This window comes from Cupressus sempervirens, chromosome 5 (assembly GCF_028749045.1).
Source record: "Cupressus sempervirens isolate cs-2001-9-10 chromosome 5, ASM2874904v1, whole genome shotgun sequence".
Lineage (NCBI taxonomy): Eukaryota > Viridiplantae > Streptophyta > Pinopsida > Cupressales > Cupressaceae > Cupressus > Cupressus sempervirens.
This window is the reverse complement of record NC_143122.1, coordinates 470,633,755-470,705,843: the sequence shown is the minus strand read 5'-3', so window position 1 is coordinate 470,705,843 and position 72,089 is coordinate 470,633,755. Positions and strand designations below refer to the sequence as shown.

Here is a 72,089-nt window from a genome sequence, read left to right as displayed (position 1 = left end):
TCATGAAGATTAGAATATCATCAGAATTTTGTTTTCAATAATTTTACAAATTAGAACTTAATTTGGGAAGGGTTTGAACTTAGAAATAGAAATTTTAGATTGAAGGTTTGAATGGTTGATTGTAGTTTTCCTATCAGACTAAAATTACAAATGATTATAAAAAATATATATTAAAATTAATTTTAAAGGAAGAGGGTTTTGTTTTGTTTTTTTTAAACTCATATAAAAAAAAATTTATTAAACAATTTTTTAAAAATAAAATTAATATCCCCCCCCCCCCAAACCTCACCTGACGATGGCTTTTAAAGCCGTTGTTGCTGCTCGTAGCAGTGCTACAACAGTAACAGTTAAAGACTACAACGGCCATAGCACGGCTATGGTAGCAGCCACAGAGTTACAACCTCAGCTGTTTAATGAGTGGTTGGTGGGACTTAAATGCTTAATAATATTTAAGAATTCTTTTTAATATTTACTTTTAAATTTCTTTTAAAATTATTTAATATATTTTTAATAATTTTTATAAATATTTTTATTAATAAGTTTTAATTAATTACTGGTTTAATTATTTAATGAATTTATAGTATAGTTTATTTTTAATTAGTAATTAATAAATTTTATTAATAGTTTTGTTAATTATTTTAATTAATAAGATACTATTTTAATTATTAATTAATTTAATTAAAGTTAGTTTGATTAAATTTATCAATTAATGAATATTGTTGAAATGAAGTTATAATTTATTTTTATTTTATTATTATTAATATTGGTTTTAATAAAGTTGTTATCATTTTATTTACAAACCAATAATTATTATTATTATAATTTAAATAAATAATTACCCTTAAATCATTTTAGGAATTTGACTTAAAATCAAATAGGGGTAATTTTGTATTCTATTCGAACATAAGAATTTGTTAATTGTAAGGGTGAACTATGAAAACTACTTACTTAAAAATATATGTTAAACTGGAAACTGAAACATTACAGTTAACTTAACTGCATGTTTTCAAATCAAACCTAAACTTTAATACCTACACTTTGTTATTTGTATGATTTCTATGTTTTGGGTTTGGGTTGACCTAGCTTTGAACGGTCTTAGGTTGTTACTAGAGGCTCGAGGGTTATGTGTTTGTGATGTCATGCTGATGTTTTGATCTCAATTTTTTTAAAACCCAACCATGGTAATGTGATGGTATGCTTTATGATATGTTTGTATTTACAGTTCGTTATTGCTTTCCGGTGTTCTTGTGTGAAGTTGAGGTGATTGTTATGAGATATTTGACTTAACCATTTTGAGTCTTCAATTAGTATTTTTGGGATGCTTTCCAGTTGCTCGTAGAGAACTGATGTGTTATATGAGTTATCTTTTGATACTTTCTAGTCACTTATATAGGGCTAAGGTGATTTTATATGATTATTTGATTTGTGATTTTATGAGCCTAGGGTAGGTTATCTATATGTAATGTCAGGAAGTAGCTTGCAATGGGGGCCAAGGCCCTAAGTGGCTGCCAGGGTAACCCATTGTAATTTTTTTAATAAGTGAAAACACTACACTAAATGGGAATAAAATGAACCTAATAAGAGTCTTGTATGTTCTTGCCCATGCCTCAAGTGCTAGTACAGACTACGATGGGAGTAGGGAGAACACTTGGTTGTGACCTTGCATTCATAGTATGCCTTGTCAGTACGAGAGGATACTAGTGGCTACATAGGGATCACTAGGGGGTCAAGGTCCTGAGAGACTGCCAAGGTAACTCTAGCATGATTCATGTGATGACACTTGCCCACTTACATAGTAGGTTTCCTACATGTCTTTTGTGCCTCTAGGATTAGATGTTGATTTATATTGAAACCCTTGAGATAGAATACTCTTAGGATTTCCTGGACTTAGAGAGTATTTTTGATGTTTGGATTGATATCTTGTTTGGGACTTGAGACTATCTCCTCAACGCAGTGGGAGTGGGCCATTTAGGTTCCGCGTGGTTGGGTGGTAGTGCTTTTTACTCTTACCATTGAGATTTTTTCATAGTCATCGTGGCTAGAGCTTCTTTGTCTGCATTTCCTTTCACTCTATCAATGTATCATTATGATGGATGGTTATATTTTATGATGAATGTTTATATCTTTTATGATGGATGGATATATCATGTATGGTGGATGGTTTCATTTATTTAATTGTACTTGTATCATGGATCTAAGGAGGATGATGTATTTCTATTTCTACATATGTATATTCTTTTAGCCTTTCATACCCTATGACATGTACAATGGATGATCGAGCATTCCTAATTCCATTTGCCAAGAGGAATTCGAAACAAATGTATATCATTTAAATGGACATTGGACTTTTTTATTATTCTTTCATATGGATGTGTTTTTTGATGGATTTAGTATTAATTAAATGTAAATGTGCTTCAACGTCATGGGATCATTAAGGAATGCAACCTGTTATGTATGCTTTTAGTTGATTGTATGTTATTGCTTCAGCTACTATGTGTTTGATGTGTATGTTTTATCTTTCTAGTTTTTAAAAAAAAATGTTGGCAAACTTACTAAAAATTTAGTTCATTTCTATTGGATCCCTTGGTGGGGTGTTACATCTTCCAAGAAAAATTAAGGACTTCAAATGGGGACATAAGAAAGTTTGTTAGAGGGAAGTTTCACAATGACATGCGGAACAATAATATGAGCAGAAAAAAGCCTATTTTATTAAAGAATTAAATTCAACCAAGAAACTTAGAGAAAAAGCTTACCTTAGGGTTGCTATTAAAGGAAAGGCAAGGTTATTAGTGGCACAACTGAGGACAGGATCTCATCACCTCAAGCACAAGATGGGAAGATAGAAGAGGCCCAAAGAGACTTGGAAGCAGAGAATTTTGATATTTTGCAGGTCTGGAACGATTGAAATTGAATGACATTTTTCTCAGAATGCACACAATACGACAATGTCTGATCTCTCTATGATGTCGAAGGCGGACAACATGCATATCTTATTTGAAGGGGATAGGATAAAGCAGAATACTAGTTTTTTGGTTAAGATACATATCAAAATATTAGAAATGGAAAGGAATTCAAAAAAATTCTTAGTATGGTTGTTCTTCAGTCCCTTAAACTGCTCTGGTCTTGTGGACATCATTAAAAAGCATTCATTCATTCATTAAATGAATTTGAATTATGGAGGGTATACTTAGTTTGATTAAAATATTGAAAATTCTTCTTCTTCCATAAGGGGCCTTCAGTCGAGTCACCCTTCACCCTATCTATCAAGAGGAACCTTGTCAACAAAGAGGGTAGAGAAGGAGAAATAAGTCAGTAGGCCCATGTATGTAATGTTGTCACATTAATTGTTACCCCAATACATCCATACGAACATGCCAAAACAAAACACCATGAACACCAAGAGTCATTCGCTTTTGTTCATTTTTTAGTTTTTTTGGTTGTCAATTAGTCCATTTGTACAAAAAGTACTATTTTTTGGGTGAGCGGCATTTCGGGGGTTCTTAATGGTGGGTTTTGGGAAAACGTTTTAAAATGGCACTTTTAGAGAACCTTGTACTCTACAAGTTCTACAAAGAGCTCTCTGTAAATGTGGGAAAGTTGAAAGGTTAGCTCTATGCTCTTCACTCACCTACAAAGGTTCATCGAAAAAATTAAGCAAATTTCGACATATGGATTAGGAACTGTAGATGAGTGAAGTTAGCCTGGATGACTACTGGATCATTTCCCCTTTATGAGAAATCATGATTTTGTAATTTATGTGAGTATGTGAGCCATCAATTTATATATATTGTAGATTAATTTTGAACTAATATATAATATTTAATTTAATATTATTTTATATACAAAACTATACCTAAAAGTTATTTTATTTCTTAGTTTTTACAACATTTTAAAATATGAAATGTTATATTTCATAATTATAAATTTGAAATATATATTTTTATTAAATTATAAAAATAACTTTTAAAATAATTTTAGTATCTTTTCACCAAAAACATAAGATATAGAGAGATTTTTCATATATTATACCTTCATCTCCAATAGTATTATTGGAATAATCTCTCCAAGAAGCAATTTAGTTAAGGAGTTAGTAAATGAACAAACACTATATATTTCTACATATTTAAACTATTTATATATAACCCAATTCATTTTTATTAAATTATTTATAAATTTTAAATTATTTACAAATTTGAAGCATCCTTGTCACCATTTTGGAAGAAACTCCTTTACTATGCAACCTTGTTAATAATATATATAAAGTAAACATTTTTATCAAAATGATAAATTTTCAAATATAGTTAAAATTTAAAAGTAAAATGCAAAGCAAAGCTAGAAGTGGTGCTCCACACTAAGAACAAAAAATGTATTGCTAAAAGAGGAAAAACAATAGCAAAATTGCTAAAAGAAAACATGATGAGCGGGATTTATCTATTTCAATGTCAAAAAAGTTTACCAGCATGAATCAACTTTTCTGGTTGCGAGCAATCACACAAAGGCATTTAGTTGTGTTTTTTTATTCCTCTAATTACTTTTTTATAATGTGCCTTCTTCTAGAGCATGCCTCACTCTACTTAACCTTGAGTTTATACATTTGATCACTTCTCATGTTGACAATACATACACATGTGAGTAAAAATTGGCAAGATTTTATACTTAATCAAGTGGTATTGCCAATTGAAACTTACATTAAAACATGTAGTTTACACTCACAATTTTTTGAACTTTCCACGTGAAGAGTGATGGCACATGTTCACTAAAATGTTATAATACATCTTGATTTCTACAAGCCATCATGCTATTCTAATCCTTAGTGCAATACTAACAAGAACTTCAATTTTGAAAGGTACTAAAATTGTATATAAAATTCAACTCAATGATAGTTACAAAGTTGGATAATGTTAAGATTGTTACTCTATAGTCCATAGTCAAAGTTAAGCTATGTGCCTTCTAATTCAATAATTCAATACATACATACTTGTGCAAGCTCAAAGTTCTCAATGTTTGAAGTTTTGATACCAAATATCATGCCTTGAGCTTTAACTTCTACTAAAACACTTGACATTTTTAATAGTATAATATTCAATGGCCTACCATGCTTGATACAATAGCACAACAGGGGAACTTAATGACATTGTAGGTGCAACATTAATATTCACACATTACTCAAGGGTGGGAGAAAAAGAATAAATATGGAGAATGTAACTTCCACCTCATGCATCCTACAAGGGTTAAACATCTATTTGTGACATACCTCAAGGATAACATCTTCTAGCATTATTCCCTATTGAGTATATTAAATGAAGTTGAAGTGGATGCCTCATCGAGACGTGACCACTAAATTAAAACCAACCATTTTAAAAATATATATATATTTGATATTAAATTTCACTTTAACACTTTGAAATGGACCAACTTATTCTTTTGTCTCTGATATTGTGTGAAGGGTGTTAATCATTCTAAGGTTGCAACTATGAGAACATCAACAACATGGCACGAAAGTTGGAATTGTCAAAAAAAATCAAGAAGAACAAGGGCAGAGAGTTGCCCAAAAAACCACTCTCATCAACTTATCAATTAATAAGATCCAACATACCAGAATAATTATAACTTGTGAAATTGAATGCAGTTCTGTTACCCATAAATATAATGTTCATAGAAATCAAACTCGAGATTCTAATCAATCAAACTTTCAACAAGGTTTTTTTAATTTTTTAAGACCCTTAGCCTTTTTCTTTTCAATTTCGCCAAGTCTTTATTGCCATAACAATATTCTCTATTGGTAAAGTTGATTCAAAAGAAAGAGCACCCATGAATACCCAAAAGCAATGACTATTCACTAAAAATAAATTCATCACCTCTTCTAATTAATTAGATACAAATTTTATTCTCACAGAAGTAGCAAAACACTCAAAGTGTATGCACCAAGCTTACAATGTTGCAAATCTAACATTTTTAACAATCACCATAACACCCCTCACCATTTTGCATCTTGCATAAAAAAAGACTACATACAAACTTGCATTTATTAGTTTTCTCACAGATTAAAAATTCTTGTTACTTTAACATATCATTAATCATTTTTATTTTGTTGTGAGGAAATGTGACTCTAATTTTACCATAGCCAAGAATATTAAATGAGAATCATTACCCAAGTACATCTTACATCAATCAATATCTATTAGAGGTTGTATGAAAATATGCACCCGAGTCAATTAAACATACATTATTACCAACACAAGTGGCTAAAGTTGCAATGAACATATCACCATTTTTTTTTCTCACACTTAGAATTAGAATCAAATTTATTATTTTTTTTCTTTTGCTAGTAGCAACTCCTTACAAAAGTGTCTAGGCTTATCACAATTCAACCAAACAACTTGAATTTACATAAGATTTGGATCTCCCCTTGGACTTGGACTTACCATGCTTTTCAATTATCTAGAAAAATCCCTTCAGCCTTCCACCAACATTTGGAGCATTTTTATCGCTGATAGATTTTTTCCTCCTCGTCTCTTTAGAAAGAAAAGACTCGCATGTTTAGTCTTCAAAATAACATAAGCACTATCACCATATCAATACAAATTTCATGAATTGGAAAAAACAAAGCAAGATTATGCACACATCTAACCACCATTGCATTGAGACTTGTGTTTCTCCTCATTCAACTTATGCCAACATATTGAATGCTTTTATGTGCTTTGTAATTCATCCAATCTCTTCCTTTCTTAAGGAATGCAATTTCTTTCTCAAAAAAACCTTGTTCATTGAAAAGTTGACTTGATACATCTCACCATTATAGTGTATATGCAAGGACTCTTCATTGACATTAATTAAAACAAAGTCTATTAAGCATAATTTGAATAGTCCCTTGGCTTTAGGGTCTATAACATTTAATTAAGAAACCAAAGTAGGATCTTTAGACTTGAATACATTCTCATCAATAATATCTCATGGATAGTGATTTATTAACTATCCTTCTATCTTCAACTTCCACATCTCAAAATTATTTCCAAAAGATTTATTCTCCTTTGTTTCCCCCAATGAACTTGTCATTTGAAAATTCTTGCAACAAAATCACAAAATATCTTAAGCATAAACTCTTACTTAAATCCAAATTATTTCAAACAACTAAACCCCCACAACTAAAACAAAAACAAAAATGATTAGGCTAAGATACCATTTGAAAGAAAGTTAAGGTAGTAAAAAGACTTTCTACACTAACCTTGATAGGAGGGTTAAACAAAAAAAATTAGATCTTTACAATAGTTATAAAAGTGGACATAAATAGCATGAGTACCACACCATAGTGATTTAATATGAGGAACCCTCTTAAGGGAGAAAAAATCCACACTCCAAACAATTGCTCAATCTATTAGAATATACTTGTAAAGGAAGCTTCTCACAGGTATATCGTGATAGGAGGTCTAGAGGCAACTCAACAACTATTGAACTCTCAATATACAATATGGCAAATAGTCATAACAAAATGCCCTCATAAAATAGGGTTGTGACGCAAAAGCAAAGCACACATAATATCACACTGTTAGATATATGACCTAATGATAAACAATCAAGATTTACAATGATGAATTATACATAGGATATGGCTTTCAAGGGTGTAGCTCCTAAATACACGTCAAGAAATGTGGCCCTCAAAACCATTGTGAGGGGCATCCCCTAGAGCCTACTCCGCCTTTCAACTCCCCACACTTCTATATCAACAACCACCACTTAAAATCACAAGCTTGAGACAATTTTCTTAAAATTAATGATAATGCCCTTAAACCACATATGTTATCTTACAAATTGTGTCAATTTTGCTATAAGATTTTGATAGTTTCACCTCACCTATTCTTTGCACTAGTTGTATATTCAAATGCATTTCAAGGATTGTCATTATGTTGGAAAAGTGACATTCTCATAAAAGTTTCAAAGATATCTTTAGCCATGCAAGTGCTTCTACAATGAGTATGCAAATCTAGCTCCATTTTAGTGTTCCAAAGGAAGTATGCCTAATATGCCTTTTTTTCAAAATGTGAATGATATTATATGATTCTCTTGCTCCCAAAAAGAATAAAATTGAATAGTATAAAGTAATATATTAACATGCATACGTTGACCCTATGTAAGAAAGAAATAGGCATGAATCAACCAAATTTTGAACTTAACTTTTAAATTATCTATGGGTCAAATGCAATTTTAAAGTCAAAGTCAACCCTCCATAGGAAAGAAATGGACTTAACTCTACATTTGCAAATTTGACCCCTTACGTAACTACACCCCATATACACATATTTGACCACTATTTTTTAGAAAATTTAAAATGTGTCTAGCTAGCACCCATTTGTTTCCTATTAACCCCTAAATTTCAAAATTCAAGTTTTGTCCTATTCCTTTCTTGCCTAGGATGGATCAGCCTAGCAAACCTTTGCATCTACGCATTTGATTTGATAATATGAATAGGCTCACCTTAAGATAGATAAGTGGATGAATGGGCATTATTTATGTATTATTTGGATGACTACACACAAAAATGTATATAGATGAATTAAAATAAAAGTGGGTGTAAGTGGATACTTGATTAGCACAAGGGAAGGGGGGGCAATATTACATAAGATTACACCATTTGCCAGCATACAAATGAATTGTGTAATATCCCTCCTTTGCTATCACTGTAGACTTAGTTGTTAAAGTTCTATATAACTCTTCTATACATGTAATAGCCCTTATTTGATATTTGTAATACAATACTTAGATATGTTAAGTAATTGATTACGTCAAGTTGTAACAATTTCCTACTAGTAGCAATGATGCTTTAATTTCTCTTACTTAGTTAATGAAATTACTTTTATGACGAGGTCATATGGTGTGTTTTACAAAGATGTTTATTATGTCTGAATGATGATGAGATGTTCATGTTAGAATATGATATTATTTATATATAGGATTTACTATTATACTTACCCCATACTTGCATGTGTATGGTTGGTGTGTGTGTGTGTGTGTGTGTGTGTGATTGACGTGTCTAATATGGTTGAGGGAGGGGGCCGTAATAAGCTGCTAGTCAGGATCGACACGATGTACCACTCCTCGCAATTGTTTGTTTAGCTTAGATATATATGCACATGTACATTCTCATCTTTAATATAGATTCATAGGTACCAGGCATCAACTTTCCTAAATTGTTAGGATGAGCGTACCCTATTGCAATAACTCAATAGTAAGAATGGGGAGCTAATGTTTGGGTCTAATCCCAGCCATAGCCTAAATACTTGTCATACAAGAAAGACTAGTAAATGACTTTCCACCCTTTTTAAACCCATGAGTTTATCTTTGCCTATGTTGTTTGATTTTGAGTTTTGGTCAATTTTGGTAATGTTGTTTTTATGTAGATTTGGCTATGTGATTTATTTTGTAAATGATTTAATTATAATAGTTGAGTTAATCATATAATATGGAGATTTATTAAATATTATTCAATTAAAAAGACAATATTAAAATATGAGAATATTTAATTATTTGAAAACTAATTAAATGTGTGCTTTAATTGAAAATACTTGATTTGGAAGTCTAATTTGAAATTTTGGTTAAAGAGAAATTAAAATATGATGATATTTAATTAATTAGAAATTAATTAAATGTGTACTTCAGTTTAAAAGATTTGATTTAAAAGTTTAATTTAAAAAGTTGCATTAAAAAAAATTAAAAGATTAAGAGATTAAAAATTTAATATTATTGTATTGTAATAATTTAATTAATAATAATTAAACTAGGGATGCATTTAATAATGAGCTTCAATTATTATTATTAATTTAAATAATAAAATACACATATAATAGTCCTTGCACTAATTAATAAAGCAGAGGAAAAGAAAAGAAAAAAAAAATTAATTAAAAAGTTCTTTAAGTGTGCATGAAAGAATTAAATAATTAAAGTAATTATTATTTAATAAAGTTAGTGGCTTTTAAAACATTGGAGAACAAAAACCCTAGTTAGGGTTATTGTTCTTTATAAGGGGGTTGGTAGTTCATTTGAGAAACACATGTTTTGGGGAACAAAACTTGGAATTGGATTAAAAGATTTGTTGATAGTTTCAAAGGGTTTGGATTTGTACGTGTTCACAGATTGTCTCAAATTTTAACTATGATTTTGGAGTTTGAAAATCCATTGTAGAATTTTATTGAAAGATCTGTCTACTTTATGTCTTCATGGATGCTTGCATAATGCTTATTAATTTATTGCATTAATTTTTGCATAAAGAATTATGTCATTGATTTTGAAAAGAAAAACTTATTGATGGAATTAAATCATATGACTGAAAGGTATGTGTTTCCTTATATTCTATTTACAGTCTTGTAATGTTTATTTTTATGATGGTTTTCTTTGTGGTTTGTTTAATTAACCAAGTTAGAATATGCACCAGTGGTGTTTTTGATATTTCTTTTATAATTATTTGATTAAATGTTATGATGTATTTTATGATTCAAGTTGAGATTTATTTTATGAAATATCTTTTGATGAGCATTTATGAGAACTTGGCTTTTGAGAACCAATGTTATTTTTGAGTTGCCTATTAAAGAACTGAATTTGATTATTATGGTTTTTGTGGTATGGAATGCAATTGTGGTTTGTGAGTTTTGGAATGCTAGTCTATGGGAGTGGTTTGCAATGGGGATCAAGGCTCAAAGGGGTTGTTAGGGTAACTCATTGTAAGTTGTGTAATAAGTGATACCATAGTAATTTAAATATTTAGAAAATAATAAAAAAGATAAGTTAGAGATTTTGCCTCACTCGTGCCTTGAGCATTTGTATAGGTTAAGGATGGGAATGAGATGATACCTAACGAGAGGTATGACTAGTTTTCCTCGTCTTTATGAGAGAGTATTATGGTTCTGCATGTGTCACATTAGGAGTCTGGGATCTAGACTGACCAATCTAGGGTAACTAAATGCTTGAAGGTCTGAGGTCTAGTGAGAGACCAATCCAAGGTAACTCAAGTAGCTTGACCATGGGATGACACTCCCTAATATGTAGCCTGAGTCTCCTTGATGGTTTTTTTTAATATCTACTTTTGGTGGTGTATTTGTTAGTGTTGTACTTGTTGGATATACTTTTGATGGTGTATTTATTGTGAGTTGTTATTCATTGATTGGATGTTATTTAATGTTGACAGTTGGCTTTTATTGATGAGTGTCAACTATTTATTGGTGGTGTACTTATTGTTTGTTAGATGTTCTTATTGTTGGTGATTTACTTTTATTGGTGGCAATTGTTATCTGTTGATTATTGTTATTGGACATGTGACCTTTTTCTTAAGGTGGATATCTTTCATTGCCTTTATCTTGATTTGATATTGTATTGTATTTGGCATCTAGATGTTGACTTGGTGTATAATGTTGGTATTGAAATAAGTGTTCTTTTGATTTTGATTATCTCTTCTTCTTGAATAATTTGTGTTACCCTTGAAGTAGAATTGGCTATCACATTGGGGGTTCGAGGTCCAAAGTGACCAGTCTAGGGTAACTAAAAGCTTGAGAGTCTGAGGTCTACTGAGAGACCAATCTAAGGTAACTTAAGTAGCTTGACCATGGGAGACACTCCTTAGTATGTAGCCTGAGTCTCCTTCATAAAAAATTTTAATATCTACCTCTGGTGGTGTATTTATTAGTGGTGTACTTGTTAGATATACTTTTGATAGTGTATTTATTGTGAGTTGTTACTTATTGATTGAATGTCATTTGGTGTTGACAGTTGGCTTTTACTAATGAGTGTCAGCTATTTACTGGTGGTGTACTTATTGTTTGTTAGATGTTCTTATTATTGGTGATTTACTTTTATTGATGGCAGTTGTTATCTGTTGATTATTATTATTGGACATGTGACCTTTGACTTAAGGTGGATATCTTTCATTGCCTTTATCTTGATTTGATATTGTATTGTATTTGGTATCTGGATGTTGACTTGGTGTATAATGTTGGTATTGAAATAAATGTCCTTTTGATTTTGATTATCTCTTCTTCTTGAATAGTTTGTGTTACCCTTGAGGTAGAATTGGCTATCGAGATCCCTTGCGTAGGATGTTTATGATTTGATTATCTGTGTGGATCTTACATTATCTCTCCTGCATTGTGGGAGTGAGAGTCTAACTAGGTGACCACGCAATCAAGAGGTAGTGTTTTCTTACCATTTGGGTCCCCCTCAAATTTGTTGATGTTGGATGCTCGTTGAGACAGTTGTACCATTTATCATTCTTATTCTTATCTTGGAGACTTCTCTTTGTTTGATGTATCTATGCATCATGTGTTTTGAGATCCTACAAGATATTGCATTGCATATTGATGCACTTCTATTTATTATTGCATACCCTGCGACATGAGCAATGAATGATGTTATCTAAATGTACTTTATCATATCAGTTGTTTTATGTACATGTATATGAAATTATGTATGTGTTTATTCATTTTATGATTTTGGATATTGTAATTGAGACTTAAACTAATTAATATAACTTCTTAAACGTGACTCAACATGAAGGAACCCTTGAAGAATGGAAAATAATATCTATAATTGCTTGTGTACTTGATGTGTATGTGTATATTACTTCCACATTGTTATCTTGTATTGTTTAAACTTTTTTTTAAAATTGTTCAGTAAACATTGTAACATGTTAGGTTTATTTCTCTTGGATTGCCGAACGAGACATTACAAACTATAACTCCTTAAAAAAGAAAAATAATAGTAATAATAATAAATAAATAAATAAATGGCATAAATATGAAATTTTCCCATTACAAATTTGTAGATAAATTGAATCATTCCCTTGAATGTACTATTAAATTATTTAGTCAAGCCCCCATTCAAGTGAGTGTTTGAAATATAGTACATAACCAGGTTCCGTAAAAGCCCCTTCAAAAGAAAATAGTGTCTTATGCTACACCTTCTGAGGAGTACATTACAGCATATTTGTTTTTAAAAAAAATTAGGAATGACATCAGCCCAAAGTCTTATGTAAAAATACCATAATATTAAAAACAAGAACAAGTGGATAAACCACCATTAGGAAGGTCCAAGCTATCAAGAATCAACTCCCAACCCATAAAGGTGTCTTCCACATCATCTTGTTCTCCATCTAGTAGCGGATATTTATTGTCTAGATGGGAGATAGCAAGGTCCATATTTTTCCAAACTTAATTACTTCCTTTGCTTATGTGACTGGCATTGAGTCCCCACAATTTTCCTTATCCCACATCTTATTTTTATTCTAAATGCTTTACAGCACATCTGGAAAAAACGCAATGAGAGATAAAAACAACATAACTTGTGATGGATATCAACCCTGGCCTTAAAAAGATCCATTAAGTGGATCAAAACCAAGAATGTACCTACATAAAAACCAATTTGTCAGATTAAATAAAACTCCCTTCTCCCTAACGACGTCCACCACCCATCCAAAGGAGTAGAGTTAAATGGTACCAACGAAGTATATAAACCAATTTTTCCTTTTCATTTTGATCTTAATACCTTATGGTAGATCAAAATTGTTCAATTGATGTGTAATAAATACAGTTAATATGCCAGGCCTAAGAGCACAAACTTCACTTCATATCCACAAGGGACTTGAGCTGCACTCCATAGTCTGATACACAACAGTACTTCTGCATAGTAAACTTAAAATAAATAGAAAAATCAATAAGATCTCTGGATAAATGAGTCACTATACTGACCATTCATTGCACAGAAATCTGAGATAACCTGTTGCTCATTATCGTATATTCTAGTAATGCATGTTGACAATAAATGAAACCAAAAATAGTACTAATGAAACTTTCTTGCAAGTAACCATGACTCAAAAATGATGACTAACAAAATCTCATGATGGTAAATACACAACTTCAGTGGCCATATGAATCTCACACAAGTAGCTTGTCACAATAACAATTAAATATGAATCAACTGTATGTAAGGGTAACAATTTCAGTACCTTTATGCCTCATTGTACAAAACTAGTAACCAGGACTATCCAATTCTTCATCATGTGCAAAATAAACCTTTTAAACTGAATATTTCAACAATAACAACCAGAAATGTGGCATTGGTTGATGACAATGAAGAGAGACAAATTTACAAAAAATTGTTTTGAGACTACACATCAGGCAACTGAAATCATTGTTAATTATAATTAAAGCTGTCGATGCAGAGGTTGCTAAGTATGATTGACGGAATGGATATGGATTATTCCCATGTGAATTGTAGCTTATATTCCCTATTATAATCCAATAGCATCACACATCCCTGTTTATGCCAGTAAAGGCTCTTCTCGCTCTGCACCTCAAGACAAGTAAATAAGATGTTGATTTATTTCAACTTTACAAGAAACAAGAGCAGAATTTAATCAATCATTAAATGCACATAATGTATGTTCCAAGCGTACTTGCATATGTGTGATCTAGAAAAGATGCATGATAATTAAAGATTAGATATGTAAGAACTACATTTCTTACCTTTTGCATTTGCTTGACTTGAAGCAAGAGATGTTGGCACTCTTGTTGGAACACTTGGAAGGTCCAATATTTCATCATGTTCAATAGTTGTAATAGCATCAATATCCAAACTGTTGCCTGATAATTTTTCAGTGCCCACTTGATTCCTTTGAGGCTCCTCCACTGCCTCCTTTTTCACTCCCTTTGCTGCTGTCTTCTTGGAAGGAGCTTTAGTCTCTTCTTTTTCCTCCAAATCTATGCTTGTGTCTGGCACAGATGGTAGTCCCTGAAGGGCCATCTATAAAGAGAACAAAAAAAAATCAAGCTAATGGGTGTGACAAGTATTCAAAACACTGATTCATATAGCATTAAATTGAAGAAATAAACAACACAACCATTAAAAAGAAAGACTTCTCTAACAAACATTAAATAGAAAAAAAAAAGTCGCAGAGATTTCTTGTCCACAATGAGATGATCAAGTTTTTGTACAAAAAAAACATCATATTGTCATAGACAATAAATAAGCTTAGGTACCGTGAAAGAGAGCATTATGATTGTGAATGTATTGGCGGGGACATCTCAATTGTAAACTGAATTTAAGAAAATTATTTGTCTCCTTCAGTAAATGAAGACAAGTTACAGTCACACAGGACTAAGGCTCAACTGAAGTATTTGGCTGCTGTTAAAATTTTAAGCATATCAATGTAAATTAACTGGTTTGAGTTGCAAATTGCAAATTAGGAGTTGAATTAAAAAGTCCCCATTGTGTTATTCTTAAACCATATACAAGCAATCCAACCAGATGTTACACGACAAGATCAAGAATTTAAAATGGACTTCAAAAGTTTTGACTTAGTTGTAGTAACTGTTAGTTGTAGATTACTAAGAAAAGTTAAAATAATTTTATACTTCCAGTTTTCTTTGTTAACTTACTGACATGACCTGCCAATATAGCACTCAACTGTGCAGTAGAGAGCATCATGAAATATTCTTCTATAAACATTTATTAACTATAACATTTTCCTGTAATTACATCCTTGAAAAGGGCCACTGACATAGCTACACATAGACTTTCTTATGCTACCCTTCTTCTAGATCAAACTGATATTCTATCCTTGTAACAGGAAAATTTTAGAATGATTGGACTATTTTCTTTGAGCATTTTGAATTAAGTATTCAAGGGCACTTGCTTTATTGTATCCGTATCTTTAATATACTAATAGTAATATCCTATTAATATTTTTTATTAATAATATAAAATCTTCAAAAGATATAATTTATTGACTCGTATCAGACTTCGATCCAAAAGCTGTAAATTAAAAAAATGCATTAGTTATTTCTAAAAATCAGTTTGTACAAAAATATTTATAAAACTTTGTCCTAGCTTTCAAATTGGTCTACATTTTAACAAATGAAATCAATCTGGTTTCAAGATCTGTCTTCTATCCAAATTGAACTCTTTCACTCAGATGAGTCGTATAGTTTTTTTGGCTTCTTTCCTTTCATTACATGCTTGAACAAATAAATCTACTATAAAAGAAAATAGATGATAGTATGCATGCAGTAACATAACATATTACATTGGTGACTGGACCACAAACAAATACGCATAAATTACAAATTGATGTACTAGCACAAAACCATGGGAAACCATTGCTTTAATCTGCAAAACCCCATGTAAAATATAGTTTTATTTTAGTTATAAGGAATTTGATTATAAAGTTTGACGTTAACAAAATGTTTATCACTCTACTAGCCCCTGAAGGTTATGACTGGATGGACCAAAAGGCTTGTGGTACCCAGGCTATTTTGTCTTTCAACATACTACTATATAGTAGCTATTTATTGGTCAACTAGTGTAGCCTTTTCTGATTTACGTAACTCGTGGGAAATTAAAACAGCATATTTAGTCCAGACAAAAATTGGCAATAACTTGGTCCTCCATGCATCTTGTAATATGTTAGAATTCAGAAAATTAATTTTAAGGTAAACTATGACAACTGAACCGATTTCGAGACTAGCGAGTTTTGCATGGACTAGAATGAAATCGAGATGCTTGCTATATTCTGCAGAGGATAAAATGTAGCATCCTGAGAAAACTGCATTTGTGGCTACCAACTACTCCTGTTCATTAAATGTCTTACGGCCCCACAAGAAAACACATCAGCAAAATTCAACGGAAATCAAAGAATACATACAGACAACTAATTTGAGGAACTGCAATTGTAGTATGTACAAATGGACTGCAATAAATCTGGAATGGTAGCTATCATAATACAGTGGAGAAAATCTAGTGTCCTGAGAAATTGTATATGTGTCGATCAATTACGATTCTCCATTGAATTTTGATCTTCTAAAGGCCACACGAAACAACATATTAGAAAAATTCAAGTGGATGCAGAATTTACATATGACACATGCATGTATAGATACATATAAGTTATACTGAAACAAATTTGATTATGTGTGACACGGAACAGAAAGCTATCAACTTAGCCTCTTTTTTGCATGTACCCATTGAAGATATTTTGAAAAGGAGAAATTCTTAGTTTGTAATATTACATATTGATTTACTTGTATTAGTACATACTGTAAAAAGTTTGGACAACATTTGTCCAGAGTGTTACGATATAAGAAACTTAATTTCTATTTACTCTCTCGTTTGTCTTTTTCTAATGGTCACTCTTTTCGTAATATTTCCATAAACTCTTTCTGTTCATTATGGAAACTTTCTTTTTCATTCTTTTTCTCTACAAGAATGTTTCTATATCCTCTCTTTTGTTTGTTATAGAAACATTCTCTTGCATCTTGTATATATAGATCATTCGTGATCTCTGTTTAACCACACATTCATTATTTTACCATAATATGGTATAAGAACAAATTGAAGGCCTCTTCAAGAAATTTAAATTTATTTTTTGTAATTATTAGTTCAAAATTTTCAAAATATTTGCCCGAGTGTGTTCAAAGTTTGCATCCTTTTTCTTCCTCCAAACCCAACTAGGGATTCGGCATCCAATTTTTTTTTGCAATTTTCTTTGTGCAAAATCTATCTTTTTTTCAAATCCGCCCTCTGTTCGAGAACTCTGCAAAAAAAAAAAGTTTTTAAATCTGACAGGTTTTTTTTTAAAAACCCTCGATTCCTGTGTCGAATTAACAATTTTTTTGCAAATACCTAGTGAGCTTTTGCAGTTCTGAACTTAGTCTCGCTTTTCTCTAGGTGCATCATTTTCCGTGCCTCAATTTTCGAGCCAGCAGAATCAAAATCTGATGGCAAATTCTATCTAGGTTTTTCCGTGCCTTAATTTTCAAGCCAGCAAAATCAAAATCTGATAGCAGATTCTATCTGGGTTTTTTGAGCTCTTGTCCAACTATCTCTTCAAATTTCCTGGGTCTTCCTTCAGTCTACCTCAAAGTTCGTGCCATCTCAATTTTTCACACTTCTTTCATTGAACGACGTGGAATGGCATCAATGTCCAGTCTTATGCTGGAAGACAATCAACGTTTCAACAGAAAGAACTACAACACTTGGAAGCTGAGAATGATGACGATCTTCGAGTACTGGACGGCCTTGAGGCACTTGTTCTAGGTACCGAGACTCGTCACACCACAGTCAATGCTACTCAAGATAAGTTTGATGAGCCTATTCGTGAAGCGGTTATGCTTATTAAGCTTTTAGTTACTAATGATCAGGTGCCTCAAGTGTCATTTGGCAAGACAATTGCGAAGATCTACAAAATACTGAAAGATCTCCACGAGACATCAGATAAAAGCAAAGCCTTCGTTCTGTCATTCTCCATGATTATGGATAAGCATATGTCCTTACAAGACCATCTTCTGAAGATTAAGGACATCAAGGATCAGTTTGAGGCCATTGGCCGTAAAATGGAGGACGAGGATATGGTGATCATTACTCTGAAAATCCTACCACCATCCTATCAGCACTTTATTGGACGCTCAACATTACTGCAACTATTGTTGACTTGAAGTTCTTAGACCTGTGCACCAAACTTCTGCAGTAGGATCGTTGAAAACAACAGTTTGGTAACAATGCTCCTTCATCCTCTGAACAAGTGTTTTCAGCCCAACCCTTTCATAAGGATAAAGGCTTGTCTTAGTCATCTGCTCAATCTCAGAATAGCTCCAAGAAGAAGCAAATCCGGTGCATCTACTGCCATCGATTTGGTCATGTGATCCAAGAATGTAGGACTTGCATTACTTTTGATCAACGGAAGCAAGGTAGATCCCAACCATAGGCCAACAATGCAGAACATGTAGACCACCCTAATCAACCCAAAGCTACCTTTTACACTTTTTGAGGTCATGTAAATTTTTGCTTGTTGAAGATAAATTGACCATTAAGGGAGGGCATTAAGATATTAGATAGTTTCTATTTACTCTCTTTCGTCTTTTTGTAATGGTCACTCTTTTTGTAATGTTTCCATAAACTCCTTTTGTTCATTATGGAAACTTTCTTTTTCATTCTTTTTCACTCTACAAGAATGTTTCTATTTCCTCTCTTGTATCTTGTATATATAGATCATTCATGATCTCTATTTAATAACACATTCATTATTTTACCATAATACGGAGGGGAACACTATATAGTATATAGTCACTTATTCCACCAAACAAAAATGTATACACATGGAAGCATACTGGTATCCTTTGGCAGTTTGCTAACACTGTGTATCATTCATTATCTATTAGATAGGGAGAAATGTCTAGTAAACATGGATGCGAAATCTTATATTAATGTATGCATGTAAAATTTGAAATGCCTTGAGTTTTCCTAATGTGTTATTTTGTGTTTTTATGTGGCCTTCAAAAGATCACAATTCAATGGAGAAGTGCAACACACACACACACACACACACACAGATAGATAGATAGATAGATAGATAGAGCATTTAATCCAAAATAATCAAACTCGCAAGAATGGTATAGATCATAGTTCTTAATCTAGCCATTCAACCCTTTTATCATTTTGATTTAAATTATTGCCTGAGCCAGATGATCAAATTTAGCATGGCTTAAGGATCTTCTTATCCCAATAGAAAAGACCCCTGAGTTGCATCCATTTGCATGGCATTGAAAAAGTGTAAATGGAATTCAACTCCAAAGTTTTAACTTTCAAATCACAACAAAATGTTATATATTTGTACTAGACAGAATTGGATTTGTTAGTTCTAGCCTATGTTCCCCGGGGACGGCCTAAAACCCCCCGTTTTGGGGACGGGGGGACGGGTATGGGACGTCCCCCAGGCGTCCCCAAATTCCCTTTTTTTGCAGGGAACATCCCCGAAACTTGGGGACGTGGGGGGGACAAAAGGGGGGCGGCCAGCCATCCCCGGTACGGAAAGGGGACATCTAGCCGTCCCCCGACCATACCGGGTACGGCCGGCCGTCCCCTTTTTTTGCAAGCTCAAAACATAAAAAAAACTTTTGTTGTGTCTTTTTTGGTCAACTAGTGGGCCCCACTCCAAAAACCCTAAAATGTATATAACTCAACACATTTAAATTGTTTTAACCATTTTTTGGTTTTCATTTTATGTTGCAGCCGGCTGAAGTTTTCATTTTGCAATTAGAGGAGGTAATAGTTTTGCTTCCAAGAGCTTGACCAAGGGTTTGATCTTCTATTTTGTCCACCAAGTAAGTATAAAACTCTTTGTGCTTTCATCTATCATTTTTTTAATAAATTTGTAGCTTGCAAAGTCTGATTTTTTTTTATTTTTTCATTGTTTCAGCTCATATATCTATTCAATTGCATATTTAAACACAATGAGCAGCAGTGGGAGTACAAGTAGTAGTAGTGAAGAAGAAAATGTAGAGGTTGATGTTGTTAGTAGTGACACTAGGCAAAAACCCAATCCTAAAGCTGATTTGTTTAAATGCCCTTCCGACATTATGAAGAATTTTGCAAAAGGTCCTTTCAATAGAAAAAAACCTCTTCTCTAATATGTCACACCTAGGCCAAAAGATAAAAAGACTTCGGGAGGGACTAGGGTGTGGGATTGTCATGTTTGTCTTGATGATTTTAGGGGCAGCTATACAAGAGTGAAGTCACATTTTTTAGGTGTTACATGTTAGATTAGGTGAAAAACTAATCTCCCAAGAACACCTGCATGCATAAACCTGTCACATGGATGAAGCAAAGAACAGAGGCAAGGAAAAATCAAGGAGGCCAAAAAGCCAGATCCATCTTATGGACATGCAAAGAGCAATATCTCATATAATCCAATAAGTGAATCAATAAAATACAAAAAGGTGAATCCTTATAAAGGAATCACGAAACCCGAAAAGGGAAACTAAAGCCTAAAAAAGCTAGGGTTGCACAATATAATTAATAGAATATTAATTATATGCACCTACAAGATAGCTTAAGAAAACTAGAGTAATAGGCAACTTAATTAATTAAATCAAAGTGATTTAATTAATAAGTTAGAACAAATAATTACTCTAACACCCCCCCTTAAGCGAAGCTTGGGAGGAAGCTAACCTAGCATAGCTATGAAAGAGAATTGGGTCCCGGCAACAAGGCCAGATCAGGTACCCAATCACAACAAAATCTCTATAAAGAGGAGAAATAGAGAAAACCACATGGGAAAAACCCTACTCCAAAAAGAGATGGAAAACATGCTGAAAGAAACTAGTGAAGGACTGAAGAAGCCTCCAAACTAGGGAATGTCCCAGAAGATAGGAACAAAGATGATCATGTAGAACACCACTGAAGCATGTAGAAGCTGCAAAGCTCTGTCAAAAGTAATTGCTGATCTGAAAGACCTCCACTGAAATAGAACCTGACCAGGTAGAGAAGACTATAATCTGCATCGAATCATGAGGCACACAAAGGCAAACAACTAAACTCGAAGATACAGATGGCATGAAACACCAAAGCCTGAAGAGCTGATCAATCGAACCAAGGAAGCATGAGAAACAACAGAAGAACCCCCCCTAATGCAGACAAGGGTGAGGTGACAGGCACCTGAAAAGTGGGCCAAAAGAACTGCATGTCAAGGAACCACGATCAAGATGCACAAAATAGTACATGTGTGTGTACTGAGGTGATCAATCTCAGACACGTCATGAGGCTAATGTCACGGAAGGGACACTCACTAGACAAAGGAAGATGGCAAACAAAGGCAAAAACATCAACCCCCCATGGCACTTTATCAAAGTAGTGCATGTACACTAAGGCACAAGATATAATGAATCCCAAGAATACAGTAATCTGTATGAGTGTCCTCAGATGACACTACTCGAATCAGAAGGCAAACAAAGGCAAACAACTGAAACGAAAATACAGATGCAGTATGGCACTTTATCTCAATGCGTTGCATAAAGATGCTTACAATGAATATCAACAATGATCAGAAAAAACATAAGGCTGAAACAATAGAAGGTAGAGCCCAAAACGAAGCAACTGAAGCAACAAAATCGATCCCCAGACCTGAAACAAACAGAATATCCACTAGAATGCTAAAATGCAAAAGACTGAATAGGATGTGCCTGGAACAGAATCTGGAACAACAACTAGCATCACTGGAAAAATCATAGAAAGAGATTTCCAGCAATATAAAGAAGTCCAAAATCGGAGATCGGAAGCTCAAGATACGCCTCCCGGAGTGCAAAATAGAACATCCGGCTTTGACTGCCATAACAGGCAACCAAACTGCATCAAAACCCAAAAACACCTGTACCAGCATCTCCGTCTTGGAACCAGCTTTCCGACGCATTTTTCGGATTGAAAAAATACGTCCGTATGCTCAAGTTATGGAGAAAAAACCTCCAGGGCCTCTGAAAAATGCAAAAAATTATTTTTTTTTTTTTTTAAATAATAAAAAACAAAAAACTCTCCACCGTCGGCGGAGCAGCGGCTGGGCGGCGGGAGGGAGGAGAGCCGCCGCGAGGCGGAGCTGCGGCGGTGGCCGCCGGCGAAGCCGCTACGGGCCTCTGGCGGACCACCGGCAGAGCCGCTGCGGGCCGTTGGCAGACCGCCAGCGGCAACCACTAGCGGTGGCCGTCAGCGGTGACCGCTAGTGGCTCCGCTGCGGTTAATTAACCGCCGGCGGCTTAAACAGCCAAAAAAAAAATTTTTTTGCAATTTTTTTTTTTGACGCCTCGTACTGCGTGCAGGGGGCCGTACGGCCCTGTCGGACAAAAAAAATTTGCCTCCCAGACCAACGGTGTCCAAAATGGACAAATTTTATATGGATTTTGACTGCAAACGGCCTTCCAAATCCAATGGAAGCGTCCGTTTGAGCCCAAAGTGCTCCAAAAAAAAAATTTCAAAAAAGTTGTCCGTACAGCCTCCCACTGCTCCGAAAAATGCAGCTTCTGAAACGCTTCAACAAACCACGAACAGCAAGCAGCAAACTAGCTCTGATACCATGTTAGATTAGGTGAAAAACTAATCTCCCAAGAACACCTGCATGCATAAACCTGTCACATGGATGAAGCAAAGAACAGAGGCAAGGAAAAATCAAGGAGGCCAAAAAGCCAGATCCATCTTATGGACATGCAAAGAGCAATATCTCATATAATCCAATAAGTGAATCAATAAAATACAAAGAGGTGAATCCTTATAAAGGAATCACGAAACCCGAAAAGGGAAACTAAAGCCTAAAAAAGCTAGGGTTGCACAATATAATTAATAGAATATTAATTATATGCACCTACAAGATAGCTTAAGAAAACTAGAGTAATAGGCAACTTAATTAATTAAATCAAAGTGATTTAATTAATAAGTTAGAACAAATAATTACTCTAACAATGCCAAGGAGTCAAAGCTTGTCCTAACCTAACCGATGAACAAAAATTAGAATGTCAAAGATTGCACTTAGAGGCTGAAATGGAAGGGCAAAATTTGACAGTGACATCACCATCCATTCCCTCACAATCATCTAGGCATATTTCATCCGCCATTGGTACTAGTGGCAGCCCTAGTGGATCTAGAGGGAAGAGAAAGATAAGTAGTAGTGAGAAGGGCTCGGCGGAAAGTATGTTTAATGCACAGGCAAATGAGAAGTGTGAGGTATCCATTGGTAGATTCTTTGTTGCTAATGGTATCCCATATAATGCAGCCCGTTCCACTTATTATAAACAAATGGTGAAAGATATTATGAGCATGAATTCCTCATTTGTGCCCCCCGGTGAGCATAAGCTACGAACCACTATCCTAGATGAAGAGTACTCAAAAGTTGCTTTATTATTTGAGGATATGAGACGCACTTGGGTTAGGACAGGCTGTTCTATTGTAATGGAAGGGTGGACCGATGTTAGACATCGGCCACTCATCAATATCATTGTCACATTTCCTGCTGGCTCTTATTTTTTGAGAGTCATAGATTGCTCAGGAAAGAAGAAGGATGCAGATTTTCAGTTCACCATTTTGTGAGATGCCATAGAGGAGATTGGGCCCTCTAATGTTGTACAGGTTATCATAGATTCTGCACCTGTGTGCAAATCAGCAAGTTTGATGATAGAGGGTGCTTAGAGGCACATATTTTGGACCCCTTGTTGTGTTCATTCCTTGAACAATGCATTGAAGGACATAGGGAAGATTGAATGGGTGAAGCAAGCAGTGCTAGAAGCTAGAGAAGTGCAAATGTTTATTTGCAACCACCACACTTCACTTGCTCTATTCAGGTCCTTCTCTAAGAAGGAGTTCCTCAAACCAGCCGAGACAAGGTATGTCAATTATAATTATAGTTTACTTTTAGTTTGTTTTAACTTTAAGTTATTTTAAAAAATTATTTATAAGTTTACTTACATGTGATGCTTTTTGTTTTAAATTTTAATCATTAATGTTTAAGTTTAAATTTTTAATTTTTAATTGTTGCTATAGGTATTGCACATATTTCATCTTGATGGAGAGGATGATTGAGGTGTATGAGGCTCTTCAATTGATGGTGGTGAATCCAGAGTGGGGACGATGGTCTCATTCTAAGTCCACTGAAGGAAAAGCGGTGAGGCAAAGGATCCTTGATGAGAGTTGGTGGTCCACAATGAAGTAAGTTGTTGGTTTCTAAATTTACTATTAGTCTTTTGCTTGCTGATTTTCCTACAAATAATCTTAAAATTCTTAAAATTCTAATTCTGATTTTTTTTTTTTTGGCATTTTGATCTTGCAAATACATTTGCTCTGTCATAGCACCCATTGTTGATGTCATTAGATATGCTGATACTGATGCTCCTAGTTTAGGAGAGATCTATGAGACTATTGACAGCATGTTGGGTAAGATGAAAAGAATTGTTGCGGCAAAGGATCCTACATTGGGCTTTTATGAGGAGCATATTAGGCCTATTGTGACGCGGAGGTGGAACATAAGGAATACCCCACTTCATATGGCAGCATTTGCTCTAAATCCCAAATGGTATGCACAGTTGGGTGGAAGGGGCCTCCCACATGATGATCCTGAGGTTTTGGATGGCTTCACAAAAGCAATTGATAAGATGTATTCAGCTCAAGATGCCTCTACTCTTCGTGCACAGTTCCTTGGCTTCACCAACCTTCGTGGCCCAAACTTGGGTAAGCCACAAGCAAGGTTGGATAGAGTTGTTTTGGCACAGAGGGATCCTATTGGATGGTGGACTTGGCATGGGAGAGATACACCTGAGTTAAAGATACTTGCCGGTCGCCTCCTTTCACAGGTTGCTAGTTCTTCAGCTGCAGAGAGGAACTGGTCCACATTCATATATCCACTCTATCAAGAGGAATAGACTTACCTCTAAAAGAGCGAAGAAGCTAGTGACAGTGCATCATGCTCTTTGACTTGCTGATCGCCAGACTCCAAAGTATAGACAGACACCAGCTTTGCGATAGGATGTTGAGCCTGAAGATGTGGCCCAGATAGATGAGGATGACATAGCACCAGGACTGGTTGGGGTTCCATTAGATGAGACTACGCTTCCTATGGAGGATGACAGTGAGGAGGATTCTGATTTTGATGCCATGGATTAGTAGAGACAGAATAGGAGCAGCAGTCTGCTTCATTTTCTATGTTTTGCTTTTTATGTTGAACATGAACATGATTATGATACATTGATTATATGATACTTATTACTTTATGGCAGCCTACAGCTTTGGGCATATTTTGATTTTGATTTTCAGATTTATGATTTATCATGCTTATCATTATGAGTCTTATGATATTGACAATGGTTAATAACTTAATGTTCATTGTTCAGTGTTCTCTGATATTGTATTGATATGCATTTTGAGAATTGGATACTAAAATACTAAATACTAAAATACTAAAATCGGATATTATTTCATAGATGGCATTCAAATGTTGTATGTTATGGTTCTATAATGTTTAAATGACATGCTTTGTGCTTAGTTTCATATGAATGACATGTATATTTACAAATTTCAATATATATACTATATTTTAAAATGTTCCTATATATATAGCCATCCCCATCCCCCCCCCGTCCCCAAAATCACCAAAAAAATTTGCCGTCCCGAAAACCCGTCCCGCCATCCCCCACCGTCCCTGTACCGGAAACTTGGGGGAACATAGGTTCTAGCATGTTGGCTTCCATCATTTTTTTGGTAAAGAAAATGGATGTCAAACATAGTGCAGAGATTAGAGATAAAATTAATATATTTAAGCACTGTGGAGAAACTTATGCAGAAGTAGGACTGGTCAAAATGGTGCAGTGGGTTCAGGGACTATTTGGAGAGAGTAATCTCAAGGCGTAGACTGATCACACATCGTAGGAGTGATGGGCAAGAAGTATGAGAACACAAAACAAGATATGGTCATGTGAGGTGTGGGTGTTCGAGTGGCACTGAGGAAGTCAGGCACAGATTGAAATTAACTTTCTCAAGAGCTGTGTTGAAGGGGTGGAGGCAAGTGCTTGCCAATGGGACTTGCACTGGTTGAGGAAGAGGATGCAGATCCACATGAAGAAGAGAACAAGGACGAAGATGTGTGAGCTGGGTGGCTGCTCTGGGCTGTGTTGGTGCCTACCCAACATGCCAAATTTTGTCTTTGGTCTATTCTATATGTGTAGGTATTGTAGGTTATAAAAATAGCATATGATGTATATGAACATGGAAGTCTACTGCTGTGGAGGGCCAATTTCGTACTATTGCCTCCAGTTTGTTGTGTTGATGGCCTCTAGTTTGATAGCAGAGTAGAGGTAGACTGGGATATTCCAGTTTTTGCTGAAAATATATGCCCAGGTAAGGGCTCTGGATGTAATGAGGCTTTTTGATGCATAATATAAGGGTGTACATTAATAAGGTAAGGGCTATATATATATATAGTTCTACTAATCGAACTCAAACATAGATCGGTTTTTAATACAATTATTTACTTTTTCCTAAGCAGTTTAGGTAAAAAAACATAAAATTGGTCCCTACTGTAATGTCCCTTTCTGGAATAGGATTTAATAAATAAATGAAAATTTAAAAAAATAGTTAAGTAATAATAAACTGTAATATAATATAATTAAAAGCTAATTAAATTAGTGAAAGGTCAGGAGATACATATTGAAGATATAGAAGGGAGGAGAGCATAGGAATTTAAAAAGCATTAATAAAAGAATGTAGAATGTGAAGAAAATAAGGAAGAGACTCTTTCAAATGGCAGCAACATAGGGTTATAACTCTTTCAGATGTAATTACGAAGGGTTGTGAAAAGCTATGAAGGGTTGTGTCTCTTTCAAAGAGCAGAAATGTTTAAGGTCTGTGACTCTTTCAAATGGTGGTGATTGTGAAAGATTGTGACCACTGCAAAGAAGCTGACATGATGAAGAGGTGGGACTCTCCCCCACATTGAAAGATATAAAGGGTAGGAGGTTTCATTTAAGGACATCGATGGGATAACCAACACACAGCAATGAAGGTAAAACAGTGATTATGAGAAAGGGTTGACCATTAAGATGAAAAGAAGAAACTACCATTAGAATAAGAAAAGCAACTACATCAAGAAAGCAGCAATAATAATTATCATTTATTTTTGGACTTTTAAATTTGTAACAGACAGCAATTTGTGGAGTTAATAAATGTAATGTCCCTTTTTGGGATTTACTCTAATTTAGTCCTGAAACAATAATTCCAATTGAGATAATAATTGCAATGCATCTATAAATATAATTTTATAAAAAATGAAGACATTTCATTATAATATTTAGCTTAAAATTCTAAGAATAATTCAGAAGATAGAACTTATCTTGATTTAAAGCCATGTGCTTCAACAGTATGTAAAACTACTGTAGTAAATTACTTGTAATTAAAACTAGTGTATAGTAAATTACTTGTAATTCCAAAAACTTATTCCTTGATCGGATGCCTAATGATTCTCCTTTTTTGATGGACTGATATATATCATATTTTCTGCTTGATACCTCCATTCCTTATATAGCAAAGAACTTTGTGAAGTCTTCAAGAAATTTTTAAAAAGACAATTTTCTTTAAATATACGCTTACTCTTATTTGATTTTTGTCCTTCCTGTATGCTATCCTTATAATCATATGTTCTGAGAGTATCTTAGGCTGTTCCATTCTGGAATCTGTTCCCACAAAATGCACTCTGGAAATTGCCCCCGCAAATATCATTCTAATACTGCATTCACTCTCGAAACTGCTCATCTTTCCATACCGGAATGCAATGAATAGAATAACTGCTTCAAATAAAATCTACAGAACTAGATATTCTGTGCATACTTCCTAATCTCAGAAAAATGTATTAAATAGGACTGTGCATCTAATGTCCCGGAGTTAGGCTTTTACCAATGAGTAGATATAGCAAGCAGATAAGTTATGAATACATTTATTGCTCCGATCAGCTATTTTAGTCCTGATTGATACCCTCCCTCCTTGAATACACTTTCAGCTCTCTCTTGTATTCTTCATATACTGTTTTATAAAGGATGCGTACTCCTCAGGAGGGAGTTGACCTTGGCACAAAGGAGGTGTCCATTTTTTATCACGTCTTTTGTTAATGCTTATTGGCCACCTTTGGAGTCTTACAATACATTGCATCCTTTCTTGAATATTCTTTCATTGAATTGCTGCCCTTTATAATAAACAATCACTGCTTATAATTAATTTCCCCATATATACCTTAATCACTCGATTTTGGTTATTAGTTTCAATCACACCTTTTGGCAAATCATTAATTTTTTTTTAGCTATCATGCTGTTTTAATTGTAGTTATTCTTCCGATATTGGTCACTGTATTAACATACTCTTTTTATTATTGTTTGTTGTGGACAATTGCTTGCCTCTAAGAAGTCTTTAGTGCTGCTTCATTGTTTTGAAATCTCTTGAAACAGCTCTTCTTTATCGCTGATTTGAGCCACCTTCTTGCTACCTTACGATGCCTTTTGTTGGTTACACCCACTGCAGCTTTATATCTTCTTAATCTCCTCAAGAAATGCAGCTTTTGGGATTGCCGGCCCTTTGTGAAGGGCCAAATCTCCTCCTTGATGCCCCTTCATTAATTGTTACTCATCAAAATGTAAATGCATCTTGATAGATGTAGTTCCTTTCTTTAATCATATCACTGCATTGTTTAATATTCTGATCGCTGTGTATCACTAAGCTTGTCGCTATTTCCTGTTTATTCATAATCACTACATTAAATTGAGGGTCGCTACTTATTTTGGATCATCTTAATCGCTTCATGGATTTGATAATTGCAGAAAATTGTGAAGTCTTATGAGTAGGACATTTATCTGATGCTCGTCTAGGTAATTCATGTTGGGGAAATGAAAATAAAAAATAATCCAAAAGGTGTGATTTATGAGGAGATATACAGTGAGGGATTACTGCAGATCTGAAAGAGAGGTTATTAAAGGATTGAACACACTGCAGATCTAACAATGTGTGTATACTTTGTATATGCTCCGTGTCTTCATACATTTATATGTATACTTCATGTCTTCATACATTTATATGTATTCTTCAGTTTCAAGCATATACTTCATTTGTGGTTCTATTTTTGATGGACCTAGAATAAGAAAATATCTAGACTGAACCTAAAAGATATGAATTTATTGGCAAACGTAGGTCAATCCGAATCAGTTATGGGAGAACTAATAGGAAGTCATGGTTTAGGAGCAGCAATCTGCAATAAACAGCACACAGTAGTAATGACGTGATACTGAGTAATGAAGGTAAAACAGTAATCATTAAGACAGTGATGACCAATAAGAAGAAAAGCAATATAAGAATAAAAGCAGCAACTCATTAACAAAGCATTGATAATAATCACCATTTGTATTTTGACTAATTATAGACAGCGATTTATGGAATTAATAAAAATATAATCCAAAAGGTGCAGTTTATGAGGAGATCAATAAGTGTGGAAGTTGTGACAATTTGACGGAGGGACATGTCAGTGAAGGGTTTAGTGTGTATATATATATAAGGAAATTGATGCAGATCTTAAAGAGAGGTCATTCAAGGATCGAACATACTCCACAGTCCATCACATCTGCAAGCACAAATCATCAATCATCACAAATCACTAAACCCCTTTTAAAGGGAAGGGTCCGAGGTGTAAGAGAAGGGTGGCACGCTGGCTCGTAAGTAGGCTGTCCTAAAAAGACTATTGCAGCCTAGGACAAAAAGAGCACTTCCGAAGCCAAGAAACCCCCCACAACCTCCGCGGGACTCCACAAGATGGGAATAGAGATTCGATATGCATGTTGTCTGAAATCAACCTTCCGAGATAAATGGCCTGAGGTGTAAGAGAAGAGTGGTGAGCAGACTCATGTAGATCATCCTAGAAATTGCGGTCTAGAGCAAAGAGGCCACTTATAGAGTTAAGTAATCCCTTACAACCTCTGCCTAACTCCACGAGATTGCAACTCTCTGTAAAGATGAGACTAGCAAGCTGTCAAGTAAGAGGATTGTGGTAGACATCCACTCCTAGGCTTGGTGTAGAAATGGCTTCAGATGAAACCCTCATGTGTCTCTCCCCAAGGTGATTATACTCTAAACATGATGCAACTAGACTAGTCCCAGTGAATATAACTACAACTGTGTGTGTGTGTGTGTGTGTCTTTCATGTTGTGATTGTAGAATATGAATCCAAGATCATAATATTGCGGAAAAATTATTTGTAAGGTGTAAGCTTAATCATAATTTGTGCAATTGTGATTCTATGGAAAATAAGGAGAAACCCAAACATTACACATACAATAGAAGGCAAGGGTTATAAATTATAATCATTGAACATAACCTTTTATTTTAGGGGTGACCCAATGTTCTATAATGACCCCTCATTAGGATACAACTAAAACAAAAACCATCATCAGTGTTGATGTTTGGTAGCTTCAGTCAGATAAACCGGACATGTCTCTTCATGGCTTATTCTCAATATAAATAAGAGGTCACTGTCATTTGGAAAACACATACCAACACAACAGGCAATGCCATTACACTTGCAGCGATCCTGAAAACTAACATGGTATCAGAGCAGGTCTTGCCTGCTAGCTTGTTTCAGAGAGATTTATTGACACTAGAAATTATTTAGTTTGATAAAGGGCGCGAATGTGCAGATAATTATTGAAAATATTTTCATTGCTGTGAATATCATTTGGCTTTCTTCATCTCTCTATGGGAGATAAATTCTTAAAAGACTTCAATAATGTTTAGCAATTGAAATAAAATCATAAACGGAGAGTAAATATTAACATTCTGCACCTATTTCCTTAGCACCATAAGTTATATTAATATTGGTGTGAGAATTCTTGTGACTGGCTTATTTCAGTGTCACACAAGGTTCAGGTCCTTGAAGGTTCTGAGTTGTCGCTTCACTCTAAAAACATTTTGTTTTGTGGACACAGTGGACATTATTTCTACCAACAAAGTTTAGATTTGAGGATTAATAATTATAGTTGGGGATTAATATATAAGACTGGAGTCTAACAAAATTAGACTGCGGAATGAACAAGGAGTTGCAACGCTAAGATAAATAACCTCAGCAAAGTCCGATATATTGTAAATATATTGTATTTTAAAATTTAATTTGGCAGGTCCTGATTCAGCCTGGCAGCGAATTATTCAAAGGTTTGATGCATAGTACCTATATTGTCGTGAATGTATCAATATCAATTCTTGCCATTTAAAAGCGGTGACAGACAAAGGCTGAGTATTAATAAGACTATACTCAGGGGAAGAAATATTTTTGTGCGCAAGCCTATTCTGTGAATTATGTTTTCTTCGATTGGTGAGGTTCTCAGTGAGGAATCATTTTTGAGGAAGAAGACAGTGATCGCTACTAGTTACGTCTCATTTGCTAGTGGAACCTTGGAAGCGCAGAGATTGAGAGTGACGTGGTATTCCTACTTCCAGAATCGATGTGCATCTAAGCAACAAGAAGTCTGCATTGGTGGGTCATTTTCTATGCAAATCTGAATACTGTCATGGTGAAGAAGAAAAGGAGTTCGAGTCTAAAGTAGGAAGACACAAATAATGAATGAAGCAAATGATATTGTGAAATTTGAATGAAGTGGCTTGTTATATATGGTCAGTTGAAACAAGCGGGAGTTAATGTATTGGCAGATTGGCATCATATAATTTGATTTCTAGATGGTGTGCAGTGTTGATTATGACTTGCTTTCTAGGCAATGCAAAATAGGTACCATCCAGAAGGAGAGCCTCCATCTCTAAGGGCTATATATTTAGCAACTGCAGTTGGAACCATGGTTGTAATTCAGGGCAGTGTTGGTCCTACTGGACATTCTACTGCTGACTTATACGTTGCCCAAAGATGAATTGTAACTGTTAGTAGACATGATGATAAATGAGCATTGTCTCATGCATGGGCATTGGACACATTACGGAGCCATACCAATGAGGCTTGAGCCAGAAGGAGATAGGCTGTGTGCTCAGATATATGCAATAGTTAGTGCATGTGCAGACGAACACTTTTGTCATGTGGAGGTAGAGACAGGGTCAGCATGCCTCTTTGTGGTGCGTATGGCTTCTTACATCAGGAAGGATGTTGATGGGCACTTGCTACAGAAATAGTATTGTGATACAGGGAGGAAAATTGTAACACCTTATAGTTAATAATACATATAACAATGGCATCAATAATTTAGATAGTCATAAAATGAACACATTGGTGATGATGAGGACAATCAAGGATGTTGATGTGCAGATAAGTATTTTCCTTGAGTATTACATTTATCAACCCACTGCAGTCTCTCTTTTATTTGTATTTCTATATGTACTATAAGAGCTGTTTGCCTTGATTTTTTTCCCCCCGAGAATGTTATTGTAGAAAAACGGGAAATTTGATATAAGATTCAAAGGGAGTTTGTCACTTCTAAGGTAAAGGAGTTCAGAAGATTGCTATTCAGAGGGAGTCTGACACATTCATCTGAAGAAGCGAATAGAGGATATGTTTCAATTGATCCTTGAAGATCCTGATCATATCGGATTCAAAGGGAATATGATACTTCATCAAAGACAACTTTGGTCGACGAGCTCAGATGATTGATTTTCAGAGGCAGTTCAAAAGTCCTTGTGTGTGACTATATGACCTTAATGTGCCTATCCCATGTGTACATCATAAGGAAGTGGCGACTTCCAAATGTTTATCACTTGTATTTGCAAAAGTTATTGAAAGGTGACGATCTTACAATAACTTAATTTTCTATTATGATGGATATCTTACGATGTCTATGCAGATCATGATAGATTATAATTTGCATGGTGGATGTTTATATGGTACGCATTGTGAGAATGCATGTGCACATACCTTATAAACATTTTGAGTACATGGTAAATGTTATGGAAATTGATGTTTTGTAGGCCATTACACAAAGTACTTGGTGAATATCATGGGACTAGATGTTCAGGAGGCTATTACTCATAGTATTTGGTGAATATCTTGTATCTCAACATTTTGTAGGTCATTACTCAAAGAGTATTTGGTGAATATCATATGTTGATAATCTGGAGGCCAATATTCATGATATCGAATGTGATATCAAACCTTATAGAGTACATGGTGAATATCATATATTGATATTCTGCAGGCCATTACTTAGAGTGTTTGGCGAATATCATATCTTGATATTCTAGAGGCCAATACTCATGTGATTTCAAAATGGCAAATATCATGTGTTGATATTTTGTAGACCATTACTCAGAGTATTTGATGAATATTATATGTTAATATTCTAGAGGTCAATACTCGTGCTATAAAATGTGACATCAAAATGGCGAATATCTTCTAATCAAAGATATCCTTAAAAACTTTCATTCCTAATATTAGTGATAGTGCAATATCTATCTTGTGTTTATCCTCCAGCTAAGAGAGTGTTGATATCTGGTAGCTTTAGTCAGATAAACCTATATATAATTATATATGGGATATAATTTATATATATGTGTTCATCATATATGAAATATAAGTTATTGTTATACGAGAGAAATATATATATATATATTTATATATATATATAACTATGATTAAATTTGTTATTATATTAATTATCTAATTAACAAATAGACATGGGACATGCCTCTTCATGGCTTATTCTCAATATAATTTGGAAAACACATACCAATACAACAAGCAGTGCCATTACACTTGCAGTGATCCTAAAAAGTAACAATCCGTGTTCAAAATTCAACTCAAATTAATTCATTCAAACTTTGACCTAAAAGTTGGAATGCCCTAGCCTTGACCCTAGAGTAAACATTGCCAATGTTCCATGCTATTATTTTTCTTCTCTTTAGTGGAAAAATGACTCAAAAAAAAAGTAGGTATTAAAAAATTCAAAACCAATTTTGGAAAAACCCAAGACAAGGCATAGGAAATGAGGTGGGTGTCGACTACTCAAGGTTAACCATGAGTTTTGTACTATGATATTAATATATATACATATATCCCCTTAATACATGATCATTCCAGTCATGTTTCTTTGTACTGATTATTACAAATCTAGCCCCCAAAAGAAATAGACATGCCAATTCTGATCATCTGGCTCAAAGATAATTTAAATCAAAAAACAATGGGGACCATGTCATTCTAAAAAGAGTTGAGATCTCTACTGCTCTGGACAGTTTGATTGTTTTGTATTAAATGTTCAGTACCCAAATCAATCAGATTAATGTTCCTTTTGGATAATCTCATTCCTTGTAATCTTCGTTCATCCTAAACTCCGCAAATTTTTTTGCACACGAGATTGACTTGTTACTGACTGGCCGTCCTGTTACTTTTTGATGTTGCTGCTGCTGGTTTACAAATGAAATAAGAAGCAATTTTCTTGAGCTTACCGAAGTCCTGAAGCCAGCATATTTCCTACTAGTTTACCCAATTTATTAGCAGCTTTCTGGCAATATCTGCATGTTAGCTTATGTACATGTCTAGAAAGCACAAATAATATCTCACCACAATATAAATAATATTTATACAGGTATGACATAAAGATATATTAGTCGTCCATTTATGATGTTTCCTACAGTCTTCAGTCAAGAAATACTAAACATACTTATAACCATTTAAAAGAAATTCTTGTATGTGGTTACGTTTCAAATTAATGTCCATACTATGATAAAATGGTGTGATAGTCAGCAGTCAACGGCAACGTCTAAATAGCAAACTAAAAATGCACATCTTAACAAGTGTACACTTGGTTTTTTCCAATTGCCTTTAAGTTCTAGTTTTCTTCCCAATCACCTTCACGTTTTAATTGTTTATTTAACCAGAACCCAATATCATTATGTTTTCTTAGGTGTTCAGTAATAGAGAACAATGCATGCCTAAGAAAAAATGGGAAAATGTGGACATAATAAACAAAATGGTCAGATTGCTTACCTAACTTGATAAAATAATCCTATCTAACCATTTAAACAGAAATTTCATATTCACCTCTGCCTCCAAATTCTCAAATTCAGCCAATACTTCTTCTTCATCTTCTGTAGAAAGACGTTCTCCTAGAACAGCACTAATCTCCTGTACATGGTCACACAGTATTTTATAAACAAGATTAGTGAGCAGCACATGCCATCATTCTGGAAGCATAAAACAAAAAGTGAATTATTGAAGATCCAAGTCATTATCAAAATGAAAATCAAAAAAATACTCTAACTATATATTTATTTGTAAAAGGGAAAAAAAACATGAAATATATGCTTGGAAAAAATGTTGTGAAAGAAATACCAAAAAAAAAGACAACATTTCCAAGTTTCCAAAGCTTCATTATGGTCTATCATGGCACATGGTCAGATTTTTCAAAATGGGTATAATTTTAAACAAAATATTATAACATAAAAATACAAACTCTGAATGTGAAATAAGAAAGAATTCACATTAGTATCCATGAGTTACAAGAAGAATAACTGACAGTAAAACAATTAAAGAACCAAACTGGATAGGCTGAAGCCACGGCAGGAAATAAGTTATAGAATAGACAAGTCAAAAAAGGATAAGCATGTATGATACAAATACAATTAATCATATGAAAGGAAGAGCTAAGAATGAGAACAACTCAAGGGAGCTAATGGAGATCAAAACTAAAGAGTAAAGGCAGATCTAATGTGGAAAAACCCAGATTAAAAAGACCAACAACTACATCATTAATACCACATTAAGGGCAATGCATGGTCTTATATTACTCATAGGCAAATGGCTCAGAATAAGAGAATCTGATCGGCCGATCCCAAGAGATAAGAGGATAGGCAATGACAATCTCTGAAGGTGGGGAAAAAATCTGGAAAGGTGGGATTGTTCCTATGATCTAGACTATGGGTGAAGCGAACTAGCAGAAACTCTACGCCAGAGAAATCTAAGAAGAGTAGCTAGAGGTACTAACTGTCCTCTACACCTGAGAGTAGAAAGTACACTAACAATGTAGATAACTGAGAAAATTAATCACAAGGTAACATCTTTCTTTCTTATAGTTCAGAATTGAAAAATGTAGACCCATTTATTTAAAGTCTGAGAGTAGAACATTAATATGTAATGCAGATTGCCCCAATGACCATCTTCAGTTTCATGATTAAAATAAAAAAATTAGTTTTCCAGATGTTATTGCTATTTTTTAAATATATGATATCCCATGTAAAGCTACTTGGGCTAGTGGCAAATTGGTTTAGCAGTTGCTAAGTTTACTGTTTCCATGTTGCATTTGATGGGAACCTATGGCCATAGAATAAGAAATGCTATCTTGCTTATTAAAGGTTCTGGGATAAAACATAACTGCTCTCTCCTCTCAGACCTTCAGCCATTGTACCTACTTGACATAGAATTTTCTTTGATTTCTATTTTTTAAACTTTTTATAACGTACATTTGTAATGAAGATGCATTGGACACTCCACGGTGAAGATAAGTTCAGCCTCACTAAATAATTATTCAGATATAAAAACCCATCTGGACCAAAATCCTTCAAGGGGATGAAACATAACTGCTCTTAGAGCTTCTTCGATTCAACCTACTTGACCTAGAATTTTGTTTGGTGTCTGTTTTTGAGAATTTTTATAACCTCCATTTGCAATAAAGATGCGTTGGGCACTCCATGCTGAAGAAAAATTTAACCTCACCAAATAATTATTCAGAAATAAACAGACCCATCTGGACCAAAATCCTTTCAGCATGGCTAGGATGAAATTAGAGTCAGAAATAAACCTGGGATGATTCTGTTTTTAGGCCAGTATAAGGCACCTGACAGAACAATCACATGCAAGCCTAAACTATATGACAGGACAATCATCAATCGTTAGTTGTCACTAGCCAGACAGAATTTTCTTTCAAGTAGAAATGTTTTAAGCAATTTAATTTATTTTCTAAACGAGGATAGAATTGTTATCCAACCACTTAAGACCTGTAAGATTGACTTTGGAAATTGGCAATTAGATCTGATAAAAAAGGGAAGTCCATCTATAACAATGTTTAGTGTTGACAATGAAATCATCTAAGAATATCCTTTCCCACAGATTTCTCCACTTGGCAGGGTGATACATCATTTCAGGACAAACAGCTTTTTCAGGTCATGTGGCAAACACCTACTTATTGCTGAAACTATAGCATAAACATTCACAAAGCAATAATGAATGAAACGAAAATGAAAAAACCACCCATTAACTCACCTAGCTGATTTTTTTTTGGAAAGTTCTACTTAGTTTTGCCCTGATTTTAGTAAGTCTCGTTGAGTCTTGCCATGTTTCTCCAAGTAAATGAATCTAAGTACATTTTAATTTGCTGAGTTTTTTAACTTTTTAGTAGTTTACCAATTCATGAGTTTCAAATTACGGGTCAAACCATTAACATTTGCCAACTTCAAGAAATTTTGAAGTTGTCGAATTTCAATTAGATACTCTGAAATGCTGAAGTTGGGTTCTATAAAATTATAAATAAACTTAAAAGTTGTCTCCTGTTGCTTTAGTTTGATGTTGAGAAGACAATAGGAGATGCACTAATGCACACTCAACATTTGCAAGTACATCTCAGTGCAGCAGATACATCTTGTGTCATACTTGGCACCAAAGAAAACCTTTTTTTATTGCCAAAACATGAACTGAAACTGTATAAAATATATGAGCCGAGAATTTAGTTGTCTTGAAACCATGTTTGTAGGAATATAAAAGCATCCAATCTTGGTAAAACTATATTGCAGAAGTTAAAAATGTGACCATTTACTAAAATGGGGAGACAAATAGATGGACAGAGAGGAAAAGAAAGAAAGAAAGCACTATAATGTCCATATAAGACAGAATTGGGTCAATGGGACTCAAAAGTACAGACAGCTACAGCAGTGAGGGATCAAAATTAAACTTCAACATCTAAAAGAAATTGGAGGGTACAGCTAAAAGACAACCACTAAAAGAAATACATGGGCCAACAGCAGAAGAGGAAAATCTTAAAAAGTCGGAAAAAACTTCATTAAATATGGAATCTATGTCCTAAATTATTTGAAGATGAAAAAGAATCAAGTTAGAAATAAAAGTGTCATCTTCAGGAATAGAGAAAATGCTAGAAATAGAAACAACTCACATCTTGGTATGCTTTAGCCTCAGCAGTATCATCCATAAGTTTTTGAACATCGTCCAAGTTGATCTCACTCTGAATGGCTTTAATGGCATTTGTTCCTGTCTTCAAACTTTCAAAGACAGCCTTCTGCTTGCTTGCTAGTTCTATGTCTGCTAGCTGCAACCATATCCATTAATAATTGAGACCTTTAGAAGTTCAACTGAGATTATAAAATAAAATTCCAATTCAGTTTGATGCTGCCCTCCCCTTTTCCTTTAACTGCCAAGCAGGAAAAACAGTATTCATGGACCAATCGTGAAGATAGGCGCCATGGCATAAAACAGTGTAACCAATTGAAATGCACACTACGTAAATCAAATTAATGGAACCTACCACAAAGCAATCATGTGATAGACAAACACATTTATATGTAACCAGTAAGCAGCAAACTACAATTTAAAATAATCTATTTAAATTACAAACCTGTTGCTCAACATTAATGAGCCAGGTATCAACTTGCTTCAAAAGCTCTTCCTGAGTCTTTTTCTTCTTTAATGCAATTAATGCTTGGTCTTTCTTTTTTTCTCTTAGCAAATCTCGAGCCACTTGTTTTTCTTTTTCAATTACTGCCTCAAGCTGAAAGAGTTTCAAATCAACAAAAGCATCAAAGATGTGATCCTGTAACCATGCTTTAAAGTAGAGCTATTCTGATCTCAAGCAATTAAAATATGTTCAACCAAAGAAAAAATTCAAGTAATCTACAATCCATAGGCAAGCAATAAATGTGTCACCTTCAAGTCAATTGAACAGGGAAAACATCAAGGATACAATACATGGACATTTTGTCTTGAGAATTAGGTAAATGTTCAGACCAATGTAAACATAACATCAATAATTAGCTCCCAAGATAAAACACTTTGCATTGGAAAGTAATCTATGATAGAGAAAATGTTCAAGGCCAAACATTCTTAGAAAAAACTATGACAACATACTTTCCTAAATGGGGCAATTTGATCTAAACTACTATGGTATGACTTGTACCTTTAACAAGAAGTTGTCTAGCTTGAAAAAAATTGCCTTGAAGTATTTCCCTCTGAAGCAAATATAGTCAAGGAGCTAAAGCATTGGGATTAGATGTCTCATTTATTCAAACGACATGTGTATCCCAGACAAAGATTGAATCATTTGAAAATTCAAATTGCATGTCTCTAAGAATCAATATCAGTTATCCTTACAAAATATCTCAGAATCATTTGATGGGACGAAAAGAAAAGATCAGTATATCGGTTATATGCTACATTAAGGTGTTAAAGCTAGAAACACCAACCTCTGTAAGTAATGGACCTCTGGACAAAGTAAGTCTTCAATTAATTTTACATTGATTTCAATATTATTAATAAGAATGGCATTCAGAAAGATAACTAAGAAATCAATTTATCATTGAAAAGATTTATGAAACACTTGAAAGAAATATTTCTTCAGTAATATTGCCTTTTTTATTATGAAAAGACAAATTTGTATAAATTTGAACATCAGAAGGAACAATTTGATAAGTAATGTGTCTGGAGTGGTGAAGATTGTCACCTCTAAGAGTTCAAATTTATTGCAGAACAAATCAATTAATGTGAAACTATTTGATTTTGTCATCTACAGTAGCCTTTATTATAGTATTATGTATCAGATTTAGGTTGTGAAACATGAGATTAACTAGACTCGACACTACAATGCATTTTAAGATTTAAAGCTCATCAATGTGCTAGAATTCTTTGAAGAAATGCAGGGTATAACTTCCATGATTTTCATTTGCTTAAAATTCACTGCTATTTAATTTCAATATCGATCCTTCAACTAGAAGCTTTGGACTATCATTGCCAAAAGGTTGCCTAAATGGGAAAATAACGTTCAATCATTGAATACCAAAATATCCTACCTTTTCTCATAAGGAAAAAACTATATGTTGGTCAAGTCCAATCAATACCACAAACAAACCTAGCACAATATGCTTCCATTTTTTACGAAATAGTTAAACCTTGCACTACTTTAAGCATTATACAAAGAGCACATGGGAAAAATTATCCCAAGCAAAAATTTCCTTTGGATTGGGTTCACACTTTCCCAAGAAAAGCCACTGTCCCAACGAAAGCTTTGTGATTTGCAAAGTTTACACATCTTGAAAAATGCAGCCAAACTTGCATCTGTCCCAACAAAAGCCTTGTGATTTGCAAATTTTGCACATCCTGCAAAATGCAGATGACTAGGTTGGACTTCCAAAGTACTACTTGACAAGGTAGATCCTCAATGTGGGCCACATCATCAACAACACTTCACTTTCCCTGTCCAGCCTTGGCAAAGGAAGTTGAACTTGTCATAAAGCCAACAAACTTTGCAAACATTGATTCCTACATTAATTGTAATCATAATTTCTTCATCTCGTCGGTTCAATGAAGATTAATGCAGAACCACAAGTAACTCTTTTGTACACATTTATCACTGAAATATAATCTTTTTCAAGATTTGATTCGTAGGAATAGCACAATTAGCATTCAAGTCCAGTATCTACTCTTGTGTATTACATTACATTGCTCACAAATAGAAAAGCTTTAGTTTGCAACCTTATCTCATTTGAATGTGTTTTGTTGCATCCACATTTGTTTATATGCTTCCATTGATAGTTGCCAGTTGTCCTCTATGTAACTCCTGGGTTCAGCACATATCATCAGTATCAGACCAATTTTAATCATGCCATCCTATCACTGAGTTTCCACAACAAACTCTAGTTCTGCAGGAACACTCGTTCATAGCATCAGAAAGAAAGCATGAAGACTCTTGATAATTAGGATCAGAAATGTAAGCAAAAAGAAAAGGCAATACACAGGTCAATGAATACAATGTTTACCCTGGGAAAACCCTCCTACTCAAAGGGAAAAATCCCAGCCACACCAATGAATATTACTGTACGTAAGTTTTTGCAACAATGGATCACATCATCAAGATGAAAGAGAGCACAAAGAGAATGAAAGATGACTCTGGTTGCAGATCTAACAAGAAAAAATAGGGAGAAGAGGGGGAAGAGGAACAAGGAACAAGAATAGGAAAAGGACTGAAGATTGACTACAATCGAAGAAAACACAAATTAAAGATCTAATAAAGAAAAAAGAAAGTAGTAAAAAATATAATAATAATAATAAACAAACCAATGGCAGTGAGTAGTGCTAAAAAATGTAAAAAGACCAGAGCAGATGAAATAAATAACAAACAAGAACTAAAAACACTCATAGAAAAACAACCAATAAAATAAATAAAAATAGTACATAAAAATAATAAAAAGATTAGAAAATAAAGAGAAAGAAAATGAAATTAATATTGATAATAAAAATCATAACAAAAATAATATTAAATTGTTATTATTAAGACAAGCATAAACACTACTGAAAAAATAAGATAGTTAAAAACTATTAATAAATTTAAAAAGTAATATAATATTAATATATTATTTCTCTAGTACATAACATTCTAGATAAGATGAGATAAGATAAGATGACATTATTAATGTCCAACGAGAAACCACCAAGGTTTATGGGACTGAGCATACAAACAGAAGAGCCGACCAAAGCAGAAGCACCAAACAGTGACTAAGAAGAAACAAAACAAGAGAGAAGACAAGATAAGGACTAAGGTCCTTCCTTGTCACAAAGAAATCAATAATAGAGGGGTAAACCCGTGAACGATCCATAGTCTTAGAACGTTGTGTAGAACCATTGTATGACTATCATTGCCTGGAAAGACTGGTGCAGTGTCTAACCAATCTGGAATGAGAAGTACTGGAAGGCCTTTTCAAACCTCGTGGAGGAGAAAAGGGAGAGAAAAAGGCAGTGGTGAGCTGGTCAAAAGCACGCCCCTAAGGTATAAAAGACTACAGGGTGTTCTCTCGAAGGTGGGTGGCCTCCTGAAGATAAAGTGCAAGACACCATTGATCAATATAGCTGAAGAACATTGAAAGAGAAGAGCAGTCTATAAAAAGGTAGTAAAATCTCCCTTTGATCTCATAGTAAAGAGGACATCAAAAAATGAAATGGATCTTAGTCTCAACCTTTGCCAAAGTACACAACTGACATATTTGATTAGCCCGATCCATATGGTATTTGGTCCGAGCCCTGAGGCGATGAGAGCCAACTCTAAAAGAACCTAAAGAAAACCGTAAGATCCTTAATACTGGATGGAGTGAGGTGAGCGAAGTCGAAGGCCAAGTTTTCCAGTCGAGAGTTTGGAGGGTATTCCCTAGAATAGCAATCCAAGCGAAGGATTAGCAGGCAGGGTCATGGGCTTCCATGGTGTCCTCCGAACCTTTCTCAAGAACAATAGCATGGTTGGGGAGCTAGGGATCCTAGCTCAAACTTTCCATCCAACCATCGAGCAGGCAATGACAAACACAGTGGAGTTACATCAAGGACTAGGTTCCCAACTTTAACCTTAAGCAAGTGACGATTGAGGAAGTATTGATCTAGGTCAGATTATACAACCACCCTCATGAATATTGGAATGAGGATAACTTTAGAGCCTTGGGCGACAAGCTTGGGAGATTCATCGAGGCCGATGAGGCAATAACAAAGGAGGACTATAGCATGTATAGCAAGATATGCATTGCATGGAAACCTCATCGCCTTTTGCCCAAGGCTGTTGAGATTTGTACTTCTGAAGGCTACTGGTGGCAAGAGATAGAGGTTGAGGAGATTGTTGAGAAATTTAAGGTGTGGGTAGTAACAAAAGCGAATGTGTAGTAGATCAAATGGTAAACGCCTGAAGGATAAACTAGCTAAGATGTTGGAATCACAAGACAACAACAAGCAAGAGGAAGGTTTACCAAGATCTAACACGGTTTTGACGCGATTCTCAATCAATCAGGTCAGCCTGAGGAAGATGCACAGGTGATGACAGTTGGCAATGCACAAGGCATGGAGGAGCACAGGGTAAAGTAGGAATATCCATGGAAAACACTATTGAAGGGGTAAGGGTAGTGGATGAGAATCTTGCAGAATCTGGAGCAACCAACCAAAACGATATTCATTGTGTGCCCAATTATACATGCGAGGGAAGGAACCCAATTGGAGGTGGTGAACATGGGTGTCAAGGAATATTCTCTCCCTGTCTAGGAGGTGGGTGGTCTTGATACAAAGTTACTATCTAGGACAGATATGGAAGATGGTTGTATGCAGTTGATTTCTGCCTCATTGGCACTTTCTCCTCTCCCAAGTGATGTCATATTGGAGCTTTAGAATGGGGCAGAAATCAGAGCAGAGGTGATGGAGGTTGATCTCATGGGCTTTGACAGCATTTTCAAAGACATCCACATGTCCCTGATAAAGGAAACTCTGGAGAAAAGTGAGAATTGCATAGCTGCTAGAGAGGACTCTTTGGACCTGGCTCGTTCTGAAGACAATCTCAATCCACTTGAGAGCATTGGGGTTTCGCAAACCAAGACAATTAGCCAATCAAAGTCACTCCCAAGGCCAACATAGGAGGTCACAAAACCAGAGGTCAGAAAACAGTTCAGCAATTGTTGGAGGGTGCGGGAAACATGAAGGGGCAGAGTAAGTTTGGATTCAGAAGAGGCTTGTTCTTTCCTAGGCAGCAATGAAGTGCCTTTTGTGGATTGTCAAGGGTTGCAATGCCCTTGACAATAGGTGCATGATCGAAAGAGATTTTGATTAAGCAAAACCAAATGTTGCGTGTTTGCAAGAGACTAAGCTAGATAAAGAAAGTGCAGCAAGGTATTTTGGTGTTTGACAAAGATGGTTTGGGGATTTCAGGGAGGCAGAGGGAGTGTCTGGCAGATTTGGGATTCTTTAAAGCCCGAGGACTACCAAGGTGGACACCATTTCTCAAGCAAGGTCTTGACAATTGATCAAAGTATGTTCTCTAGCCATTAATTTTTGTGGCTTCCTTTTAAATGTCTATGGTCCCATAAAGACTGGGGAGAAAGGGATGTGTAGGAGGAGATTTGTAGGGTGTTAATTGGATTGCAGTTGGGTACGTTCATTATTGCAAAGGATTTTAATGCTACTTTGGAAATTGCTGACAAAAGGGGGGGTGTCGGGAGGTTGAGCAGTGTACAATTGGACTTTCAGCATTTTGTAACAACTAATGATTTGTGGGATGTAAAGCCAAAAAATGGTGCCTTCACCTGGACTAGCAGAAGACAAGCCTTCTCTAACATAGCGAACCGGTTGGACAGATTCTTCCTTGGAGGGGAATGGGAGGCTTTACCATTTGTTTTTTAGGCGGATATTTTGGGTTATTCTAGATTGGATCATTTTTCGATATCATTGGTGACTCAAAAAGATTCAGTTCCAATAAGGTGTCCTTTCAAGTTCCAAAACACATGGTTCAAAGAAAAGATTTTTTCTGAATTGGTAACAAAGTGGTGGAGACAAGCCTCATTTGTTGAAGGGAACAAGAGTTATCAGTTTTTCAAGGAGTTGCAGTTCCTTAGCAAAACTTAAAAACATGGAATAGGGAGCATTTTAAAGACATTTTTGCAGAAAAAAAGAATTTCATAAGGGCAATTGGCAGCTCTCAACAGCAAGGTAATGATGGATGGAATAGATGGGGTAGATTTTCAGACTGAAAAGGATCTCATGAACCAATATGGAAAGATTCTTCAACGAGAAAAAATTAATTGGAGAGACCAAGATCTCAAGAGGATTGGTTAAAAGAAGGCAACAAAAACACAATATTCTTTCACAACTCTATCAAGACAAGAAGGTGCATTAATAGAATTCGAATCATTAAGGGTAGGATGGGGAGCTTACTAAGGATATGGATAAAATTAATAGCGAGGCAGAGTACTTTTTCAAACAATTCTGGAGGAAAGAGCTGGTTGTCAAGCATGATGTGCATGACGAGGTTTTTAATGTCATTCCAAATCTGGTATCCGGAGGATGATAACATGATGCTCCTAGAACCGATCGCTCTCAAAGAGCTAAGGGTCCGTTTGGTTCGTGGAATTTTAGGAATCGAGATTTCTACAAATCTCGAATTAGCCAAATCAAGAATTTGCAAATCTTCAAAATGATTTTTGCAATTTTAGTAAGACCATTTGGTTCACATGGAAGATGAATAGGAAGATCATTTTTTTAAGTTATTCAATATTAATTTGTTAATTTGACAAAGTATGAATTCAACCATTTATGTTTGATGAAATGAATCCAAAGATTTCCCATACTCTGTTTCACGGCTTCCATATCAATATAGCCAAACAGAATGCCTACAAAAGGTTATAGATAGTATTGTTATAAGGAGACTTAAAGTAAGTAATTTCTCATAGATTACAATCCAGGCAAAAACCCATCTGGGAGAAAAGGGAATTTCAAAAGCTTGAAAACCTACTTGAAAAATTGTACGTCGTAGGGCAAAGTGAGGCTACCTTTCTAAACAAAACCGAACTCCTCCGCCACCATTTCCAGCAGCGTTCGAACTCAAGGAGGCTCAAATAAGCAATGGGAATAACAAAGAGCTTTTACTTGGCCCCTACACAGAATGTCGGGTGTCCTTCTCTAACATCTCGAGGGCTTCCTAATGAAACCTCCTCCTCCAAATCATATCATGAGAAGTGTCGTAATTCGCTCTTGATCAATCTAGGCAAAATTGTGCAGCCAAAAGAGACCTTATCTTCTCCATTCATATCATATTTTTATCAATGGAATGTTGTCATGGAATCAATAGAATGTAATTTTTTTCAATCTTCAAAAGTTGGAATTGGAATTCCAGCTATTAGATGGAAGAGTAGTAACTTGAATTTGAGGTAAAATTAGAATTCTGAAATTCTAATTTCCATTTTGAAATTTTGACACAAACGCAAAAAAATTCAAATCCGGGCCGGACAATTTTCAAGCCTTTTTATATCAAAAATCCTGGGATGTCATATAGGAAGAGCTTTTGGAGATTGTTGAGGAATCTAGATCCTCCAAGGGTTTTGTGCTGAGCGAATTCAATGAAACATTGGTTACTCTCATCCTAAAAAAGGAGGTCTAAATCGTTTGATGACTTTCACCCCATTTCTCTCTGCAATACTAGCAGCAAGATTATTACCAAGGTGGCAGCTAATAGGTAAAGAGGTTACTAGAAAAATTGATCTCTCCAAAACAAAGCGGGTTTACTCCCAACCGATCAATTATCAATAGCATTATTGTGGCACATGAAGCGATTCACTCAATTAAATCGAGTAAACAAAAGAAAATGTTGCTTGAATTGGATGTGCATAAGGCGTATGATTGAGTGGATAGGGAAATTTTTATTAAGGCATTGAAAAAATTAGGTTATAATGATAAATGGGTTCTTTGGATTAGCTCAATTTATGATAAATGATAAATTGGGATGATTCAAAGTTACAAAGTCTCAATATGGTTAATGGGAGACCTCAAGATTTTTTTCTCACTTCAAGAGGGATTCGGCAAGGCAACTCAATCTCTCCTATTCTCTTCATCCTACTAGCTAAAGTGTTGGGAAGAATGACTACTCGCAAATGGGAAAAAGGTCAATGGTCAATGGAAGGGAGTGGAGATCGTGTAAGGATTACAGCCCACAACCCATTCTCAGTTTGTTGATGATACCAACTTGTTGGGAGAAGCCTCAATGAGGGAAGCCATGGTAATGAGAAGGGCTTTGGATAGGCACAGCCATAATACGAGGCAGCATATCAATTGGCAAAAGTCAGAGAACTTTTTCTTTAACACAGAAGTTGGTTTCCAAAGAGAAATTGCTCAAGATTTTTGTGCTAAGGTTAGCAAGCTACCAAGAAAGTTTCTTGGCTCTCCTCCTTTTTTCTAGAGCACGTCTCTATAGATTACAGAAAGACCTAATTGATGGTTGCATTAGGAAGATGGAAGGGTGGAAAAGTCGTTGGCTCACTTTGGTAGGACGAATTTTGATTCTCAAGTGGATGATCTCGGCGATGTCTTTGTTCTCCATTGCATGCTTTAAAATTCCAGCGAAATCCAATTTATCAAGCAAGGAATGCAAAAAAAAATTGATATGGGGCCCAAAACCAGGACAAAATCCCTTCCTTCACTGGTTTGGGAATCAATATGCAAATTGAAAGGGGCTGGTTGTGTGGGGTTGAGAGACTAGAAGTTGATAAATGAGGCAATGGGGGCAAAACTGGCCTAGAATATGTATATGAATCCTGGACAAAGATGGGTCAAAATTCTCCAAGCTAAGTACCTGGACAACAATGACAGGGAGAATTCTGACAATAGAAAATCTGTCAAGAGAATTGACAATTTGGAATTTCTTGCTCAGCCGTAGAAGTATCACCACGGATCACGTCATGTGGCAAGTAGGGCTAAGGGAGAAAGCAGATTTTTGGTATGATTCTTGGGATGGCAGACCTGCTTTACAACATGGAGGTGCTTCTCAAAGTTTAATCACAACTAGGAATATCTGGGGGGACAAGGCACAGACTTTGTTGACATGGAAAATTCGAATTGGGTTTGGAGGTTAAGTGAAAGGATCCGATGACTTTTGGCGTGTAGAATGAGGACTTGAGGCATTTAAAGGAAATCCTTAAGGATAGAATGCTTGTTGGGTTTATGGATCAGGATGAGATCATCTTGTGAGGATCTAAAACTGGGCAGTATTCCGTCAAGATTGGTTACTCGATGCTTGCAAATGAAGCAAGGAATGAGGAATGGACGATGGTAGTATGTTGGAATAAATATTGTTTGCCAAAAGCAGGGGCCTTCTCATGGTTGGTTGGAAGAGGCAAAATATTTACAGGAGATAGATTGATGAGAATTGGGTTTGTTGGTCCTTTTAAGTGTCCCATATATAAAAAGGCGAAAGAAACTCTTGATCATTTATTTTCTTCCCCTTCCCTTTTTATCTTCCATTAATTCTTTCTTGATCCCACCTTCCTTTTTCTCTTCCTTCCTCTCACTCCCCTTTTAAATGACCTTCTCTTCTCCATTTTATATCCCATGTCTAAGGGTCACAAGTTTTCATTTATTTTATTTATCATCAAAGACCATTTGAGGTGCCCCTGCAACTCCAAGCTTGATCAATGATCATGATTGAGAAATATTCGATTGTGCAAAAAACAGGTTACTGGAAAAAATACAACAAATGCTCAAAAGTTAGGAGGGTAACAGAAACATAGAAGAAATATAAGGGATCAAGGGTCATTCATATTAAAAGACTCAAATTGTAGGATGGGGCACTAAGTGTCAAGTAACAAGCATCCAACAAGGGAAAGTCCAAAAGTTTAACAGGAAGGGAAGAGTGGAGTTGGAGAAAGAAAACATATTCAAAAGAAGAAAACACACAGCAAACAGAAACAAGTAATACAGAAGTACACAACTAATATGTACAAGCTTAGATTGACTGATAGGGTACATGACATTATTTAGAGATCGAAGTTTGAAGCTGTGTCAAATTCTGACATGGCCTCCATGTTTCTTTCCAGTATTTTATTTTGACAGGCAGCAAAACGAGGGCTTCTTCATTTGGTGAAAACTTTTGTTCCAGGTGAACTTTGGATTGGTTTGTAACTGACACTGGAGCTTACGGATGGGCATCCTATCATGTTCTTGCCAATGCTGGCACAGGGTTCAGAGAAGTCGTGCCTACGGCATCTTTCAGGAAACTGGAACAGTGGCTTGTTGCTCTGATTCATCAAATGAATCTTAAATATTCTTTGGAAGTTGATTGTAAAGGAAGAAAATGAGAGACCTTGAATCTTTGACATTTGTGTTCTCTACAGGTCAGTTCCCCCTCATTTTCTATGGATTGTGAAAGAATTGCTAGGGCTGGTCCAGCTGCAAAGGTTTTACTGCAAATTTCTGGTTTTCAGGTCCACATATTGCTGGGTATGTGCATGTTATGGGGTTGTCCAGGGTTGATTCAGCTAGCTGATTCTATTTTTAGTTGGCCTGAGGAATTTTAGTTGTTAGCTAAACTGATTTTCCCATAGTTCGAAAACCCAGACTCAGACTTGACTCCACAGCCCAAAATATTGACTCGGACGTTGCAACAAAAAAAACCTCAGCAGACTTGGCAAAAGAAAATCAATGCGTGTAGAGAACATACAAATCTAATTGGGCTATCAATTTGTCCTATTTCAAACATTGCATGTCATCTGAATCAAGCTCTCAAAAGCTGAAATTCCAGTCACTATGTTATGTTCAGGTGCCAGACAAGTCCGAGCCTAAGAATTAGACTCAGCGGTCTGGTAGCAGAACTCATCTGAGTACTCTCCTGTTCCATAAATTGGCTCAGGAGTCTGGTCAACTCAGCGTGGCCAATTCAGAGACTCACAAGTCTCACTGAGTACTTAGTCTTCAAGCTATGATTTTTTCACTTTTCAGTTTACTTTGTATTCCCTGAGTTGCTATAGTAAGGGGATAGATGGGGTTTTGTAATCTTAGGATTACTGGTGGTTAGGCTTTCCTTAGTTTAGTTATAAGGAAGCTTTTGCGAGGCTTTCAAATAACATAATGTCTTTTCCAGCTAAAAGATTGGTTGCAGGACTTATATAATGGTTGAAGGACTTAAACTCCCTTATTTACTGATCAAAATGATATGTTAGGGACAAAATCAGACATACAGTATTACAGAAACTTTTCAAGCAAATATCCCATAATATGCAGTTGTACAACTTCATAATATAAAGTTTCAATTAAGGGTCAACTAAGGTTAGAGGAAGACTAAGTCAACATTGACCTCTTCTCACCAAAAGAACAAATTTATTATACCAATAGCTGAAAAATGAATATATTATAATGTAATTTCTTTCTAGTACAAAGGTTGTTTATTACTACACCTACACAACTTAAACCAGATTTAGGTTCACGCACAATTCTCCTGCAAGCAATAAATAAAGTAAATATTTAATGGTTCCTTTTAAAAAACTGGCGTTGACCAGAATTTTATCATCACAACACCTATCAAATTAGATGAGATAAGTGGGCCATTGCTGGATGATAATTCTTACAGAACCAAGAAACTAACAATTTTTATTGTTTTAAAGTGGAACATAATTTTTTCAAAACGATAGCAAATTCTCCTTAAACAAGAATTCACTCTAGATGCAAGGCTCTCCATCCTTATGAAGCCCATTTTGTCAGGTAAGGATATACCAGTCTTTTCATTAATGCCTAGGCAATCTGCTTTTCTTGTAAATCCATGCTTAAAGTTCAGTGCCACAGTCATATTCTACTAATCAATTTCCAACGCCTGAATTGCATCCCTCAAAAAACATAGTCCATTTAATGCTTCAAAGCATTTTCAACACAGAGAATTGTATCAATGTTTTACAGATATCCGTATTTCCATATATTCATGGGCAAACAGTTTTTATTTGACATTGTAGCTTTCATAAAATTCAAGGTCAGAGTTATCTTCTTCTGTTCAATTTCCACTAAATTGCATCCCTCAAAGAACATAGTGCATCCACTGCTTCAAAGCATATTGTCAACACAAAGAATTGAAACAATGTTTTACAAAAAGCAACTCTCATGATGAACAAAGTTCAAAACCCGGCAAGCAACCATGCTAACACAACTATATTCAAAACAACGTTAAAATTTCACTTTCTTTCAAACAGCAATTCAATATTTTACTCCCCAATAATGGACCAATTTGTTGAACTAAAGAAAATACAGAAAAGAATATAAAATCTAAAACTAATTCAGACAACAAAATGCATAAGATTTAACACACAGATTTATAGTGGTTCATCCAGCTAGTCTGGATTACATCCACTCTTCAATATCTCTATTCGAATTATAATTCTCAGTACAATACAACAGCAGCAGATTGATTATGCACATATACAATCTTCAGTCTTAGTGGAAGATGAAAAGACTTGGAAGAGGAAGAGACGGCAATGATTAGGCTTCACCATCAGACCAACAAAGCTGTTACAATATTCCTCTGCCACTAACCATTACAATCTCCCACCTGAAGTCCAATCAGTGCTGCACAGAGATATCCCCTACTTGGAATGCTTATGGCTATGTCGTGGCAATGCTGAGAGAAGCTCTACAGAATTCGAACTTCTCTCGAGGTACAACCTTTGTAAACACATCAGCCAGATTAACCTTTGTATCAATCTTCTCTAACTGTAGCCTTCCCTCTTCAAGAGCATGATGGATAAAGTGAAATCTGGTTTCTATATGTTTGAGGCTCCATCTGATCAGAACATAGAGAGAATAGAAGTTCATAATCATCAAATTTCCAAGGACGCTTTCTATCTCTAGTAGATCTCCTTGGTTGTGGGATTTCATTGATATCTTTTGTATGTTCAACTCGAAAATCAATGTCAATACCCTGTTCAAAGGTGTGATTTTCATTGTGAATCGAATAAGACTCTATCGGTTCTCTAATCTGTATTGTGTACTGGAGTAAGTCTGTCAATAGGCATGTGCAGCAGAGTGGAATCTGCAGGGTACTGAGGAGCAGGTTGAGGCTGTGGGCGATAGTGGTGCACCACAGATTGGCAATTGGCAGCACCACCGAGCGGACATATGGTGCAGGCAGGATCGGTTGAAGTTGATTGTTGCTCAATGCTTGGAGATGAAGTGAGGGATTTATTATCTCTAGCCTCCATGGACAGTAAGATACCAGGGAGAACATCATGCTCTTGTGGGTGTAGTTGAAACAAAGCATCATACTCTTGGGTATCGGAAGTGTCATACATTGGGCCAGAGGATGTAGGAGCATTTCGCAAGGAATCTAATTTAGTGTGCATTTAGTGGTGAGAAGATGCCGCAGGTGCCAGTGATGTATTAAATAATGAAGATGGAGATCGAGTAGCATGAGTAGAAGGGAATACCGTAGGGAGAATGGGGTTTTATTCGAACAGGGAGGAGGACACATCTCTTACCTGCAGTAGAGCAAGGGTATGCAAAGGTATGGGAACAATGATAGTAGATGTGTGAGGAGGATTAATGAAAATAGGCAGTGTGAGCATAGGAGCGAAACTCACACATTTGGTGTGACATGTAGAGCTTTGAATAATGGAATTTGGGCCATTATTAAATAAATCACAATCAAAATAAGTACCTGAAGTAGTGACCAATTTTTGCAAACCTGAGAATGATTTCTCATTAAAAATAACATCCCGACTGCAAACCACCTTATGAGCAACTCGATCCCACAATCGAAAACCAAACTGATCTTCACCATACCCCAAAAATACACATCTTTTGGATTTGAAATCCAATTTCGTTCGCTGCTCTTTAGGAACATGAACATATGCATCACAGCCAAACACTTGTAAATGAGAGAATGAAATCCTTTTACCAAGCCACCTTTCTTCCGGAATATCAAAATCGAGACAAGATGAAGGAGCTCGACTAATTAAATAAACAGCAATATTGCACGCCTTTGCCCAAAATTCCTTCCCCAAACCAGCATTTGATAACATACATCGAGCCCTTTCCAAGACAGTCTGATTCAACCTCTCTACTGCACCATTTTCTTGAGGTGTATAAGGCACTATTTTAATCCTCTGAATACCATGATATACACAAATGCTATCAAACTCCGAAGAGCAAAACTCACCACCATTGTTCATTAGTAGACATTTAATCTTTTTCCCAATTTGATTTTCCAACATAGCCTTAAAAAATTTGAACTTTGAAATTACTCACATTTCTTGTTCACCATGTAAACCCAAACTTTTCTAGTGCAATCATCAAAAAATGTGACAAAATAGTTAGCACCATCAAGAGAAGTTACCTCCGTAGGACCGAAAACATTGTAATGCACAAGCTCTAATGGAGAAGATTTCTTCTCATGTCCTATCCATACGAAGCTGGTACGATTTTGCTTGCCATAAAGACAATGCTCACACAACTCCAAATCAAGTAATTTAAGACTCGGAAGCTAGTCTCTTCAAAGCATGACTTTAAGACCCGTTTTGCTCATGTGACTAAGCCTCTTATGCCAAAGTTCAGAATTAATTTCTGCAACCACCATGGTTGCTCCCACTTCACTATTGCACTCTAAAACATATAAACTTCCAGAATTCTTTCCTTAAGCCAAAAATAACTAACCTTTGGACACTTTTCATGAATCAAGATCAAAATTAACATTACAGCATTGATGCAAGAGCATCTTGCGACTGAAAAAATTAAAAAAATTAAAAACAAAAAATTGGAGGAGAGAGAAAGTGACGAAAATTAGAGGAAAAATAATAAATAATAAATAGAAAGAAAGAAAAAAAGGACAAAAAAGGGAATTTCTATTTTAGAGGTGCATAGGTGGCGTAAATAGAAAAATAAATAAAAATGGTTGTCATTCCATTTATCGAGGTGTGTAGATGGAATTCCAGAAGTTTGTGGACATTTTATTTAATCATGCATTTAATATTTATTGGGTCACGTGGTGGTGCTTAGTGGTATTTGGGTGGGAATTAAATATTTGTTGAAAGGTAGTTGCATTTACCTTTTATCCCACATTGGTTGTGTTGGTAACATCTTGGGTAGAAAGTGCCCATTTAAGCAAGGCATACGAGCATTTCTAATAAAGTTGGAAGGTGTGATCTCTTTTTAGTAGACGCTTGGAGAGAAGGAGGAAGCAGAGGAGCGAGTTTTCCTCACTCTGTGGACAGAGCGTCGAATGTGAGGTAGTTTACAACAGGATTGTGGTGGAGTTGTGAGTTTGTGAGAAGAGCTAGTGGTTGCAGTTTAGAAACAAGGAGGTTGCTTGGTGGCTTGCGAGCACAAGTTGAGATCTTGGAGGTTTCTACCAGAGTGTGGATCTGGACTAGTTAGTGTATGGATTGGATCTTGAGGGATCTTGCAGAACTGTTATTGTAATTGCTTTGTATTTGGCCATAACCAAGAAGGCCTTACAGCCTAGCACATTGCATGTAACAGTTATTTTATGAATAAAGAGTTGTGATTTGATATCAGATCTTGCTCTGTTATTGTGTTTCCATTGTGTGGTTATATTGCTGGGGGCTAAGACATCTCCTTTGGGGATTCTCCTGCCTTGCACTGCGTCAGGTGGTATCAAAGCGAAGGTTGTTCCTGAGTGTGTAGATAGATTGCCGAAATTGTGGCAATTTGCACCGAGACTTGAGTTGAAGAAGTAAATCTGAGTTGATCTTGATCTGGTGGTGGATTTTCTTTCTGGAGTCCTAGATCTCTAGGTGGCAAGGCAGTAGATCATTGTTCTGACTTGCAATTGCAAAGTGCTTACAGATGGATCGATAGATGCAAAGATGGAAAACTGATCTTGTTGAGACATGATTGTAGAGAGTTTGTGGATTGCAGATCCGTGGTCCTAGACTTGTGATGTGGTTCCCAATTGTTCATGTGAGGTGGTAGGTTGAGATCTAACTTGCAAACAATTCAATTTTGTCACAAGGAGTATGGGAAGGATTTGTTGCAGAGGGTTTATGAAGATCTTGGGAGATGGCTCCGAGAGGATTGGAACCTGAGATGATTGCGAATCTTTATAATGTGGTGGAGAGGAATTTTTCTAAGATGTATGCTTGGGTTGAAGCTAGTTTGGCTAATCGAACTAAGAAGGTGGTTGCTCAGTTTGAAACTAGTTCGTATGATCGAGATAAAGACAGGATGAGGAAGGCATTCCGTAGATGTTTGTGGAGCTGGAGTCTACCAATCCGGAAGAGAGTTGTTTGGCCAGTGAAGAGACTTGTTCATGAGAGAAGATGTAATCACAAGGTCGAGGTGGAAGAGGTTGGTTTTGTTGATCAGTTTGTGGCGCCTGATACAGAACCTACAGAGCAGCTGGAGGTTGTTGTTGAAGATATTCCTAACCTTGTTGATGTTGGGATGGAGATTGGTTTTCATGATCAATTGTTTGATTTCGACATGGAGATTGCCGAGCACTCAGTCGTGGATGATCCAGTTGTTGTTGGTGGGGACTTGTATGTTGCAGAGCATCTTGTGGTGAACAATGAGATGGTTGGTGTTGAGAGTTTGGAATATGTTATTGAGGGGTTACATATGGCTGTTAATATGGAGTTTGTTTTTGCTTGTGTGAATTCACTAGTTGCTGATGTGGATAAGGGTTTGTTGATGACGTATTATGTTTAGTTTGTTCCTAGGAGTGAGCATGTTGATTGGATGGTTGAGATTCTAGTGTTTGACCTATGGATGTAGATGTGGATGATGTGCAGATTGGTTTTCTTGTCCCTGTTGAGGTGGAAACCTTTGGTGAAGATGAAGATGGTTGTAGATCTTTCTTTTGGTGTCAAAGTGTGGAACACACTTTTCTATCTTGGTGCAGGAGCATCTTGAGTCGGAAAAATTTATTTAAAAAAAATTTTTAAAAAATTGGAGAGAGAGTGACAAAATTAGAGCAAAAACAATAATAATAAATAAAAAGAAAGAAAAAAAGGGAATTTCTATTTTCGAGGTCCATAGGTGGTGTAAATAGAAAAAAAAAATGGTTGTCATTCCATTTATCGAGGTGTGTAGGTGGAATTCTAGAAGTTTGTGGACATTTTATTAACTCCTACATTAAATATTTGTGGGGTCACGTGGTGGTGCTTAGTTGTATTTGAGTAGGAATTAAATATTTGTTGAAATGTAGTTGCATTTACTTTTTATCCCACATTGGTTGTGTTGGTAACATCTTGGGTGGAAAGTGCCTATTTAAGCAAGGCATATGAGCATTTCTAATAAAGCTGGAAGGTGTGATCTCTTCTTAATAGAAGCTTGGAGAGAAGGAGGAAGCAAAGGAGCGAGTTTTCTTGAGTCTATGGACAGAGTGCCGAATGTGAGGCAATTTACAACAAAATTGTGGTGGAGTTGCGAGTTTGTGAGAAGAGCTAGTGGCTGAGGTTTACAAACAAGGAGGTTGCTTGGTGGCTTGCGAGCACAAGTTGAGATCTTGGAGGTTTCTAACAAAGTGTGGATCTGGACTAGCTAGTGTATGGGTTGGATCTTGAGGGATCTTGCAGAACTGTTATTGTAATTGCTTTGTATTTGGCTGTAGCCGGAAGGCCTTACAGCCTAGCACATTGCATGTAACAGCTATTTTATGAATAAAGAGTCGTGATTTGATATCAAATCTTGCTTTGTTATTGTGTTTCTGCTATGTGGTTATATTGTCAGGGGCTAGGACATCTCCTTTGGGGATTCTCCTACATTGCACTATGTCAAGAATTCTGTATACAACTAACTGAAATCAGATTACGCTTAAGTGTAGGAACATGCCTAACATCTTTTAAAAGCCATTCACTGTCATTTTTCAGTTACAATAAAATATCTACTTTGCCGACAATATCACATTATTTGTTATCCCCAAGAAAAACTTTACGAAACATACCTTCATGGTAATTTGTGAACGCACTCCAGCTCCAAGTACCAAAGCTCCATCAGTTGCATCATTTACACCATCCTGGATTACTTTGTTTTGAGCCTTTTTGTAATTCCAATATTGCTTCTTGGTGTGGCCTGATTTACCACAAAACCAGCAAGTGCCATTTCTTCCTCTAGACTTCGAGTGATGATTCAATCTGCCTCTTCCATTATTATTGTTGTTATGTCAACCTCTTTCACTACTTCCTCTATTGCTTGTGCTTGCAATTGTTAGAGCATCACTGGAAGAGAATTCGTGGTGCTTCCTTTGCATGTCTTCACTAAGTAATGTGGCTGCAACTTCATCCAATTTCAGCTTGCTCTTGACTGCTACTGAAGTGCTCACAGCCATTACTACGCCTTCCCAGTTGTTCAGAAGTGAACATAGTAATAAAATACCTTTTATTTCATCATCTCATGATATACCAACTGAAATGAGTTGACTGGCTAATGTATTAAACTCATTCAGATAATTCGACATTACTCCCCCTTCTTTCATTTTCAGATTATATAGCTTCTTCATTTTAAAAACTTTATTCAATGTTGAAGGTATCCCATACAATGAAGACAATTTCTCCACTAGCTCTCTAGTTGTCTGCTCAGTTGAAACATTAAACAACACGTTACTGGAGAGAGCTAAGAAAATCGTTATCCTTGCTTTCAAATCCAATTTTTCTCATTCTTCGTCTGTCAATGATCCTTTGCCCTTTGTCTTACCAAGCAACGCAGGTTGTAAATCTTGCTTGATGAGCACAGACTCTATATGCACTTTCCATAGCCCTAAGTTTTGCCCAAAAAACTTTTTGATTTTTCACTTGTCCACCTCATCCATGGCGTCTGTAAATCTTTATCAATTTCTAGAAAAATCAAATGAGCTTAGCCAGCTTTGATACCAATTGTTGAACTAAAGAAAATACAGAAAAGAATATTGTTGATGTCAATTTTTTATACCACATAACATATTAGCAATTGAATATCTGATACAAAGTATCAAACACACAATTCCTCTCTTGAAAAGTTAATACTCATGGGACATGAGAATAACTCCAATGTTCCTTACACCTGTGGATACTAACTCAGTATATCAATGTGATTTGCTGGCAATCACATAGGCGACCTTACGTTGTTTGTTTGAGGATGACTTGGACTTTGATGGAATGATGGTGATGGTGATTTGGTGAGAATGCTAGATGATGTTGATGGAGAGGGTAATGGTGATGGAGAGTGAATGGTCTTATGACTTGTGCCTTTCTAACTCTCTTCTTCAAAATTCTAACTCCTCAACTACTTGCTATTCTACTCCTACTCCCTTGAATGGAAGATTAGCAAGTGGACGGGGATCGAATCTAATGAAATTTAACCGGTGGCTCCACCTCCATAGATGCAATGATTCAAAGGAAAGTGAACTAGTTTACCACACAAGGCAAATGTGTTGACAATGAATATCATAAGTGAAGGAAGGGATTCCACTGAGATCCTGATTGAGTCAGATCCAGATGCTTCATCCCACGAGGGTGAAGGCATGTTCAAGAACTTTAAGAACTTTGTGACTAGAACTGTGCACCAAGGAATGGAGTTGAGTAATCAAACATCAATGAGAGATTTATTATTACCCAACTGGTGCAAAATTCACAATGCATTCCATTCAGAGTTATCTTGTTCCTTGTGTACAGTTGCCTTAGAACAAGTGGGAAAGAGAATCCTAGGGGCTCTAAAACAAGATGATCAACACGGCAAACAAAGGGTTGAGACTCTGCAAGTTGATGAAGCAGAAAGTAGCATGATGGGTGAAACAAAGAACCAAATTACACCACCCAACGTGGAAATGAAGAGAAATGATGAAACAAACGAGTCGAATAATTCCCAAAAGGAGAAGTATCAAGAAAGCAATGGAGTATGGACTCTAAAGTTCGATGGTTCCAAAACTAAGCAGGAAGCTAGAGCTGAGATTGAGTTAGTCAGTCCAACAGGGGTAGCATATTTGGAGGCACATAGATTGCAATTCCCATGCACCAACAATATGGCAAAATATGAAGCTTTGATTTTAGGCTTGTTGTGTGCTATCAAGAAAGGTGCCAAGATACTACATCTACTTGGAGACTCATATTTAGTAATTGAGCAGATAAATCAAAAGTTTGCCTGCCATAAGAAGAGATTGACGAGATATAGAAACAGAGTTTGGGATTTGATAGAGGACTTCAATGCCTTCATTATCAAGTTTAGCTATAGAGCAAACAATCAGGTGGCAAATGCCCTCTCATAGACTGCAAGCTCACTAGCACCAATTGAGTTTGACAGTTTGAAGAAATTTAGGGTTGAGTTGGCATTGGTCCCATTAGTACCAGATAATGTCAAGAACTTCTAGGTATTTGAAGATGATAGACATATCCTCAAGTTCTTGACCAATTCAGATGTATTCACAACACAAATCATTGATGGTGAAGTGGATGACGAAGCAAAGATCGATGTAGAAAGAGTTATGAGCTTGAAGACAAATACGATTCCAAAGGGAATGATTGAATTAGAAAGAATATTTGACATGGACCAATTCCACAAAGCGCAATATCAACCCACAGGAGGTGATGAGTGTGAAAAGGTAAATTTGGGAATCGAGGATTGTCCCAAAATAGTTCATATTGGGAAAGTTTGCACACCTAAGAAGAAAGCGGATATACTAAGTTTGATAAGGGAATTCCCTGATGTAATTGCTTGGGGATATGAAGATTTGAAAACATACGATCCTTCCATCGTTACACAATTCCACTGAAGGAAGAGAGTAAGCCATTCAGGCAGCGATAAAGGCTAGTCAACCCTTTGTTAGAACCATTGATATTTCAAGAAGTGAAGAAGTTGTTGGATGCGCGAATCATCTTCCAAGTAAGGCATTCAACGTGGGTCACCAATCTTGTCCCAGTCAGGAAGAAGAATGGAGAAATAAGGCTATGTGTTGATTTCAAAAATTTGAACAGGGCAAGGCAAGGATTCAATCCTAATGGTCTTATCAAGGTAGCTCATGGAAATGTGTTTAAATATGTTCCCACTATAGAAGACTTTTGGGCCAATGCCAAGGATGACTTTCATGTGAGAAAGCTAGCTTTCTCAAGATTGTCGGTGAACATGATGAGAGATATCAAATGGAGAGGCCTTGATTTTCCCAATCAACTGGAAGATGATGGAAATGTGGTGAGAGAAGATTATGATACAGTAGAAGGAACAGAGTTGAATCCAGTAGATTGGGATGATTATCAGGATCCTTCCTTGGAGGCAGTTACAAGAGCAGTTGATTTGCATACCAGGTCGTGGTATAATGAAAAATTAAGGAAGCTACAAAGTCAAAGGATTCCCCTTATGAGAAGATGAGGCCAAAAGAAGGTCCAGTGGAATCAGTCGGATAGAAGGGTGAAGGAAATAGTCGGCAACAAGAAACAACTAGGAGCTAAAAGAGAGCTTTGGAGGTTGAGAAAAGCAAAGAACATCCGGAACCTCCAGCCAAGAGGTAGCATGCAGCGCCGTCAAGGGAAAGTATAATTGAGGCTAGAGGCCAAGAAGATAACACAAGTGAACAAAGGACCGTGGTAGAAGTGAGCTCTGATTCAGAGTCAAGTGGTTATAGTAATAGCACCGAGTACTCTCCTCTCTCAGAAAATCAACGTGGAGATGGCATGGCAGTTACTAGTAATGAAGGAGATGGGCCGATTGATATCGAGGCAAAAAGTCAGGCACCTGAGGCCATTGGTGATGCTCTGTTAGTCAAAATAAATCCGGATTTGGGGAGATGCACTGCACCACTATGGTTAAGGCAAATGCTTATGCCAAGAGGCGAGGTAGTAACTGCCCGAACAATTAAAGACATCCAAGGACTAATAGAAAAGGCTGATAGCGAGAACCAAAAACAAATGGCAAAAACGATGACAAAGGTAATCAGGAGCAACAATGATGGTCACCGAAAGGTTCAGATTGCTATACCAACAGTCAACAAGGCATTGGATGAGATTGCAACCCAAGAATATGAGATAGTGTGTGAAAAATTTTATTGTTGCAATCACTGATTATTAATCTCCTATCATAAACGATTATTAAACTGCTGAAAATAAATTCCCAACTAATATTGAAAAATAACACAACTGCAACTTCACTTATAAAATACGAAAAGAAATGAACAACACAATGAACACAATATTTTTAGATAAATTGTCCCTGGAAAAACCCCTAAGGGAAAACCAGTACTACAGATGAGGAATTATATTAAACTTCAGCAAATCAAGAGATACAAAATTCCTTGCCTCTTACTGGCAGAATTCCGACAACCTCCTAATTTATCCCACTGATAATCCCCACTGCTATTCCCACGCTAACACTGCGCTCTTGCTAACACTGCAAGACTGTTTGCTAACACTGCAAACATTTCTCCAAACTTCATGTTCTCCAAATGCCCCCCTAACCTCCTTTTATACTACTCCTGTTGGTAAACCAACGGCCGAGATTGATTTACAATCGACGGTTGAGATTAAAACAACTTAACAAACCTAACCAAGTCGGTTTCTAGTTGTTTCCAAAAGTAGTCAATTAATTAACAAATATTTGTTTCTAATCTAACCAATTAGTTAACAAAACAATTACTTGCTAAATAATAGCAAATGGACAAACAATTGTCCAAAGCTAACAAAACTAACACTCCCTCTTAGCGAGGAAGCTGTTGTGCAGGACACCTAACTTATCTCTGAAGAAAATAAATTTTGCCTTCCCCAATGCCTTAGTCAGAATGTCTGCTACTTGCTCCTCTGTAGGTATGTACTGTAGCTGAACAACTCCCCTTTGTACACAATCTCTGATGAAGTGATATCTGATATCTATATGTTTAGACCTATCATGAAACACTGGATTCTCAGACAACTTGATGCAACTCTGATTGTCACAATGTATCACAGTAGTCTCAACCTTCTAACGAAACAAAGCTACTAACAACTTCCGCAGCCATATAGCTTCACATGTTGCCATGCTAGCTGCTATGTATTCTGCTTCTGCTGAACTCAGAGCCACAGGCTTTTGCTTCCTGCTGAACCAAGAAACAACTCCTGATCCCAAGCTGAAACAACACCCTGAAGGGCTCCTTTTGTCTATTGTACTTCCTGCCCAATCTGCGTCAGTATAGCCTATCAACCTGATACCTTCACCTCGAACATATCTGATCACATACTCGACTGTACCACGCAAGTAACGTAGCACATGCTTAGCCGCTATCCAATGCATTCTCTTTGGTTCAAGTTCAACCATGAACTGACTAAGAGAGTTAACTGCAAATGCTATATTTGGCCTAGTGTTGACCAAATACATAAGCGAACCAATCAACTGTTTATATAAAGTGGGATCTACATCTTTCTCCTTAGTTGTATCTACCTTCCTCCAATTCGTGATCATGGGTGTAGACTTGGCTTTGCAATCCTCCATCCCAAATTTCTTCAAGATTTCAATGCAATATTTCCCTTGACCAAAAAAAATCTCCCCATCTGTCTATCACACTTCCATGCCTAGAAAGTAGTGCATAAATCCTAAATCCTTCATCTCGAACTCTTCTGCAAGGTTCCTCTTGCAATCCATTATGAGCCCTAGTGAACCTGTAAGAAATAGGTCATCCACATAAAGAACAAGAATGAGAATCTCACCCCCAACCATCAAGTAGTAGAGCTTAGCATCTGCTTCACTCTTCACAAAGCCCATTTTCTGCAAGTATGTATCAATGCGTTCATACCATGCTCTAGGAGCCTGCTTGAGTCCGTACAATGCTTTCTTCAATCTGCACACATGGGTCTCTTTGTTGTGTGCTACAAAGCCTTCTGGTTGTTCTATGTATACCTCCTCATCCAACTCACCATTAAGGAATGCTGTCTTGACATCCATTTGATGGATTTGCCATCCAATCTGTGCTGCAAGTGAGATTACAGCTCGTATAGAAGCATACCTGGCCACTGGAGCAAATGTCTCCTCATAGTCTATTCCCTCCTTCTGAGAGAACCCCTTTGCCACGAACCTCGCCTTGTATTTCTCGATGCTACCATTTGCACCGTGCTTTATCTTATAGATCCAATGTGATCCAACTGCAGCCCTATCTGTTGGTCTAGGTACTACCTCCCACACATCATTCTGCATTATTGAAGAATATTCCTCAACCATAGCAGCTCACCATACCTGATGTTCTGCAGCTTCCTAATAGCTAGAAGGTTCACTATCTACCAACTGACTAACTAATGCCACATAGTCATTGAACTTGGCTGGTTGTCTGCGCTGTCTAGTACTCTTCCTAGGAGCTCCCACAAACTCCTGAGTATCCCTTTGTGTATCTGGAATCACTTGGTTCCCGCTGCCAACTGTAGAGGATGAAATGTCGACCTCTAAGTCTTCTAGATGCATTTCTTGTTGCACCTGTTGCTTCATACTCTGTGAATCTTCACTAACTGAGTCTACACTCGTAATGGTAACTGTACTTGAGCTTTGTTGCTCTTGACTTGGTCTTGGAGCTTCTGTTGGCTGCTCACTCTGATCATCTGCTGGCAAATCTCTAGATCTCCTGAATGCCTTGTCCTCCATGAACTTGACATCCCGTCTAACAATTATTCTTTTAGTCCCCGGAATGAAAATCATGTATGCCTTTGAGGTCTCACTGTACCCAACAAAGTACCCCCTCTCTGTAGTCTGATCTAACTTTGTACGTGTATCTCCAAGAATATGGTAATATGCCAAACTCCCGAATATCCTGAAGTGACTAACATCTGGCTTCTTCCCTGTGAAAGCCTCCTCTGGTGTCATCTTCCCTAGCACCTTGTGTGGAACTCTATTCTGAATGTAGACTGTTGTATTACACGCCTCTGCCCATAAGTAACGGGGCATGTCCTGGTCATGTAGCATAGCTCTTGCTGCCTCCGATATAGAACAGTTCTTCCTCTCAGCAACTCCATTCTGCTGTGGATTGTAAGGAACAGTCCGTTCTCTCTTGATTCCTTCTCTGGTACAGAACTCCTGGAAGACATTTCCTTTGTACTCGCCTCCATTGTCTAACCGAAGAACCTTTATCTTCTTTCCTGTCGAGTTCTCCACAAGAGCTTTGAACTCTTGGAATCGACTGAAAACCTCATCCTTAGTCTTCAAGAAGTATATCCAGGTCTTTCTAGAGAAATCATCAATAAAAGTAACATAGTACTCATATCCTCTGAGAGATTTCGTCGACATTGGTCCACAAACATCTGAATGTACTAGATCAAGAACACCCTTAGATCTGGTGTCACTCCTTGGAAAAGATGCTTTCGCAAACTTCCCCAACACACATCCCTTACATACATCGTCATGCTTTGTGCTCACCTTTGGAACACCTGTCACTGTCTCACAAAGCAATCTAAGTACTCCATGATGAATATGGCCCATCCTCCTATGCCATAGCTCTCCAAGATCTCTAGGATTACTGTTGCTCATAAGTGCCTTAAGAGTATCAAACTGCAATTTATAAAGGTGACCACTCCTAACTCCAATAGTTATGGGTGATTTCCAATCCTTGTGCTTAATCAACACATTTGTCCCTCTAAAGAGTACATTATACCCCCTATCCTGAAGAACGGATACAGAAATCAAATTCATACCTAAGTCTGGCACATATAACACATCATGAAGTGGAATTATCTTTCCATTCTCCCTCTGAAACTGAACAGTCCCTTTCCCAACAGGGTTGAGTTTGGACAAGTTTCCCATAGACATCTAGATGTTGGTGTCCTCCTCCTTGTAACTGGAGAAGTACTCTCTAACTCCTATCATATGAAATAACGCCCCACTATCTATATACCAAACACACTATGAGGTTGAGCTAACCATACAAGCTATGAGTGCAAACTCATCTTCCATTCTACTGGAGAGTCCTTCCGCACTTGCTGAAGCTGCCACCTGCTTCTTACCCTTCTTCCTCTCTAGGCAATCACTAACATAGTGGCCAAACTCGTGACATCCAAAGCACTTGACCTTAGAAAGGTCCTTCTTCTTCTTCTCACTTTGTGAATTTGATCCTTTGCTAGATCCCTTCTTTGCTTTCCCTTTACCCGCTAGGGCAACGTTCTCTTGTTCCACCTCATTGTTCTGACTCTTGTTGGCCCCATTGACAAGACTTAGTCTAAACTCCTCCTGAGTGAAAACAGTCCATAGTCGATCCCAACTCGGTAAAGTATCTCGTCCACTGACAACTTGAACAAAAACACTCCATTGTTTAGTAAACCCATTTAGGGCTATTCTCACTAGCTCATCATCACTAGGGCTATCTCCAACAGCTGCTAACTCATCCTTGACAAGTCTGAGTCTGGTGAGGTAACTTGTCACATCTTCTCCCTGATTCATTCGGGTATTCTTTAGCTTCTCTTTGAGAATCAACTTCCTGTTGGTGGTAGCATTCTGGTATAGATTCAGAATGGCGTCCCACATCTTCTTCGCTATATCTAGCTCTGCGATATGTGGAACAATATGATCCTTGACACCATCAAGGATAATCCTCCTTGCTTTGGCATCATCCTTCCTATATGCTGCAAGCTGTGTTGCATCCATTGGTACAGGTACAACACTGGTAGCATAATCCTTGATACCATTTTCTTCCAACAATAAAGAAATTCTGGCCTTCCAGACACCAAAATTTGAGGTACCATCCAATCTATCCTGATCTCTCAAACTAGCTGAAGCCATCTCAAGGGTTTAAAGCAATAATAAATTTAAAGAGATCAAAATTTCTTTCCTAGGGAAAAACTCTTCTACCCTTAACAATGCTCTGAAACCATGTGAAAAATTTAACTGTTGCAATCACTGATTATTAATCTCCTATCATAAACGATTATTAAACTGCTGAAAATAAATTTCCAGCTAATATCAAAAAATAATACAACTGCAACTTCACTTATAAAATACGGAAAGAAATGAGCAACACAATGAACACAATATTTTTGGATAAATTGTCCCTGGAAAAACCCCCAAGGGAAAACCAGTACTACAGATGAGGAATTATATTAAACTTCAGCAAATCAAGAGATACAAAATTCCTTGCCTCTTACTAGCAGAATTCCGACAACCTCCTAATTTATCCCGCTGATATTCCCCACTGCTATTCCCACGCTAACACTGCGCTCTTGCTAACACTGCAAGACTGTTTGCTAACACTGCAAACATTTCTCCAAACTTCATGTTCTCCAAATGCCCCCCTGACCTCCTTTTATACTACTCTGTTGGTAAACCAACGGCCGAGATTGATTTACAATCGACGGTTGAGATTAAAACAACTTAACAACCCTAACCAAGTCAGTTTCTAGCTGTTTCCAAAAGTGGTCAATTAATTAACAAATATTTGTTTCTAATCTAACCAATTAGTTAGCAAAACAATTACTTGCTAAATAATAGCAAATGGACAAACAGTTGTCCAAAGCTAACAAAATTAACATAATGGAACATAATTTGGGAAGAAACACTGATGATATGGAATGTGAAGAGATCCAGGAAGGTATGGCTTCAATCAGAGAAAGGTTGAGGAAGGTAAATGAAAGGATCATAAAGTTGGAGGTCGAGAACAAATATTGGAGAGATTGTCAGCCTATCCAACAGTTGCACCAAGCATCCCTTCCTCAAGATAGTGGGAGCAACCTAGAAGAGATATTGGCTCAGCTACATTAAGTCAAGGATTGGATCCATAATACAATCCAAGATGGGCGAAATTTCTTGCCTTCCTTTGTCTCGACATTCCGATCATTAGTGACCGTAAGAAACAAATTCAGAATATTTGAAGAGTGGAAGGATTTCCTTCCAATCAAGGATTTGGCTATTCTCAGGTTACAGGCGTTCATTGGGCTACCAGAGGCATATTTGGAAAGGGCCAGGTTGGTTGATGGAGGAGTGAGTATAGTTGAGTCTTGGTTTGTTGCCTTGACTACCAGATTCAAAACACTCAAGGAGATACAGAATGCAATTGTACAGCACAGTCCAGGTGTCGACACTTCCATTTCAACCATGATGAGCGACGTTGGGGTGGCGCTTGATTTTGAAGACATCAAAGAACAGGACATTGATGAGACAAGACTTGGATCAAGATTGGATGAGTTAGGAAAGGTTGCTATCAAGAAGAAACATTTGGGCACCCTTTCCTCCCTCAATGCCTTTATCGGATTTGCAAAAGAGTATGAGGACCATGAAAAGACACTACAAGTAGCAAGCAACATGATGTAATCAGCTAAGCTCAAGATAAAGCATAATCCTTGCCCTCCCATGGAGGAAGTCAACGAAAGGCTAGCTAGGTTCATTGCCTTAGCTAAAAGAATGAAAGAACAAGGGAGATTTATATTAGAAGATCATTTGATGTAAGCCCAAATGGCAATTTCTCTTTCTTCTAGGGTAAGACAAGTGTCTAATTCTGATTGGCCACCATTTTGGTGCCTTCTCATTGGTTGCTACTTTTCCACTTTTTTCATTGGTCCATTGGCAAGGTGGCATCTTTTCATTGGTTGATGGGGGGCAACCCTAATTAGGGTTTTTAGGATTCAATCTGGATCGTCGATTTTGCCTCTTTATCTCTATTGTCGGTTGTACATTTTGGCCTCTATATGAGGCCATTTGCTCTCATTTGTAATGGTCAAAGAAAATTGTTACAAAGATAATGCCAAAAATCGCTTTTCTTTCTCATTGTTGTGACTTGCATGGTGATTAAGAGCTTTTGGCATTGTTGCAGGGTTTCTACTTCCAAATAGTTAGAGTAAAATTTCTTTTCAAGTTGTTAAAGTGGATTGCATTTCAAGTTATTAAGTAAGAATAAAGTAGATGAATAGTTGTCTGGTAGCATTAGTAGATATTTGATAGGGGTCAATAATAGGCCACTAGCATCTTAGCAGCTTGTTGAGAAGCCTTGTGTGGTAAACTAGTTCACTTTCCTTTGAATCATTGCATCAATGGAGGTGGAGCCGGTTAAATTTCATTAGATTCGATCCCCATCCACTTGCTAATCTTCCATTCATAGGAGTAGGAGTAGAATAGCAATTAGTTTAGGAGTTAGAATTTTGAAGAAGAGAGTTAGAAAGGCACAAGTCATAAGACCATTCACTCTCCATCACCATCACCCTCTCCATCAACATCATCTAGCATTCGAACTGAATCACCATCACCATCATTCCATCAAAGTCCAAGTCATCCTCAGACAAACAGCGTAAGGCTGCCTAAGTGATTACCAACAAATCACAACAATATACTGAGTTAGTATCCATAGGCATAAGAAACATTGGAGTTATTCTCATGTCCCATGAGTACTAACTTTTCAAGAGAGGAATTGTGTGTTTGATACTTCGTATCAGATATTCAATTGCTAATATGTTATGTGGTATAAAAAACTGATATCAACAAATATAAAATCTAAAACTAATTCAGACGACAAAATGCATAAGATATAACACAGATTTATAGTGGTTCATCCAGCTAGTCTGGATTACATCCACTCTTCAAGCAGAGCAATATCTCTATTCGAATTATAATTCTCAGTACAATACAACAACAGCAGATTGATTATGCACATATACATTCTTCAGTCTTCGTGGAAGACGAAAAGACTTGGAAGAGGAAGAGACGGCAATGATGGGGCTTAACCGTCAGACCAACAGATCTGTTACAATACTCCTCTGCCAATAACCGTTACACAGTTCACCTAAGAAAAAGCCTAAAATTCATTAACTTGATGATAAATTAAAATTCCCTTATCTACGAATTCTAGCTGCAATCACGTGAAGGTGGAAATGTCCCGTAAAAAGCTACTGTAAGTGTTAGCAGATAAAGAGGGTTAAAAAAGTCCTGAATATCAAATCTTAAGAAAGACGGGATACAGAGATACCATACAATTGACATACCTGTTGCTGATATTGCGCAAGCTTTCTCCTTTGAGTTTTAAGAGACAATATTGCCCTGTCGACATCTGTTACCTTGGGCTTCTTTGTAAATAGATTACCCATTTCTCTCTCCACGCACACTCTAATGATAATATCAATATAAACCCTTCCGAAATTCAAAACCTAGATTGAATTATGACATCCAGCACAGACTCCGCAAGGTCATCGTATTTCCAGCAATGATAAAATATACTCTCATTTTATAGTACAATCGGGGATCTAACCTGTAACATATATTCTCCGCAACGTCTTCCGAAACACGACAGTTCGTCAATGTATTCCAGGAGGCACGTACGAATGCTGATCTAGTGCCCGGAATTGGCCTTTATTAAACAGGATCCGTGTATCATAGAAATTTGATGGGCTTTAGACGAGCATCGTCCTAATTTCACTAGCGATTTCAAAGATGGAATTGATTGAATTTTAGAGGGGGCCTGTTTGAGGCAGAATTGAAAGCAACTTTCTTTGAGCGAGCTAAGTTGTGTGTGGCCTGTCTTGGATCCTATGATGTGATGCCTGCCATGAATTGGGTGAGCAATTGTTGGGCATAGATAGATTGTTGCGCCAAAAAGCGTAAAGTCCGTAGCTGATCGGGATGACCCTGGTCATCCAAATGAGTTAAGAGACCGTTTCGTTCAAGGCAATTGTTGTTTTTAATATTGTCATGTAGTTGAATAAGTCTCAATTACAGGGGATGTCAAATTTCAGGGGCACTTGTAGAGGAGGAGGAGGTGCAATGTCCATTTTGAAGGCCTTCGGAAGCAAAATTTATGAACGATTTATGAAGACTCTCTCCAAAGAAGTATAGCAACACCTAAATTAGCGAGGTCTTTTAAGCATGGAGCCATCTATCTAAGAAATTATCTTAATTAATTTTTTTTAAATTATTATTATGTGTTAATTTCAATCATATTTAAATTCACAATTTATAGGCTCTTGCCTAAATTTATATTAGAAATAAGAAGTTAATCTATATTTTCTTTTTAGGAAAATCTAACTTTTACTTTGGTTTTTTTTAGTTTTTACAATTATTTTATTTTAGTTTAGTTTTTAAATTAGTTTAAATTTTAGTTTTTATAATTATTTTGTTATATTGTTATTAATTTTTTATAATAGATTTCTTATGTAGAGATTTTTTAGATGTTGTTTTATTTTATCTAGTTATAATATTTTTAAAAAGAATAATTTACTTAAATTAAAAATTAATTAAGCTAATAGACTTTGTATGGGAACTTCTTCAAAAATTATTTTCTCATCATTTTAAAAAAAAATAGTATATAATTTCAAAATAACAATTGAATAAAGATTTTCTTTGAGAAAATCCAAATTTTATTTTATTTTTAAAATTAATTCACTTTTAAAGTTTTAAAGTTGTTTTAGTTTTTTTTTTTAATTAGTTTTATTTTTCACTTTTTAGATTAGCATAGTTTGTAGTTTTTATAATTATGTTTGTTTTTTTTCTCTTATTCTAGGGTGCTATTTTTTATTATTTTTTATTTGTTGGTAAACAGATTTGTGTGATAGCTACTTCTTAAACTGACTCTATTCGCTCTATGAACAGTGATAACTATGCCAATAGTTGGAGAGATTATAACCGATCATTACCAAATTACAATCTTCCTCTGCATTTAAGAGGGGCAGCTCCCTCGTATGATGCTTGTATTTGATTTTTTTAACATAAATGAATTAAAAGGTTGAAAGATAGAGAGAAAGCTATTGATAATGAACGCACCACACGACTTCACAACTTTTTTGAATTAACTTAAACTGCTAATAACAACAATCAAGATCTACACTCGAGAATTACCACTAGCACAATGCTAATCCGAAGATTCATAAACATATGCATAATACCATGAAAATGTTTACTACCAAGAGAATCAACATTTTTAACAATTTAGATTTTGAAAGAAGAGAACTCAAACTGCATGTTCCTTTATTTTCTTGCACCAAGAACCTAAAACGAATTTTTGATTACGAAGACAAAATTTGTATATAATTTCCAAATATTATCTTATCACCAAAATTCCAACATAAATGTTCTCATACTCCAAAGCCCCAAAAAAAAAGTCCCCTTTTTACAAAGCTAAGATGATTCCTTATATAGACATGGAGGTTAAGAACTACTCCTTCGTGGTTAATAACTACTTTCCAAATACGTGATTTAGGAGAATTTAATTAACCTTGACAAAATTAACCAATGTGACTTAAAACTCAAACATTTTGAAAAGAATGTGAATGATTAATCTTTGATGGTAGTCATCTGATCTTCTCCTCTTGAACTTAAAAGTTGAAGAAGGATCAAATTGAGCATGTCCTTGTGTTCTCAATTTTAACATTCCACTTTATATTACCATATCCTTACAAATTTTGTTTATACCCTAATTGTATGTTGATATCTCACTTTGGATTTCCATCTGGACCTTGATGATTTATGTGGCACACTTTACATAGGAATTTGATAAAATAGATCAACATATTCAATCACATTTCCCTATTTTAGTCAACATTATAGGCATATTCGAGAGGAACCATTAAATTGCTCTTTGTTTAGGAAGTGCATCTCCTTTCTATTTGACCAACAATCTTTCCAAGTACTCGTGAACTACTTCTAATAGGTTGTTGTATGGTCTAAACAACAAGGCAAGTATTCTTCACATGCTTCATCAAACCTCAACAGCCGAGATACGTTGCCTCTCATTTTTCTTCTTCTCTCTGTGGCTTAGAATCTAAGTTTTCAAACATTATCATTGGGAAAGGCACTCATACTCCATTCATACTCGCTGATAAATTGATCCCATTATCTCATTTTTCATGATAATGATGCGAGTCTTTTATAACTGTCTTGGTTAGATACTGGAGTTGTAGTGTGAAGGTCAATATAGGTGTTATTCTGATGATTTGTATAAACAACATCACTTATGCCTCTGAATTCTCACATGCTTATTGGCAAAGGAGAAACCCACTATGAAGATTATTTTAATTTGATGATTTTAATTTTATCTCAGTAGAATCTGTGGTATAGCATCCTAATTGGGCATTTTGTTGATCAAATGTGGCACACTCCCAATGGTATTTCTTTAAACACTTGATACGCATACATGGAAAAGTTCATTTGAACATCTTCAATGCTCATGAGTTGTGAGTTTTTGTAGGTATGGTATCAAACAAAAAATGTGTGATGCTTCTTTTGTCATAGTAGCTACAACTTCTCTTCTCACATCAATTGACCTAGTCATTGGAACTTAATCTTTGAACACTATTGAATGTGTCATGGGGTGTATATCTGGAGTATCATCAAATATTGGCATGTAATACTATGCCTATATTCAAAGCATGCTTCACCATCACAAGAACTTAATAATTTTTCTTAACATTTCGTCTGCACG

General features: G+C 36.0%; 2 protein-coding genes across 2 annotated transcripts; one reads left to right on the top strand and one right to left on the bottom strand.

Annotated features, from left to right (window-relative positions):
- Window positions 1–13,926: 13,926 nt before the first annotated feature.
- Window positions 13,927–69,522, bottom strand: VPS20.2 (vacuolar protein sorting-associated protein 20.2). Its single transcript, XM_089831341.1, has 6 exons — window positions 68,662–69,522; window positions 38,916–39,068; window positions 38,457–38,609; window positions 35,336–35,419; window positions 14,505–14,781; window positions 13,927–14,325 (listed from the first exon to the last, which is right to left on the bottom strand). The coding sequence occupies exons 1-6, from the start codon at window positions 68,761–68,763 to the stop codon at window positions 14,300–14,302; spliced, it is 795 nt and encodes a 264-aa protein (XP_089687467.1). The 5' UTR covers window positions 68,764–69,522; the 3' UTR covers window positions 13,927–14,299.
- Window positions 23,824–25,589, top strand: LOC149556799 (uncharacterized). Its single transcript, XM_089785918.1, has 2 exons — window positions 23,824–24,173; window positions 24,331–25,589. The coding sequence occupies exon 2, from the start codon at window positions 24,714–24,716 to the stop codon at window positions 25,203–25,205; it is 492 nt and encodes a 163-aa protein (XP_089642044.1). The 5' UTR covers window positions 23,824–24,173; window positions 24,331–24,713; the 3' UTR covers window positions 25,206–25,589.
- Window positions 69,523–72,089: the final 2,567 nt, after the last annotated feature.

Excerpts from the sequence above, each read along its gene's own strand:
- VPS20.2 (XM_089831341.1), bottom strand. The coding sequence starts at position 68,763 with ATGGGTAATCTATTTACAAAGAAGCCCAAGGTAACAGATGTCGACAGG. Across the intron at positions 35,420-38,456 it reads AGGCTAAAGCATACCAAGAT|GAGATTAGTGCTGTTCTAGG; the intron begins GTGAGTTGTTTC and ends GACCATGTACAG. Across the intron at positions 14,782-35,335 it reads TTGAGAATTTGGAGGCAGAG|ATGGCCCTTCAGGGACTACC; the intron begins GTGAATATGAAA and ends TTCTCTTTATAG.
- LOC149556799 (XM_089785918.1), top strand. The coding sequence starts at position 24,714 with ATGTTGGGTAAGATGAAAAGAATTGTTGCGGCAAAGGATCCTACATTG.